We start from the raw sequence: 72,089 nt of genomic DNA, 5'->3' as shown, positions 1-72,089 counted from the left end.
TGATCAGTCATTCCCATTACTGAGATAGGAGATGGTAGCTGCTATTGATAAGATTCTATGTAGGTGGGAGGAGGGAGGAGCTAGAGGCAGAGCTCCTTCCTTCTCCTTCCCCTTCTTTCTACATAGAATTGTATCCATAGCAACTGCCATCCCCTATCTCAGTAATGGGAAAGTCTGTCTTCACTGAATACAGATTTTACCTCAGAATTGAGAATTTTGATAATGACTGATCAATTTCGCCAGAGAAATAAATACATATTTTCTAATAAAATTTGTTACAAAGTTGCTTATTTTCATGTGTACTGTTGATTTTTTAAATGAAAATTAAAACTACAGTTACGCTTTAAATTATGATATGACGTATGCAATAATTTCATTATCTAAGCTATGCTTTCTTCTGCATGACAGAAGTGAAGCTCATTATTGCCAACCATATAAAACATAGTTTGGTCAAGACACAGTTCTTGTAAATAATTTAATTGTCTAGCAGGTTTGACTTTTCCCTCAAGTATCTCAAAGATGTCAAGGTCAGGAGACAGTAGTGGCCACTCCAGAATCTTCTCTGTCTTCACTGTATGACCAACTTGGCTTTATTTTTTGGTTCCTTGTCTTGTCGGAGAGTGCGACTGATGCGCTCCCTGGGCCGTGGGGTACTCGGTAGCCAGGCCGGTCGATGTTGGGGGATGTCACGGTGGCAGTGACCCAGTCCGTGACCCAGGGCGGTCAATAAAAGGGGAAAAGTAAAAAGGAATAAAGTTTTTAGGATAATAATGTTCGTGACGCCACCTGTGGTACGCGGCTATATGGGGCCACCGCTGCGGTGCAGGTCCTCTGGAGCTAATGGTGACGCAGCAAAGTTGGTTCAGCTCTCCACAGGCAGAGCTTAGCTCCAGGGTAGGATATCGTGATGCTATGAGGTAGATGTTGTTGGTGCTGTGTAGCGCAGGGCTGGTGATGGCACAGCAATAATTCCAGGACACAGTGGGGTGCAGTCTTCAGGTTTACTCACAGTTGTTCAAGAATTCAAGTTACCAGGGCCAGTGTGTAACCTCCCACTTTGTCCTGTGTTCACCAGGGAATGGGCTCAGCAAACTCTCAAGTCTCTCATGAGTATTTAAACGGGACCCCATTCTATGTTAATTTCTTGGTCATCTTCCCTGCGCTGGCTATCGCCCTCCGGCCCTTTGCCTCACAATCAGCGTCCCAAGCCAGTAGCCTTGGGTCTTGTCGGGAGACTTGCAATCCCCTGGACTCTATGCGGCCATCTGTTCGGCGATGTAATTGTGGTGGTTGGCAGCTGCACCTTGCAAGTACAGCAGCCTCTCGTTATCTAGCTGAGCCTGATTATTCTCCAGTAGTTTAGGGGCCGGTCCCCTCTGATCCCTCCACGTCCACGTAGATTTGGGCGCACGGGTGGCTTCGTGCTCTCACTGTGCCCCTGGCATCCCCTCTGTCTCTGGAGCCTTCCCTCTGCTCCCGTCCTCTCTCACTCTCTCTCCTGGGCCTCTCAGACTACGCCTGACTCCTCTCTCTCTCCTCTCAACTCCTGCTCCAAGCACTGGAGCCAGGAGCCTGGACCTCCTACACTGCTCCTCTGAGCAGGACTGGCTCCTCAACTGAACTCCTTCTAGATGTTTCCCTTTCTTCTTATACTCCTACTGATGGTGCTCCCCTGTTCTGCTTCCTCCACCCACACCCATTACATGGTTCCACCCTCCAGCTAGGGACCAGGGACTGTGCTCTCACTTAGGAGCAATCTCGCCCTTCCCTACAGAAGTGGAGCGTGTTGGATGCGGGTGTGTGGGTCCCGGGTAGCACTCCCTCCTTACCTGAGAGTGGGGTATCACACCTCTGGGTGAGATGCAGTACCTCTGTGGTGACTGAACCTGCAGGGGTGCCACACAACCTATCCATAGTTTCCTAGCTCATAAATGCAAATTCTCCCCAAATGTATTTTGATATGATGCTTCATTCACATAGGAAACAGAAACCAGCTAACCCACTGAATTTATGATCCTCGTATGTTCGAAGATCCCTATGATTCAATAACATCTATGAGAAAAATCAAGTAGTCAAGATTGCAGGATAAAACTTGTCAAAACTTCATTTAGACATTTTGTGGTGCCCCTGAGGGTTCGACCGCCACAGGGATGCTGCACTTCTTTAATGGAGTGTGGTGTTCTTCCTCCGAGGTAAGGCCAGTGTGATAGTGGTGACCTAACCTTTTGCATCCAACACCACCCTTCTCCACCAGAGGGAGCTAGTATGCAGTAGGTGCTGCTCCCCTGGTTACAGGGAGACTGGGGAACACGAAGTGGTAGGAACCAGTTAGTGGGTGAGGGTGGAGGATTTACAAGTTAGTTACACTTTAAATTTCATATTTAATAGAAAGTCATCTTTGATCTTGGTCTTTTGCTGGTCTCTGGCAGTCTGTCTGTCAAGCGGTCTTGGTTGCTATCAACTACTGTGTGCAATGTGACTACCCTCCGGGAGCGTAGATCTGTGTGGGCCTGCACCGGCAAGGGACACAGCCCTCGTTCCCTGGCCTTGGGACGAGAGGTAGGTTGCAGACAAGGAATGTCTCAACCCATCCAAGGACCAGGATCAAGAAGGCCCAGGAGCTTTAGAGTTTGGCTCCCCAGCAAATGAGTCCCAGGGAGGATGCAGACGGAGCGGAGTACACCACCTGTCCTCACCTACCTATTCAGAGGGATTACGGCTGCAAGAGGGGTACTGGCCCCTGACACCCGACCTTGTACTCCATGTCCTGGATGGGAAAGCCCGGTTAGGCCCTGAGTATCCCACCGGGCAATGGATGGAGAGGAATTGCCACCCGTGCCCTAGTCCCGAGAGGAGCTCAGAGGGAGACCCGGCCTATCTACACACGCACAGGCGGGAAAGGGTGAAGTCTGTAGTGCAGGAACACTCTGGTGTAGGGTCGCTACCAAACACTGGACTTTCTCGGAGGTAGTCGGACCCCCGTCCCTGGGGGCCGCAGGACTCCGCGGGGAGCAGGGAGTCACCTTCCCGCTGTCATCTCTAAGTGAGTAAAGCCTTGGAAGTTCACCCCTATGGCCTCCGGACTGTTAATTATGCGTCATACCATGCGACACGGTGCCCGTACTCCCCGCACTACTACCCCCCCTCCATCCTGTTTGCCTGTGCTGAGGCCTTGCTCCGCCTCTGGGGAGCAGTGAGAACTTTGGCCGCAACGACATCAGGCCTCGGCGGACTGTAGCGGCGCTGGTGGCCCTTCACCAGGCACCACAGGTGGCATAGTCGTTAAATAAGCGACTCAACCCGGACAAGCCCACATCTTCCTTTTCATGTGACGGCCCTGAGCACGGCTGCATCCCACCTCTCCATCACAGGGCCCGACACTGAGTCCCCCAACACCCAGGGTAAACTCAAAACTAAAAGGGCTCTTTCGAGAACTGAGGCGTCGCAATTTGAAATGGACAATCAGATTTAATGATGTGTCATGATTAAGGACTGAGTGGGCCTATGAAATTCTTTCATATCAGAGGATTTTTAAGTATGCCTAAGTAAAACTTGCACAACTCCATGCTGGACTACAAGCTTTTTTTCTTATATGCTGTTGCATTCATTCTGCCATCAGATTTGACTTGCAGATATCCACCTCCATGCGTCTTGGCTGGTATGGCATCCCTCTCTGGCGTATTGGAAGCAGATCTTTAGTGTCGTTGGTGCAACAATGTTTTTTCATGATAACTCTATCATGCAGCTAATTTTTGTTCAATTATCTCTTTATCAAGGCTCAAATAGACACCCCACATTGTTTCAGAGTATTAAAAATTTCTGAAATCTTCCATGGTCTACCTGAGCCTAGTTTGATAAAAGCAAAATGCATGATATTCCATTAACTGAAAAGATTATGAACCGAACTGATTGACATTCAGAAATATTTGGATAGATATTTCATTATATCCTAGTCTTAATTTCCTGTATAAGGTTTAACAACTTTTGCTTTTAGCTCTTACCTTTTACAGTGTTTTCACTATACCATGTTTCAGAAACCATGAAAGTCAGTGCAATCTGAATCAAATGCACAAGAGTTCATCAATAGTGAAAAAGCTCTTGATCCTGGCCTTAGGTTATGGAATATTTTTTATGTAGCACACTGTATATAGATGGAGCAATATTTAAAATGCAAATACCTTCATAGGTCCGTATACATTCCAATTTCTTTTTTTTTAGTGCTACATGTCGTAAAGCATGGAGTTCCTCTACGAAAATAGGTTCTGAAAGGCGGCTATAAAATAAGTCTGACATAAAAAGCAGAATGCAGTTCTATTACATTACTATGGCACACTCAATTGACTGTATTGTGCGTCTATTTTCCCAGATGCAAAGTAAAAGTCCATGTGTTAATTTGACACTAGTCTAGAACAAGGATTATTCTTACAAAGAAAATTAAATACTTACCTTTTCTAAATACGGCATACATTTGATTTTAATTAAGTATAATACAATATTAATTTATGATTATATAAAATTATACAGGACCTAATGATAACACTACCCAGAAAGGGATAAGCTTATATTACAGTAAGTGCCACCACTTTATGTTTTCCATGCTAAAACATTGATTTAGTACCTTATGTTCTAACTGATATTCTAAAATTCCATTTCTCACTTGATTTCTGGGCATCTTTAGGTTACATCTCAAGCCAAATCCTCTGCAAAACTCTTTCTCAGCATGTTCATCAACCTTTCAGCAATTCAGATCAGCCAGAATCAAAATAATAAGAAGAAACCCCAGGAATGTAGAATGAAACCTTAAAAGGAAGTCGTGGAGCAGTGAAGTCAATATCTTATATGAATCAATTTTTCTTTGAAAATGCCAGCTTATGTGGTTATGCTGGTATAGTCATTTTCCTATATTGATTTATTTTAAACAATATTACTCTTTTAAATGTGTTAAAATGCAGAAGACAAATGCACTAAAATTATTTTATGTGACAAATTAGTAATTTGTTTTTACTTTTTCTTTGACTACACCAAGTTTTGCACTGCAAGTTGGAAATTTAATAATAATTTAATAATTTCATTACACACATATATATATATATATATATATATCCATATATACTCATATATATATTTATATATATATATATGTACATTATTTTAGTGATACAAAAGTCATATTTATGCAGCATTTTTGTGTATTTGATGTTTGTCTTGAAGACCACCTGTTTCTAGATGATGCAGACGTTGGTTAAATGGACATGGATAAATTGGCCAATTGGGTAGCAGAATGAAAAGATAAGTTCATGGTTGATAAGTATAGGATTATACATTTTGGGGCAAAAAATATACATGCAATTTGTACCCTGAATTTATCAATTTGGGTTTATTTTTTCCCCAAAAATAACTATAAACATATATTGTCAATGTACAATGAATTATTTTCTATAAAAGTATAATTTCTTTGTATATTAGATATTTATCTTAAAGGGGTATTCCCATCTCCAAGATCCTTTCCCAATGTGTAGTAGGTGTAATAATAATAATATTAGCAAATACCTCCAATTAGAAATGTAGTATAGTTTTTTCTAATTCGCTATGTCGCTTACCTCATGTGCAGGCATTGCAGGACCTTAGATATCCATGGTTACGTCCACTGATATAGTGACAGTTAGTTAGCTAGTTGCTAGTGGTCGTAACCATGGATACCTAAGGCCCTGCAATGCCTGCACATGAAGAAATGGACATAGCCAATCTGCAAAACTATCCTACATTTCTAATTGGAGGTAATTGCTAAGACTATTATTATTACACCTATTACATATTGGGATAGGATCTTGGAGATGGGAATACCCCTTTAAATAGACATGAGTTATAAGATCCATTGAGGATAGAGTTCAAGTCAAATTTTCTAAAACTCATTGTTATGCGTGAATTGAAACACAGTGATTCGATTAAGGAGTATCAGCAAATAAAAGTATGCACAGCGTCATTTCATACAGTGCCAAAGACTCAGTGATAGTGATAATGGTGTCATCATGCAGGCTTCCCTGCAATGCCCAGCTACAACAAATCATATTGTCTGACCCAGTCAATCATGGGAGTATTCACAGCCAGTATAAGGCCACGGCTTCACTATCTGTATTTGGTCAGTATTCGGTCAGTATTTTTTCTCAGGAGTGGGAGCCAAAACCAGGTGAGGAACAATAAGAGAAAAGGTATAATAGAAACAATCGCACCAATTCTGCATTTATCACCCACTCCTCATTTTGGCTCCTACTCCTGAGAAAAAATACAGACCGAATACTGACCAAATACTGATAGTGGAGCCGTGGCTTAAAAGATAGGTGTCAACCAAGATGTGCCATTTTATGCTTGTATTGTGTAGGAGGTTCAGACCACACCGCATAGGGATAGACAAAGTCATAATGCGATAGTGGTGTACAACCTCAATGCTAATGAACCAGATTGAAAATGGGAGTGATAGTCTTAGTCTGTGAATATTAATCCAAAAATTCATGTGATTTATAGGGAGCTGTTATAGCTGAATAATCATCACCACTCAGAATGTGATTTTAACTTAATAGTTTTTTTTATATACTGCAGTAACAGCACCTTAATAGCTGCATTTTTTCACACTGACCAAATAAAAGGGTCAGTATTAAACCCATTCATTGCTAATTTTGAGACTAAAACTAAATTCTGAAGGCCTGTGTGTCACTGAAAGTGTGATTCTGTATTTTGAGACAAACCAATTTTTTTGCTTTCTTTTTTTTTACAGAGAACTATCTATTGTACTCAAAACTTAAACACAATTGTTTACCTACAAAAGTGTGCAAATTGGTAAAAATATTTTTTAGCCCACTTTATTGCTTTAAAAGTCTAATATTAGACATATACACATGCTACCTCAATATAGTGGCCATTTCCATGTGCTTGTTTTTGGAACATGTTTCTACCTAGATTATCTGGTCCCATCCTATTTTATAAAGTCACATGGCTATGTTATTTTTTCACCTTTAATACAAAAGGTCGCTTTATATTTTTTAAATACCTGTTTTAATTGTCTACTTTAGATACCGTACACCCATGATTATAATGCCCACTGTTGCTGCATGTTTATTTCCATTCATGAATCAATGTGTAGCAGTCACAACCTAGCATTTTCATTTGCTTAAATTACATTTCACTTTGGTTCATGGAGTAGTCGTGGGAAAATTTTAAATGAAAATATCGCCCTCCTAAAATAAAAAAAATAAAAAAAATTAAAACAAATAAACAAAGTTGAATTTTCCTTTTTGTTCAGCATTTAAATCCTGCGAGTACCTGTCATATTTTTACAGGGTTGAATAAATTTGTCAACAAAGTTTAGAAGTGAATTAAACTTTATCCTTTGGTATTGTCATGTACGGAACGATCTATAAAATTGACATACTAGATAACCCCTTCAATGAACACCGTAAAAAAGTTGCAAAAAGCAATGCTTTTTCATCATACGGCTGAACAAAAAGTGGATTAAACAGAGATCAAAAAGGCGAATGTAAACAAAAATGATATCACTGAAAATGCCATCTTGTTCCGCAATAAACAAGCCACTGTACAGCTTCATCAGCGGAGAAATAAAAAAGTATGTTGCGATACAGAAACAATTCTTTTTTCTAAAAAAACCATATTGTGTGCAAAACATAAAAAAAAAATATAAATGTGTTATTGCTGTATTCGTACTAAGCCGAAGAATAAAGCTGCATTATCACTTTTACCACATGATGAACGGAAGAAAAAACAAGTAGTGAATTGCTGGTTTTTGTTCTTTCTGCCTCCAAAAAATTGGAATAGAGAGCAATCAAGAAACATTATGTTACCAAAAATGGTACCAATAAAAACGTCAACTAGTCCTGCAAAACACAAGTCCTCACATGACTCTATCAGCAGAAAAACAGTCATGGCCAAAAGTGTTGGCACCTATGAAATTGTTTCAGAAAATGAAGTATTTCTACCAGAAAATTATTGCAATTACAGGTTTTGTTATACACATGTTTATTTCTTTTGTGTATTGGAACAGTCCGGCTCGCGAGTGCAAGACTGATAAGCAGTTTAATGACTGATGAGCGGTCACGCTGCCCTATTGAGAATCGGTCGCTGTGAACTGAAGTAACCTTACTGACGTCATCTCAGTTCACAGCAGCTGGGGCTCGCAAAGAGCGAGACTCAGCAGAGGCTGCTGCTCCAGTCTATAGAGCTGCGTTTTCAGAATGGGGCTCCATAGACTGGATGAAGAATACTGGGATAGTCATGGGACTTTCCATTTTGATTACGGCAGACCCTGTGGATTATTATTATTTTTTAATATAAGGGGGAATGAAGAAAATTGTTGGGGCGTTTTTTCAAATAAAGATTTTTTTCAGGTGTTTTCTTCTCTTTTTACTAACTGGGTTAGAAATGGGGTGTCTGATAGACGCTTCTCCATTACTAACACGTGGGTTTGATGTTAGTGGACATTACACAACTGACATCAACCCCACAATCCCATTACCCCGATTTCCACCACACCAGGGCAATTGGGAAGAGCCAAAGCTAAGCTCCAGATTTGTCACATCTAATGGATGTGCCATTTCTGGGGTGATTGAGGGCTAGTCTTATTAGAGTGGGAAGGAGCCAATATCCTTTGCCCTTCCCAGTCTGCTTTGCCTTAGCTGGTTATTAAAAATAACCCCATGTCATTTTTTTCAGGGTCTCCCCATTTTTAATTACCAACAGAGGCAAAGAAGACAGCTGGATGCTAATATGAATAGGCTGGGAAGGTCCTAATAGGCTGGGAAGGTGCTAAAATAAAGTTATTTTCCTTTTACTAATGGGGATGTCTGATAGATTACGCCCCATTATTAACCTCTGGGCTTGATAATATTACACAGCTGACATCAGCCCTAAAATATTACCCCATTTGCCAATGAACCAGGGCAGTGGGACCAGGTGCCCGAATTGGAGCATCTAAAAGATGCGCCTTTGCTGGGACAGCTGGGGGCTGCTCTTTTTAGGCTGGGGAGGGCCCAATAACCATGGAATTTCCCATCCTGAAAGTACCAGCCCCTAGCTGTCTGCTTTATCTTGACTGGTTATCAAAAATGGTGGGGACCTCATGCAGTTTTTAAAATTATTTATTAAAATAATTTAAAAAAACAACACGGTGGGCCCTCTATTTTTGATAACCAGCCAAGATAAAGCAGGCAACTGAGGGTTGCAGACCATAGCTGTCTGCTTTACCTGTGCTTTTTTTTTATTTATTTATTTTTTTACATGGTGCACCGGCCAATCACAGCCATGCCAATACTTAGCATGTGCCTACACCGGAAAAACTTGTTGATTGCCTGTGCTGCAGCTTTTCAACAAGCTTTATTTGAGCTGCCAAACTCAAACAGTTACACGGACTCCTGAGAGAAGTCCATGTTTGGAGTCCTTCCATGGACACTAGGTGTCCAATACGGACCCAGAACTTTAGCATTCGGGTCTGCCCATCATTAATCTCTAATTTTCTTTATGAATACAGAATGTGACCTGCAAAAAAATGTTACAATTAAAAAATATATATTTAGCAAAGAAACTTAATTTAAAAATAGGTCATTTTCTGGTGATAATTTCCCTTTAAGAATGCTTATTTCAGACATGTACATTGGTGTATAGCACACTCATTTATGTAATATCAAGTGTAAGTGATGTCTGAAAGTAACCATATTTATTTTGGGGTAAAATCCAAATCTCAAGTATAGCATGGAATCCTGACTGTGGTAAGTCAGAAATTTGAAGCGTGAAAAGAGATTTTTGTTTTTCTCATTAAAATTTCTTGATGTTCCATCCATACACTTAGTTTTGCATGTGGCTACCCATACCACAAGAATAATCTTTTGTTTGATCTTTGGATAAACTGGAATATTGTTATCTATGCTTTCAGGAAGTTACATTAAGCAGAAAAGTTATAAAAAAGATAATCCAGTGTTCAGCAAGTTTTCTAACATCTCCAAAGAATTTATTGTATTTTGCTTAAATGTTATTAAAACTTGATAAGCAAACTCTTTTTTCCACCAAAGCCTACTTATTTACCTCACAGAACCTAAAATCTGAATGTTTAGTCATGGTTGCCACATGCTAAATTAATTTTCAGTAAGTCCTTAGCTACCTGATACAGCGCTTAATTCCAATTTTGCTCTTTTGTGGTTCCACAAAATATTTCCATGATCCAATGTCTCAATGTTATTGCTTGTGGTTTGTTCACTTATTGTCAAAACTAGTTACAATCAAGCTGTCCTGAATAAGAATTGCCATCTCTAGTGTTTGTTTTTTTCATGGAGCAAATACTCTGTTTGCACAAATATTAGGCAATTAGTATTTTTGATGATTCTTATTTTATTGAACAACGGTAGTGATGTCAGTCAATCCAAATTTAAACGTTGCCATAAGCCATAAGCTTCCATCCTTGCAGCCTGTCTCTTAATCTGCTGACAATCAACTTTTCGGCCAGCAACAACCACAGCCTCCCGGACACTGTTCATAGAGGTGTACTGTTTTTCTTCACCGTAAATCTCCCATTTAAGAAGGGCCCACAAATTTTCAATAAGGTTTAGGTCAGTTCAGGAAGGTGGCCATGTCATTATTCTTTCATCTTTAAGGCTTTTACCAGCTAGGCAAGCAGTAGAATATTTCAAAGCTTTTGAAGAAGAGGAAGAAAAAAGGATTTTTTGGCACTTCCTTCAATAAAATGAATTTTTTTATTAGAAATTGATTTAAAAACAAGAAGACACATCATGAGGATAAAACCTTATGTGTTTCTGGCGTACACTAAACCTTTAATTAGAGGAATATGCACAGAATCATGAGAACTCTGTTTTAAACTATGAACAACCAATGGTAATGCTGATCACAAATGCAATTGAATATATATGCAAACTGCTGCCCATACAGCCACTATTATAGGTGATCTAAAATAGTTAACTCTTAGACCAGAAAAAAAACATAAAAAGCATCATGTAAAACCTCTATTAACATTGCAAGCGAAAAATGCATTACGCAAAGCTATATAAATAATAGGTTTGAAATTTAATAACTACAGAAAATCTATAATATAACCGGGGATGCGTACCTTTGTCTGAAGCCTCGATAGACTGCGCATGCGTGACGCCCAGTCTGGCTCCAGACAGAAGCAGGCATCCAGCCGTTACAGGTAAGAGGAGGTGTATGGCGCCAGAGATGCGTAGACACTGAACGCATACCGCGATCTCCGGTGCCATACTTGCATACTTACCTGACCGGGAGGAGCATTGCCGTGGCGTCTCTCTTCTGGCCAGTGACCCGGGGCAGGAGTAAGGGGTCGGATCAGCGCGTGCACATAGCTCTATCCTTCGCCATTTTACTGAAGACACATTTACAGTGTGTCTTCAGCAAAATGGCGCCGGACAGCGCGGTCCTCCGGCGCCGCTCTCCTTACCCGGCCTCCAGCACAACAGGACGCTGCAGCGCTGGAGTACAGAGAAGAAAGGTAAGTATAACTGTTTATTTTTTTTTGTATGTGTGTACAGTGTGAAAGGGAAGAGGGGGCCACACATATCAGGATTGTGGGGTGAGGGGACCATGCATATACCAGGATTGTGGGGTGAGGGGTACCACGCATACCAGAATTGGGGGGTGAGGGGCACCACGCATACCAGGATTGGGGATGAGGGGAGCCACGCATACCGGGATTGGGGATGACACACAGATAAAAGGTATTCCTACTGGAGCATTTATTACCCATCAAGTGGATAATAGTAAAGAGCAAACTGAGTTGAAGTTTCTAAAATTTGTAGTTCCAAACAAATTTAAATGCTTTCAAATTGAATTCACCAGAATTGTAAGAAAAAAAACCATGACTATCACCATTTCCCAGTGTGCTGAAGCTGAAGAGTCAAAGAGTGGGCCAATGACGTTTTTCTTGGCTGCATAAGCTTCTCTGTAATTCCATGAATCTATGACCTCATGGGGTCTATCCCAGTTTTGTCGAGCAGCATTGTACCTTGTATGATGGTGGCTGGCATGTGGTAATCAAAGATCATTGGGTACCAATCGAGCACAGCCAAACACACATGTGGAAGTTTGGAAGGCAGAGTTGGATTCCATTTCCGGATTTACTAGGTCAGTTATACAGATCATATTGAAATGAAATGTATCTTTCGTTTTATCCCTTCCAAACATTAAGTGTGTTATACATGTATTTTGTAAGCAATTAGATTCTTTCCAATATTGAGATTCATGTCAAATTTATTCAAGTTGAAATGAATTTAGGGGGAAAATTTGACAAAGCTGGCGGATTCTAATTTAAAAGATCCACTCATCTCTAGTGGATAGGTAAGAAATGCCAGATTTTTGAGACCTAATAAGTAATTTACTCTCTTGATTGCAGTTTCCTGACATTATTATTATAGATAATTGTGTATTTATTATGTTTCATTTGAAGGTGAAAAGTCTGTCTTTGGTAGAATCAAACCTCAATAGTCAATGTATAGTTATTGTGACAAAGTCACTGTCAAAGTGCTGGAGGGGAGGCATGTTTCACTGAGGCTATTAGCGTCAGTGATTTGAACACCAGAAGTTTTGCTCCAGCACACTAAGTATTGAGAGGGGTTAAGCAGCCATTTAAAGGGCTGGGTTTTTGAGAACAACCATAGAGCATGTTTTCCAAATCTCCACACCAGGGTGTGTGGTCTGGGGTTTAAATAGATGACCTGCTGAAGCATTCACTGGTCAGTGTATAGGGAGAGTCTAGCTCCAGAGAGAGGAGCATGTGTTTGTGCAAACCTGCGTTTTTTGCTAACCCTGAGCGGACGAATCTTCTAATTACAAACAAGGTTCAAGGGAATCAGAGCAGCTAGAAGGGTAGCTTATCATTTGAATAATTGAGATTGATGAGATGCCAGATGCTAGAGTCTTCTTCTTTTCTGTATCCTGCATTCTTCTTCTTTTCTTATTCTGATGTTGCTCTACATGTTGGTCTAACTTGCAAGCTTTACCTATAGGGTATTCTACTATTATTTGAGTGTTCCAGTCAGACCTTCATATGGAAATCATATTGTCCTTTGAGGTTGATATGCATACTTCATCTTCTTTGGCAATTGGATTGTCTTAAAAAACATCCAACTGGAACTTAAACATTACATCAATTATGTTTTGAGACTGATATAATTTTTTTTTGAGCTGGAGCATCACTATGTGTATAGGGTAAGCTTTTATAATTCTCTATATGGAGTTATATCCTACCCAGACACAGCTGACCATACTATTGTTGGGTCCAGCAAGTCAATTATTGTTGTGTTGAGCATAATCTTTCAGTATAATGTGATCTTGCCCTATTATTATTGACCAACATATGATAAAGTCATGGTTTAGTACCACTAAATATGTAAGAAAACTAATTTACTTTGGAGAAAATATATCATTCACAAAAATAATTTTAAAATATATGTAAATGGTAAAAGTCCAAATATGAATCATTTGAAAGACATCTGGAAATATAGTGATGATACAAAGGTAAAAAATGTAATAAGGGTGTTCTTAATAATAGACAACATATTACAGAAACAATGTTACTCATGTCTCATTTTAGCAAATCAGAATTATTATAAATTAGAGTAATCTACATAATTTGCTCAAAAAAATGTTGTTTGGATACAAATAAATTAGTAACTTGATTGCAGGATTTAACATGATAATTTGCATGATAACATCTTTGTTTATAATTTAATTTACTGAATGGTCTAAACATGAGTCAAACAAAGCAAGTCCAGAAAACTAAAAAGAAAAATCTATGTAGGTTATCTGATAGAATCCACAGTGCAATACAATCTACTATTAGACTGCTTTTAAGATATTCTAGCAAAAAGAAATTAATAATACAATTACCATTAATTAAAAGGAGTCTATCAACCCAAACTGCAAGTATAAACTAAGTACCTAGCCTTGTAAGAGACATAGTCAATATAAAATCCATACCATCAGTGTACTATTTGCCACTTCTATTGTGAAGAAATTGAAGTTAAATCAAATGTCCTAATTATAGTGCTTGTTGCACCGTTAGTGTGGCCAAGTGGCTTAATGCACTGTTCTCCTCTCCGGCTTTGCATGTCCTCAGGTTCCTCTCTGGTGACTGACAATACAGGCTTGCTTCAGATTTCTCAGCAAACAGTCAAGCCAGTACTTTTCATCATCAGTGAGGAAGGTGGGGGCCGGCAAAACTAGTGGGTGGAACAGCATTAAGCCACTTGTCCACACAAAAGATGCACACACTTGCTAATTAGCATATTTGATCTAATTTATATTCAGTGAAGACAGACTTTCCCATTACTGAGAATGGAGATGGCAACTGCTACTAATAAAATTCTATCTAGGTAGGAGGAGGGAATTCTGTCTCTAGCTCCTCCCTCCTCCTCCCCCTTCTTCAGTCTACATAGAGTCTAATCATAACACAAAATCCCTAAAACAGATTGTTTGTGGGCACATGCATCCGTCCAGGCCTGTTGTGCGCCACTGCAAACAAACCACTCCAAAAAGCATAGACTAGGCAGAGCAAAAACAGAGAGTTTTTCAGGTTATGTATAAAGATAAATATAACTTTATTAGCACATACAATTAATCAATACATATAAATATAAAAAAGACATGGGTAGGAGGAGTATGGAGGATAGCAGCAGGGGCGTAAACACACCCAGGGAAATGTGTAAAATCTCATAATTTAAGGACTAGGGGGAACACCAAGCTTGGGCTTCATAAAAGCCTAAAAAGCCTAACATAACCAAGTGGTATATGAACAGTGTACTTAACGTTAATTGGCCATAATGGCAATACAACGGCAAAACCTAGAACTGGCGTCCCTATCAGCGCAGGAGCGTCCAAACAATATGCATTAATAACAGCATGGCTTACCCTGAGTGAGCACAGCGCCTAGGATGTCAAACAGATATTTACCACTTCCCGATGCGCATTTCGGGTGGAGTATATACGGCTTTAATAAGGGATAAAGCTTGACGTTACCGCCTCTCTTTGGGCGCCCACCAAAAGTGGGATACCACTGGTGCGGGTAGTCGGCCCTCGAAGCCCCAAAATTGCAGCTACTCTATTCTCAGCGGGCCAGCGGAAGGGTGAGGACTCTGTAATTTGCACCATTGGGTATTTGCTGGGACTGTTCCATATGTCATTGTTTGCTGGTGGTTCAATAAATTGTAAAAAAAGTTTTACTCTCACCCTGTGTTGTCTGAGTAGTGTTCTGCCCACAGTAAAAGAGAGCAGGCGTTCAGTGGTTTAAGCCCTTGTTCTTGTTGTCTTTCTAAAAACAGCTGGGCCAGTGGACAAGAGCACCCACTGACCCCTATGTCCTCACAGATATGACTTGCACTTATTTGTGAAAAAAATGAAAATTTGGAGAAAAATTTTGCAATTTTGAAACTTCATTTTTATGCCCTTAAATCATAGTTATGTCACACAAAATAGGTAATAAATAACATTTCGCACATGTCTACTTTACATCAGCACAATTTTTGAAACATAATTTTTTTCGTTAGGAAAGTTATAAGGGTTAAAAGTTGGCCAGGGATATCTCATTTTTCCAACAAAATTTACAAAAACAATTTTTTAGGGACCAATCACATTTGAAGTGAATTTGAGGGGAAATATGACAGAAAATACCCAAAATGACACTATTCTAAAAACTGCATCCCTGAAGGTACTTAAAACCACATTCAAGAAGTTTATTAACCCTTCAGGTGCTTCACAGGAACTGAAGCAATGTGGAAGGAAAAAATGAACATTTAACTTTGTTTCACAAAAATGTTAATTCAGAATTTTCACAAGTGTAACAGGAGAAATTGTATCATCAAATTTGTTGTACAATTTCTCCTGAGAACGCCGATACCCAATATGTGAAGGAAAATTATGGTTTGAGTGCACAGCAGAGCTTGGAAGGGAAGGAGCGCCCTTTGATTTTCTGAATGCAAAATTGGCTGGAATAATTGGCGGACGCCATGTCATGTTTAGAGAGCCCCTGATGTGCTTAAACAGTAGAAACCCCCCACAAGTAACACCATTTTGGAAACTGGACCCCTCGGGGAACTTATCTAGATGTGTGATGAGCACCTTGAACCCCCAGGTGATTCACAGAAGTTTCATAACTTTGAGGAATGAAAATAAAAAAATCCCATTATTCCCACAAAAATGTTCTTTTAGTCCCAAATTGTTTATTTTCAAAAGGGCAACAGGAGAAAATGGACTCCAAAATTTGCTGTTCAATTTCTCATGCAGATGCCCCATTTTTGGGGGAGAACTATTGATTGGGTGCACGGCAGGGCTCACAAAGGGAGTAGTGACGTTTTGGAACGCAGACTTTGATGGAATGGTCTGCGGGTGTCATGTTGGGTTTGTAGAGCCCCTGATGTGCCTAAACAGTGGAAAACCTCCAAAAGTGACCCAATTTTGAAAACTAGACCCCTCAAGGAGTTTATTTAGATGTGCGGTGAGCACCTTGAATCCACAGGTGCTTCACAGAATTTTACAACGTGGATCTATAAAAATGAGAAAAATATATTTTTCCCTCAAAATTGTTGTTTTAGCCCTAAATTTTTTAATTTCCACAAGGATAGCAGGAGAAAATGGACCCCAAAATTTGATGTTTAATTTCTCCTGAGTATGCCATTACCCCATATGTGGTCAAAAGATACTTTTGAGACACAGTGCTAAGCTCAGAAGGGAAGAAGCAACATACTGGATTCCAGATTTTGCTGGACTGGTTTGAGGGTGCCATGTCACATTGGCAGAGCCCTTGATGTGCCATAAAAGCAGAACCCCCTATAAGAGACCCCATTTTACAAACAATGCTTCTTAATAAATTCATGTAGGGGTGCAGTGATCATATTTGACACTTCAGGTGGGTCACAGAATTTTATATCATTGGGCAGTGAAGAAAAAATAATTACACTTTTACCACCAAAATTTTGTTTTAGCCCCAGATTGTACAGTTTCTTACTGAGAAATGGGTAAAAATGGAACCAAAATTTGTCCCACAATTTCTTCTGAATGTAGAAATACCCCATATGTGGCTGTACAGTACTGCTTAGCCACACGGCGATATTTGGGAGGGATGGAGCGCTATTTGCCTCCTGGAGCACAGATTTTCCTAGAATAGTTTACAGACTCCATATACAGAGCTACTAGCTGGTAGAAGAGCAGAAAACCCTCCTCAAGTAATAATAATAATAATAGTAATAATTTTTATTTATATAGCGCCAACATATTCCACAGCACTTTATAATTAAGTGGGGACATGAACAGACAATAGATTCAATACAAGGTGAGACAGTTTAAACAGTTACATCAGGAGTGAGGTCCCTGCTCACAAGCTTACAATCTACGAGGAAAAGGGGGGACACAATAGGTGAAAAGTGCTTGTTCTTTCAGGTCTGGCAATTATAGTAATATATAGCTGCATGATCCGGTCATCAGCCAGTATGTTTAAGTGCAATAATAAAGTATCGAGTGCAGTTATTGTGTGCATGGAGGGTGTAGAGACAGATAAACAATAGGGAGCAGATTCTGAATAGTATTTAGGAGGGAACAGGGGAAAGTTAGTTAACTTGGTATTTGAGGTGGTAGGCCTGTTTAAAGAGATGGGTTTTTAAAGCGCGCTTGAAGACATGGGGGCTAGGCGTCAATCGGATCGTCTCGGGTTGAGCATTTCAGAGAACTGGCGCAGCACGGGAGAAGTCTTGGAGACCGAGGTGCGAGGTTTGGCTTATGGAAGATGTTAGTCTTAGCTCGTTTGTGGAACGGAGGGCACGTGTAGGATGATAGACTGAGATGAGAGAAGAGATATAAGGTGGTGCAGAACTGTGGAGAGCTTTGTGGGTGAGAGCAATGAGTTTATATTGGACACTGTAGCGAATGGGTAACCAGTGTAATGACTGGCACAAGGTGGAGGCATCGGTGAAGCGGCTGGACAGAAATACGACCCTGGCTGCCGCATTCAGAACAGATTGGAGAGGGGAAATTTTGGTAAGAGGGAGACCGATCAGAAGAGAGTTGCAGTAGTCCAGACGAGAGTGAATAAGAGCGACAGTTTTAGCAGTTTCAAAGGTGAGAAAAGATCGGATTCTGGAGATGTTTTTAAGATGCAGGTGACAAGAGCAAGTGAGTGATCGGATATAGGGAGTAAAGGAAAGGTTAGTGTCGAATATGACCCCAAGGCAGCGGGCGTGCTGCTTGGGAGTTATGGTTGAACCCTCCAAGGTAATTTCGATGTTAGGTAGAGTTAGGTTAGTAGAGGGGGGAAGCACAAGAAGTTCAGTTTTGGAGAGATTCAGTTTAAGATAGAGGGATTACATGATGTTAGAGACAGCAGACAAACAATCCTTGGTATTTTGTATTAGGGTAGGGGTGATGCCTGGGGAAGAAGTGTATAATTGGGTGTCATCAGTATAGAGATGATACTGGAACCCAAATCTGCTGATAGTTTGTCCAATAGGGGCAGTGTATAGAGAGAAGAGAAGGGGGCCTAGGACTGAGCCCTGCGGAACTCCGATAGTAAGGGGACGAGGAGAGGAAGAGGAGCCAGCAAAAGATACAGTGAAGGAGCGGTCAGAGAGGTAGAAGGAGAACCAGGAGAGAACGGTTTCCTTGAGGCCAATAGAGCAGAGCATAGTGAGGAGGAGCTGGTGATCCACAGTGTCAAATGCTGCAGAGAGATCCAGGAGAATTAGCAGGGAGCAGTGACCTTTGGATTTAGCTGTTAGTAGATCATTAGAGACTTTAGTGAGAGCAGTTTCAGTGGAGTGTAAAGAGCGAAAACCAGATTGTAGAGGGTCGAGGAGAGAGTTATCTGAGAGATAGCCGATTAGACGGGAGTGGACCAAGCGTTCCAGGAGTTTAGAGATGAAAGGAAGGTTAGAGACAGGTGTGTAGTTAGCAGTGCAGTCTGGTCCAGGGATGTTTTTTTCAGTAAAGGGGTTATGATGGCATGTTTAAATGAGGAGGGAAAGATACCTGAAGAAAGAGAGAGGTTAAATATTTTAGTCAGGTGAACGGTGACCGCCGGTGAGAGAGACTGCAGGAGATGTGAAGGAATGGGGTCACTCTTGCAGGTTGTAGGCCGAGAAGAAGCGAGGAGCTGGGTAACTTCTTCTTCTGTAACAGGCTCAAAGATGTCAAGTGAGCTTGAAGTGCGGCAGGGAAGGGGATCCAGGCGCTGAGGAGATTGGGCTGAGATGTCCTGATGGATGTGGTTGATTTTTTCAAGGAAATAAGTGGCCAGATCCTCACTGCTGAGGTTGGTGATGGGGGCCTGTGCTTGAGGTTTCAGGAGGGAGTTTAAGGTTTCGAAAAGTCGTTTTGGATTGTTGGATATTGATGTGATGAGGCTGGTGAAGTAGGATTGTTTTGCCAGATGAAGGGCAGAGTTATAGATTTTGAGCATGAATTTATAGTGGATGAAATCCTCTGCTAAAAGAGATTTTCTCCACTGACGCTCAGCACACTTTGAACAACATTGAAGAAAACGTGTTTGCATCGTGTGCCAGGGCTGCCGTTGTCTGTGTTGGGTCTATCTGCATGTAGATGGAGCTGCTTCATCTAGGGCACTCTTCAATGTAGTATTGTAGTGTGTCAATGCTAAGTCCGGACAGGAGAAGGAGGAGATGGGGGCTAAAGATGCGTGAAGATTGTCCATAAGCTGCTGGGTATTAATGGTACTTATATTCCTATAAGTGTGGTAAGTGGGGGTGTCCCGGGTGAGGAGACAATTCTTGATAGAGAAGGAAAGAAGGTTGTGGTCCAAGAGCGGGAGAGGGGAGTTGGTAAAGTCATCCAGCAAGCAGAGACTGGAAAAAAACAGGTCCAGAGTATTCCCGTCTTCATGGGTAGGAGAATTAGTAAACTGTAAGAGACGGAATAAAGAGGTTAGAGAAAGTAGATGAGAGGCATATTGCGAGAGGGGATCATCGATGGGGATGTTAAAGTCGCCCATGATGAGGGTGTGGATGTCACAGGATAGAAAGTGAGGAAGCCAGGTGGCAAAGTGATCCAAGAACTGGCAGGAGGAGCCTGGAGGGCGATACACGACCGCCACTCGCAGGGAAAAGGGTTTAAAGAGTCTAATGGTGTGCACTTCAAAGGAAGGAAACATGAGTGAGGGAACCGGGGGGGTGACCTGGAAGTCACATTGTGAGCAAAGGAGCAAACCAACACCTCCACCCTTTCTGTTGCCAGGTCTGGCGGTGTGTGAAAATTTCAGCCCACCAAACGAGAGAGCAGCAGCAGCATTGGTGTCTGGCTGATGAATCCAGGTTTCTGTGATAGCCAGAAGGTTAAGGGAATTAGAGAGGAAAAGATCGTGAATGTAAGTTAGTTTGTTACACACAGACCGTGCGTTCCAGAGAGCACAATGGAAAGCAATAGGAGAGGGCATGCACTGAACTTTAATAAGATTAGCAGGGTTTCTATATGCAGCTGGAGGAGAGTAATGTATGCTAGTGGAGGGGGGCCCAGGGTTGGGGGAGATGTCGCTTGCGACAAGTAAAAGGAGAAAAAAGAGAAAGAGCAGGTGGTGCAATGTTTTGTATGAAAGTTTTGAGTGCTGTATGGAGGTAGTGGATGGTTTGCAGTGGGTGAGAAATGTCAGTAGAGCCTCAGAGTTATACATGGGAGAGAGGAGAAGGGAGGGGTGAATATAGAGAGAGTGCACAGAATGTGTTAAAGGGCAGGTGAGTTGTGAGGAAGCAGCAGTGAAAACAAATAAAAAGCAGATTGATAAGACTAATGCATAATGCAATATGACTGACTGAGAAGCATGTTTGTATGAATATTTTATGCACCTTACCTGTCTCCTGCCCTGTCCAACTGCCATTGTATAACTGCACTTTTAACTTTTGCACTTAAAATCTATTGCACGTGTGACCCCGCACGCGTGCTATCCCGAGCCAGAGCTGAATATATATGAAATAAAATGTCTGCTACAAGCTCCAGCACCAGTTGGTCATACTGAGTAATTGACCAATTAGCACAAGGCCAGAGTAGGCAATGCTTTGTAAGATAAACACAGAGGCCATAAAACAGTGAAATAGAAGGCTTTGAACACTTTAAAATAGAAATAAGAAAACAAAAACAAAAAAAAGACAAAAAGACACAGGAGCAAGGAATTAAATACCATGGAAAAATGTTGCTAGAGAATATGACTCTGTTCACACTTATCAGACAGCACACAAACGGATGGATGAATTAAATACCATGGAAACATATTGCTAGAGAATATGACTCTGTTCACACTTATCAGACAGCACACAAATGGATGGATGAATTAAATACCATGGAAAAATGTTGCTAGAGACTTTGACTCTGTTCACACTTATCAGACAGAACACAAACGGATGGATGAATTAAATACCATGGAAAAATGTTGCTAGAGAATATGACTCTGTTCACACTTATCAGACAGCACACAAACGGATGGATGAATTAAATACCTGTGTGGAGAAGAGGAGAGTGGAGTATCAGCTTCAGATCATTGTATAACTGCACTTTTAGCTATTGCACTTAAAATCTATTGCACACGTGACCCCGCACGTGTGCTATCCCGAGCCAGAGCTGAATATATATGTGAATCCATTTTGTAAATTATACCACTTTAGGAATTTATCTGCAAGTGTAGTGACAATTTTGACTCCATGGGTCTTGTTCAGAAACAAACAGCAGTGGATGTTGCTGAGTGAAAATTGCAAACTGCCATTGTAGTGACCAGTACGTTGTAGTGACCAGTATGTTGTATTGTCCAGTACGTTTTGCCCAGCTTGTGCTTCTGGAAATGCGCAACCGTAAATTAGGCAGCCTTTCATCGCTACAGGAATGCCAAACATGTGGACTCTAACTGTGGTTTAGGCACACTGGGGCTCAGAAGGGAGGGGGGAATTTGGACTTGGAAGCTCAAAATTTGCTGAATTTGTTTTGGGGGGCAAGGAGCCATTTTGCTTTTTCAAAGCCTTTGTGCTACCCGTAACATGGAAGCCCCTATTCCAAACACAGATGATGGACCTGAGTGGGAATTTGCTTTTTTTGTGAATTGATTTGAAGCTTCTGTTAGGAAAATGTTACATAACATTTTAGTTCACCTTTATCCGGGACTCTACGCTGAGCAACTACATCGAGTTTTCAATCTAAATCTCTGAGTAACGTGAGTCAAATGAAATCCCCAAAGGATTCATTCACTATTATCAGGCAGCAGAGTTACTCTGTACTCCGTCTGGTCTCTGTTCAGCGGTGTCCTTTCTTTCAGAAGTGCACAAAACTGGTGGACCGTGCTTTTATGCACACCTAAAAAGACGGACACTGCCGGATCTTAGACCAGACGGAGTCAACAGTGCCTCCATCTGCCTCATTATATGGAATTTTCCACCAGGCGTTGAATTTCTGAGATTTACACAGAAACAAGGGTGTAAGCGCTCAGCGTAAAGCGCAGGATATATGTAAACTGAGCCGTACTGCGATCTTTGGGAGACAGAATAAGCAAATCAACAGCAGGTGAAGAATTGGTTTTATTAAGGTATAAGTGAGTAGACAATTTTATTCTTCGGGTGTGATTACAGCGATACCAAATTTATATCGGGTTTTAATGTTTGGTTGCTGTCACATACTAACAGACACTTTTTATTGCAAAAACTAGTTTTTACATTGCCATATTTTGAGAGCTATTATTTTTCCATATTTTGGCTAATAAAGTCATTTGAGGGCTTGTTTTTTGCAGGACAAGCTAATGTTTTTATTGGTACCATTTTTGGGCACGTGACATTTTTTGATCGCTTTCTATTCCAATTTTTGGCAGGCAGAATGAACAAAAAACAGCAATTCTGGAATGGTATTTTTTTTTTGGGGGGGTGTAATGCAGTTCCTTGTGTGGTAAAATTAATAATACTGCTTTATTCTTTGGGTAGGTGCGATTACAGTGAGGCCACATTTATATAGTTTTTTATGTTTTGCCGCTTTTACTAAATAAAAACTATTTTAAAGAAAAAATAATAAGTTTTGCATTCTGAGAGCTATAACTGTTTTATTTTTCTGCTGATGGAGCTGTATGGTGGCTTGTGTTTTGTGGGACAAGATGACGTGTTCAGATATACCATAGTTATTTACATTCATCTTTTTGATTGCGTTTTATTTCACTTTTGTTCGGCGATACGATGATAAAGCATTGTTTTTTACATCGTTTTTTTTTACAGTGTTCACTGAAGGGGTAACTAGTTTGACAGTTTTATAGGCCTGGTCATTCTGGACACGGCAATATGAAATATGTGTACTTTTTTGTTCATTTTTTTTTCATAAACATATTTATTTATGTGTACAATTTATATATTTTTTTATTATTATTTTGAATTTTTTTTTCAATTTTTACAATTTTTTCACTTTTTCTCCTTTTTTACTTTGTCCCTTTATGGGACATTCACTTTTTTCAGCCTGATCACTTATAAAGCACAGGAATGCAGGAGCATTCATATGCCTTATAAACTGGCAGTGCTGCACTGACACACAAACTTGCTACCTCATGCTCTTAGCATGATCTATCCGGTTTCCTAACTCTGTTGACCCACATGTCATCATGACAACAACAGGTCACTGTGGCATCGATCCAAGGGCAGAGGGGCTTCCTCCCTCTGTCTGCTTGATAAGTGCAGCGATCAATATTGATTGCAGCAATTAACGGGTTAAGTTGCTGGGAGCGGTGTGGGCATTGCTCCTGGCACTGAGTGCCGGGTGTCAGCTGTAAGAATCAGATGACACCCAGCAGCGATCGCCCGCACACAGTCCCCTGTGCACAGGTGAATGTTATGATGTATATATACTGCATTGGTCGGAAAGTTCTTCCCCAGACTGTCGTATATATACTGCAAATGTCGGGAAGGGGTTAAAGGCACAGTAAGCCCAAAGAGTACACACAGAGGCTTTTTGGCACACTACTTCCACAGTAGTGCAGAGTACACACAAAGAGCCTTTTTTGCAGAATGCACACACACAGAATCTAAGACTCTCCCTCACTCCAGCTGTATCCTGTCCCTACACTAATCATGGCAGAATGGCGGCGGCACCCGTGATCCAGCATTTATACAGGCCAGGTCACATGGTGCACAGGCCAATCACAGCTATGCCAATACTTGACATGGCTGTGATGGCTCCGGAATTGCCCACAGCCTGACAGCTTTCAACAAACTTTATTTGGTATCTGAACCCGAACAGTGATCCGAACTTCTGGTAAACAGTGTATGTTCGGGGTTCAGTACCGGACAATACCGGCCTTTACAGTTCTGGTTCGCTCATCCCTAATCAGAACTAATTCAAAAACACATACTTAAAAAACACATACTCGATGCGGTCTCATGCATATTGGCTGTCATTAAAACTTTTTACAGTGAGAAAAATGTATCCAAATGGTCTTCCCATCATATTTAACTTGAGGTTTGAATACTTAATTAAACTTGGAATAGCCCTTCAATCCTAAGCTCCAGACTTTTCATTATTTGCTTCTTAACACAATGACACAGTTTCCAGGCTGTATTAAGTGACACTTCTTAAATCATACTGGATCATTTTCTACATCAGCTTCTTAGCTATTTTTGATTCACACATAAAAGGATTAGTCAACTTGCAGTCACTGGAATGGGTATAATGACCTTGGGCTGCATCCGTAAAATACTTTTCTAGTTTTACTTGGATTATGGGGGATCCAGACAATACAGGCACAAGCATATGCAGTAGCATCCTGATAGAATCAAACTATAGCAAATGTCAATTCACCATACATACCATGGCTTTTTTAACACAATGAGTTGGATCTTGCAACAAATAGTTCATCATTAAGAAAAGCTATGTGGCAAAAGAATGTGGCAACACCTCTCAACTAATCTCCACATATCACACACATGTTGTTCGTTTACTCTTCCATTCCTCTTTTCCTTGTTGGAGGAGTGTTGCTGTAGTTTACCTAACAGCTCAAAGTCCTCCGGTTTATTTTTCTGCACACTACAGCAGCGACCAAAAGTTGTTTTTTTTTTTTAAGTGTCTGTTTGTTGTGATGCCATTTTCCTGGTGATAAATTGAAAGTGCATGAAGTTAATTTTATCATACATGACTTTATTTTTAACCAAAATGTTTTTGAATATAGGTATGGTCATTTAATTAAAGAAAACTGACTGCCAAAAGTTTTGCATATACTATTTATTGATCAAAACATAGAGAGTAACTCATTGCTTACAATGCCATAACTTAGTATTTTGTAGCATAACCTCTTGCTTTAATTACTGCAGTACACCAACGGGGCATTGAAGCCACTAGGGTATTCAAGATATCTTGAGGGATCTTGCTCCATTACATTAGCAAATCTGCAAACAATTCATCTTTATGGTTACGGGCTCCAACACGTCCAGCCTAATACATCCCAAAGCTGCTCTATAGGGTTTAAATTAGGTGATTGGCTTGGCCATTGCTACTGGCAAACATTTTTCTTTTTTAAACAATTTTTGACAAGATTGAATTTGTGCTTAGGATCATTGTCTTGCTGGAATTTCCATCTCCTGCCTACTTTGGTTTTACCATGTGGCAGCATTACATTCTCCAGTATATACCTGTACATGGTAGCATTCATATTTCCATCAATTCTATGCAGAGTGCCCAAGGCAGATGCAGAAAAGTAGCCCCAAACCATGACATATCCGCCACCAAGTTTCACTGTAGGTGTTTGGTACCTTACATCAATACATTTTCAAGTTGGGTGGTATATATAGTGTTTGCCATCACTACAAAACAGATTTAACTTGGATTCATCTGACCTAGTGTTGAGCGAACATGCTTGACACTGCTCGGTACTCGCCCGAGCATCACGCTAGTCGGGATGTTCGGCGAGCACCGAGCATTTCCGGGTTACTCGGGCAGGAGCTCGGGTCTCCGCCCTGCATGTTTAGCACTCTTTACAAAGCCAATGAATATGCAGGGATTGCCAGCCAGTCACTGTAATGCCGCAGCCATGTTGGTTGTGGGCATTACAGTGATTGGCTGGCCGCACAACGTCACCTCGAGTATTTAAAACCGGGAGCCGCCATCTTGGACACAGTCGCTCCGGATTAGGCAGTGTAGGGACAGCGCTGCTGATTTAGGGAGAGATATAAACTGCAAAATAGTTAGTGTAGGGTCTGTAAAGGCTGCCAGAACAAACACACAGTCCTTTTCAGGACTAATATCCATCCCAGATATCAGGCAGGCAGGCTGTATAGGAGACACAGTGGTTATACAAGCAAATGCTGCATTACAGTCCTGTGTGCTCCTGTTGCTGAAATTGCTGGACTTAGCACCAGGTGTCGGGGGCCAGGAAAAATCCTTTTTTTTTCATCTAAATCCTCCTTTTTTTTCCTCCTTCACACTGTACAAATACGCGTCTTATTAACCTTTTGGTGTGCCCCCCCCCCAAAAAAAAGCGTGTCTCTGATTTTTCAGACACAAATATAACTGTTGAAAATAGTCTGGTGTAGGCTAGAGAAACAGAAGTGTTGTTTTGCACTTCCACGGTTCAAATCTCTGTATTATCCATTTTGGGCCATTTGTATCTAAAAAAAAAAACAGTTTGAGTGTGTCGCTCACTGTTCAGCCGCAAATCTATATATTTAAAAAACTCTGGTATACCCCAGTAAACAATAACTGTGGTTTTGCCATCCCATGGTAAAAAATCTCTATTATTCAGGTTTTGGTATATTTTCCGTAAAGAAAAACAGTAGTGTCTCCTGACTGTTTTGACAGAAAAATATATCTGTTGAAAATAGTCTTGTGTAGGCCCGACATCCCAGTGTGGTTTCGCAGTTCCACGGGTCAAATCGCTGTACTATCCAGTTTTGGGCCTTTGGTATCTAAAAAAAAAAGCAGTTTTAGTGTGTCGCTCACTGGTCAGCCACAAATATCTCTATTTAAAAAAGTGTGGTATACCCCAGTAAACAATAACTGTGATTTTGCCATCCCACGGTAAAAAATCTCTATTATTCAGGTTTTGGTATATTTTCCGTAAAGAAAAACAGTAGTATCTCCTGACTGTTGTGATACCAAAATATATCTGTTGAAAATAGTCTTGTGTAGGCCCGACATCCCAGTGTGGTTTCGCAGTTCCACGGGTCAAATCGCTGTACTATCCAGTTTTGGGCCTTTGGTATCTAAAAAAAAAGCAGTTTGAGTGTGTCGCTCACTGTTCAGCCGCAAATATCTCTATTTAAAAAAGTGTGGTATACCCCAGTAAACAATAACTGTGGTTTTGCCATCCCACGGTAAAAAATCTCTATTATTTAGGTTTTGGTATATTTTCCGTAAAGAAAAACAGTGGTATCTCCTGACTGTTGTGACACAAAAATATATCTGTTGAAAATAGTCTTGTGTAGGCCCGACATCCCAGTGTGGTTTCGCAGTTCCACGGGTCAAATCGCTGTACTATCCAGTTTTGGGCCTTTGGTATCTAAAAAAAAAGCAGTTTGAATGTGTCGCTCACTGTTCAGCCGCAAATATCTCTATTTAAAAAAGTGTGGTATACCCAAGTAAACAATAACTGTGGTTTTGCCATCCCACGGTAAAAAATCGCTATTATTTAGGTTTTGGTATATTTTCTGTAAAGAAAAACAGTGGTATCTCCTGACTGTTGTGAAACAAAAATATATCTGTTGAAAATAGTCTTGTGTAGGCCCGACATCCCAGTGTGGTTTCGCAGTTCCACGGGTCAAATCGCTGTACTATCCAGTTTTGGGCCTTTGGTATCTAAAAAAAAGCAGTTTGAGTGTGTCGCTCACTGTTCAGCCGCAAATATCTCTATTTAAAAAAGTGAGGTATACCCCAGTAAACAATAACTGTGGTTTTGCCATCCCATGGTAAAAAATCTCTATTATTCAGGTTTTGGTATTTTTTCCGTAAAGAAAAACAGTAGCGTCTTCTGACTGTTGTGACACAAAAATATATCTGTTGAAAATAGTCTTGTGTAGGCCCGACATCCCAGTGTGGTTTCGCAGTTCCACGGGTTAAATCGCTGTACTATCCAGTTTTGGGCCTTTGGTATCTAAAAAAAAGCAGTTTGAGTGTGTCGCTCACTGATCAGCCGCAAATCTATATATTTAAAAAACTCTGGTATACCCCAGTAAACAATAACTGTGGTTTTGCCATCCCACGGTAAAAAATCTCTATTATTCAGGTTTTGGTATATTTTCCGTAAAGAAAAACAGTAGTGTCTCCTGACTGTTGTGACAGAAAAATATATCTGTTGAAAATAGTCTTGTGTAGGCCCGACATCCCAGTGTGGTTTCGCAGTTCCACGGGTCAAATCGCTGTACTATCCAGTTTTGGGCCTTTGGTATCTAATAAAAAAAGCAGTTTTAGTGTGTCGCTCACTGTTCAGCCACAAATATCTCTATTTAAAAAAGTGTGGTAAACCCCAGTAAACAATAACTGTGGTTTTGCCATTCCACGGTAAAAAATCTCTATTATTCAGGTTTTGGTATATTTTCCGTAAAGAAAAACAGTAGTATCTCCTGACTGTTGTGATACCAAAATATATCTGTTGAAAATAGTCTTGTGTAGGCCCGACATCCCAGTGTGGTTTCGCAGTTCCACGGGTCAAATCGCTGTACTATCCAGTTTTGGGCCTTTGGTATCTAAAAAAAAAGCAGTTTGAGTGTGTCGCTCACTGTTCAGCCGCAAATATCTCTGTTTAAAAAAGTGTGGTATACCCCAGTAAACAATAACTGTGGTTTTGCCATCCCATGGAAAAAAATCTCTATTATTCAGCTTTTGGTAGTTTTTTCCGTAAAGAAAAACAGTAGTGTCTCCTGACTGTTGTGAGACAAAAATATATCTGTTGAAAATAGTCTTGTGTAGGCCCGACATCCCAGTGTGATTTCGCAGATCCATGGGTCAAATCGCTGTACTATCCAGTTTTGGGCCTTTGGTATCTAAAAAATAAGCAGTTTGAGTGTGTCGCTCACTGTTCAGCCGCAAATATCTCTATTTAAAAAAGTGTGGTATACCCCAGTAAACAATAACTGTGGTTTTGCCATCCCACGGTAAAAAATCTCTATTATTCAGGTTTTGGTATATTTTCCATAAAGAAAAACAGTAGTATCTCCTGACTGTTGTGATACCAAAATATATCTGTTGAAAATAGTCTTGTGAAGGCCCGACATCCCAGTGTGGTTTCGCAGTTCCACGGGTCAAATCGCTGTACTATCCAGTTTTGGGTCTTTGGTATCTAAAAAAAAAGCAGTTTGAGTGTGTCGCTCACTGTTCAGCCGCAAATATCTCTATTTAAAAAAGTGTGGTATACCCCAGTAAACAATAACTGTGGTTTTGCCATCCCATGGTAAAAAATCTCTATTATTCAGCTTTTGGTAGGTTTTTCCATAAAGAAAAACAGTAGTGTCTCCTGACTGTTGTGACACAAAAATATATCTGTTGAAAATAGTCTTGTGTAGGCCCGACATCCCAGTGTGGTTTCGCAGTTCCACGGGTCAAATCGCTGTACTATCCAGTTTTGGGCCTTTGGTATCTAAAAAAAAAGCAGTTTGAATGTGTCGCTCACTGTTCAGCCGCAAATATCTCTATTTAAAAAAGTGTGGTATACCCCAGTAAGCAATAACTGTGGTTTTCCTCTTCCATGGTTCTAATCTACTCTTTATTACCCTTTTTCCATTGATAGTGCAAGTGTAAGCTATTTTACTTCATTTACAATGGGCAAGGCGCGTGGCAAGGGACGTGGAAGTGGACTTTCTGGTGATGGTGCGTGCAGAGTACGAGGCCGTGGCCAAGGTGAAAATGTGCCACAACCAACAGCCACATCTTCTCGCTCCCACTTCTTGACCGAATTACTAGGGAACCACAGAACAACACCAATATTGAGAACTGATCAGTGTGAACAGGTTATTAATTGGATAGCAGATAATACTTCCAGTTACCTGGGCACCACCACCTCCGGTCTGTCTTCCACACGGTCAACTATTAGTAGCCGTGAGTCTCGAGCGCATACTCCTCCTCACCCTGATGCTCCTTCCTCCCACCATGCCGAGTGTCGTCAGACAGCAAGTGATCCCACACTTGGACACTCTGAAGAGCTGTTCACTGGTCCATTTCCATATTTGGGCCCCTCACCTGATACGCTTGAAATGGTGGAAGAGGAGATCCCATATTGCGATGCCCAAATATTTGAACAGCCATGGCCACAGGAAGTCGACGCTGGCAATCTGTCACAAGAGGTGGACGATGACAAGACACAATTGCCTGGAAGTGAGGAGGAGGATCGTGGTGCGCAAGTGGAAGAGGAGGAGGTGGTGGATGATCTAGTAACTGAGCCAACGTGGAAGGAGGACATGCAGAGTGAGGCCAGCAGCACACAGGGGGAGGGAGGCTGAGTACCCCAACAGGCAGGAAGAAGCAGTGTGGTGGCCGCAGACAGAAGGCAGGCAACCTTTCCCCGTAACACCAACACGAGGGACGTTGCCAGTACAAGCGGTAGGTCTTCCAGAGTCTGGACTTTTTTAAAGACTCTGCTGATAACCCCAAAAAGGCCATATGTTCCACCTGCCATGCCAGCATCAGCAGGGGTGACAAATCTACCAGCCTGACCACCACCAGCATGATCAGGCACATGGCAGCAAAGCACCCGACTTTGTGGGGCGAAACCCAGGGTCCACGACCAGTGTCAGCGGGTGTCACCACTGCTTCTTCCACTGTTGTGCGTGCAATAGAACCCCCTGTTGTGTGTGCAAGGCATTCCCCTGTCTATACTGCATGTAAAGATGCCCCCTCCTCTCAGTCTTCACATGTTATGGCAGTTTCTCAAGAAACAGCATCAATGTCCACGTCCACATCCCAGCGATCAATTGTCCATGTCTCAGACCTTTGAACGAAAGTGGAAATTCGCAGCTAACGCCCCACAGGCCACAGTCCTAAATTCGCACATTTCACGACTGCTTGCGCTGGAAATGCTGCCTTTTAGGCTGGTGGAGACGGAATCCTTCCGCAATCTTATGGCGGTGGCCGTCCCTCGGTACTCGGTCCCCAGCCGACACTATTTTGCCCGGTGTGCCATCCCTGCACTACACAAGCATGTGTCCCAAAGCATCTGCCGTGCCCTCAACAACGCAGTTACTGGGAGAGTCCACCTGACAACGGACACGTGGACAAGTGCTTGTGGCCAGGGACGGTACATCTCTCTGACGGCACACTGGGTAAACATAGTGGAAGCCGGGACGCAGTCGGACCTTGGGACGGAACACATCCTCCCCACACCGAGGATTGCGGGCCCTATGTCAGTCAGAGTTGCCCCCACAGTGTACAGCTCCTGCGCATCCTCCTCCTCCTCCTCATGTTCAGCCTCCATCTCAGATATCACCACATCAGTTACAAGCTGGAAGCATTGCAGTACTGCCTCCGCCAAGCGGCAACAGGCTGTGCTGAAACTCATCAGCTTAGGTGATAAACCTCACACTGCTTGTGAGTTGTGGACAGCTGTGAAAGAGCAGGCAGATCTGTGGCTGAGACCGCTGAACCTACATCCAGGCATGGTCGTGTGTGACAATGGCCGAAACCTGGTGGCAGCTCTGAGGCGAGGTGAGATCACACACGTACCATGCCTGGCTCATGTGCTTAACCTCGTGGTTCAGTGGTTTCTTAAATCGTACCCAGAGTTGCCAGATCTGCTCGTGAAAGTACGCCGCCTATCAGCTCATTTTCACAAGTCAGCTACAGCTTCCGCCGCCCTTGCTGTGTTGCAGCAGCCTTTGCAGTTTCCGGCACACCGTCTTGTGTGTGATGTCCCCACACGTTGGAACTGTACCCTCCACATGTTGCAAAGGATTTGTGAGCAGAAGAGAGCAGTTGTGGAGTACTAGCTGCAACAAGGCCGTCGATATTCAGGTCAGACTCCACACATAAGACCTCAGGAGTGGACCTGGATGTCTGACATATGTACCATCCTGACAAACTTTGAGGAGGCCACCAAGATGGTGAGTGGCGATGACACCATCATTAGTGTCAGGATCCCACTTGTCTGTCTTTTGCAATGCTCTCTGCAGAGAATTAAAGAGGAGGCATTGCAGCCAGAGTTTGATGAGATGGATCAAGAAGCCGTAGCGGGCGATTACACACAGCCCAGCCTCATCTCATCCCAATGTGCATTGGAGGACAATGAGAGAGAGGAGGAGGAGGAAGAACAGGAGCTGCTATCATGCGTTGCAGACGGTAGTACCTGTACAAGTGTCATACCGTCGGTTCAGCGTGGGTGGCCTGAGGACAAGGGGGAGGAGGAAGAGGAGGAGGAGGAGGAGAGCATGGTCAGTCGTCATCTTGGTGAGGACATGGAAATCTTGCCCGTTACCAGTCTGGCACGCATGGCTGACTTTATGTTACGCTGCTTTATCCGTGACCCTCGCGTTGTCAAAATGTTGGGTGACAGTCATTACTCGTTGGTGACACTTGTAGTCCCCCCCTTCAAGGAGAACTTTCACTCTCTTATTCCTGAGGTGGAGGGGTCTACAAAAATGAGGCAGTACCAGAAGGCCCTTGCTGCAGAACTCTTAAAAAAATTCCCATCAGAACACGCTAGCGGCAGAGGTCACAGTTCGTTGCCCAACCAAGGCGTACAGGCGAGAGAGATGCAACTCCAATCCAGCAGAGGCAGGGGAACACTGTCAACGTTCTGGGACAGTTTTCTGACACCCGCCCAGCTTACAGGCCCTGAGGCGCGTGGTACTCTCACAAGGAGTGGAAAGTTTCAAAAGATGGTGAGGGAGTACCTTGCCGACCATAACAGCGTCCTCCGTGATTCCTCTGTGCCTTTTAATTATTGGGTATCCAAGCTGGACACTTGGAATGAACTCGCTCTGTACGCCTTGGAGGTCCTGGCCTGCCCTGCCGCTAGCGTGCTATCGGAGCGTGTTTTTAGTGCCGCTGGGGGAATTATAATTGATAAGCGCACTCGCCTGTCAACTGACAATGCTGACAAGCTGACCCTTATCAAAATGAACAAGGGCTGGATTGGGCCAGACTTCTCATCAAAACCGAATGACAGCAGAGTAACATAAAGTCAAATCCACTGTGTTATTTCGGGAGGTGTATTCACATGCACCGCTTCACACCCACACATGGGTATACGCTTCCTCGTTTTAGCTGTTTTATCTTCTTCTCCTTATCCTCAGCCTCCACCACCACTATACCACCAGGGTGCCAGCATTGCAAGTTCCTCCGTCCTTATTTTTGGCAGCTTTTGCTTGCAAGGCATTAGCAAATACTATGGGACACCCACTCCCCAATAATGGGACTTATGTTTGTAATATGCTGTACTGCATGGCTCTTGTAAGGGGCATTGCAAGTTGCTCCATCCTAATTTTTGGCAGCTTTTGCTTGGAAAGCATAAGCAAATACTATGGGAGACCCACTCCCCAATAATGGGACTTATGTTTGTAATATGCTGTACTGCATGGCTCTTGTAATGGGAATTGCAAGTTGCTCCATCCTAATTTTTGGCAGCTTTTGCTTGCAAGGCATAAGCAAATACTGTGGGACACCCACTCCCCAATAATGGGACTTATGTTTGTAATATGCTGTACTGCATGGCTCTTGTAAGGGGCATTGCAAGTTGCTCGGTCCCAATTTTTGGCAGTTTTTGCTTGGAAAGCATAAGCAAATACTATGGGAGACCCAATCCCCAATAATGGGACCTATGTTTGTAATATGCTGTACTGCGTGGCTCTTGTAAGGGGCATTGCAAGTTGCTCCATACTAATTTTTGGCAGCTTTTGCTTGCAAGGCATAAGCAAATACTATGGGAGACCCACTCCCCAATAATGGGACTTTTGTTTGTAATATGCTGTACTGCATGGCTCTTGTAAGGGGCATTGCAAGTTGCTCCGTCCTAATTTTTGGCAGCTTTTGCTTGCAAGGCATAAGCAAATACTATGGGACACCCACTCCCCAATAATGGGACTTATGTTTGTAATATTCTGTACTGCATGGCTCTTGTAAGGGGCATTGCAAGTTGCTCCTTCCTAATTTTTGGCTGCTTTTGCTTGCAAGGCATAAGCAAATACTATGGGACATCCACTCCCCAATAATGGGACTTATGTTTGTAATATGCTGTACTGCATGGCTCTTGTAAGGGGCATTGCAAGTTGCTCCGTCGTAATTTTTTGCAGCTTTTGCTTGGAAAGCATAAGCAAATACTATGGGAGACACCGCTCCCCAATAATGGGACTTATGTTTGTAATATGCTGTACTGCATGGCTCTTGTAAGGGGTATTGAAAGTTGCTCCGTCCTAATTTTTGGCAGGTTTTGCTTGCAAGGCATAAGCAAATACTATGGGAGACCCACTCCCCAATAATGGGACTTATGTTTGTAATATGCTGTACTGCATGTGACGCGCCCCCTGGGCCGTGTGTACACGTGTGTGGGATACCCGGTGCCGGGTCTCTGGGGTCAGTAGTCTCCGTGGCGGTGACCTGGTCCCGTGGCTCAGGCTGGTCAAACCAGTGGCAGTCTTTCTTAGGTTTTGAGGTTAATTGTCCGACTTCGCCACCCGTGGATTGCGGTCAGGGAGTACCACCGCTGCGAGGCAGACCGCTGAGGTTGGTGTTGTGTGCGCAGCAGAGAATGGGATAACTCCCCATGGGAGGAGTTTAGCCTTAGGGCAGTGAGTGTGGATGATGGGGGTGATGGTGCACGAGTGCAGCAAGAACGACTCAGAGTCTTTGCAGTGCAGTTCAGGGTCTTTACTGATGATTATAAGGTAGATCCTCCCAGGAGTACTGGCTAGCATAAGAGGCCTGGTCAGTCTGTGAGCAAGCAGTAGGTCCCCTGGCCAGGTGGAGTTGTAGGCCTCCCCGTCTGTCTGCACTCTTCCTGGAGACCTTGCTGTAAGCGGGTAGAAGTAGCCCACGTCCCTGAGTGTACCATGTAGTGCTCACCCGTATGGCTGGTGACTTGGGGCCTTCTGTTAGCCTCCGCTCCAAAACTGCGGTGCTGGTCCCTTGCTTGTGACTGAGCCTCCGGGCTTCTATGGCCAGAGGACCTGAAATCCCCTGCCGGCTGGTTTCTGCTGCTGGATATATAAGTCCTCACAGCCTCGGACTCCTGTGTCCGGTTCCTATTGTCTTCTGCCAGGGCGAGCTCTGCTCAGTAGAGATGAGCGTTGTTCTACTCGAACTGTTCGCCAATCTCAAATTCGAGCTGTTTTGGGCGGTGTTCGAGCCGTTCGGCGAACACGAACAATTTGAGAAAAATTCGGCTGTTCGAGGTTATGTTCGATAACTGTTCGTGCACCAAAATCATAACTGGATTTTTTCTCAGTAATGATGAAAATTAATGTTAATACGCAGTTTGAGTGTACAGCGGGGTGGGGGGAGGGGCAGGGGATGGATCTCAGCAGGAACAATGAAGATCTCCATTTTTTTTTCTCTTTCCCGCATTTGCAGTGGGGAGGAGCAATCTGTCAGCCTATCAGCAGCGCACACACGGAGCGAAGTGCTTTTTTTCACACAAGCAAGTGCATGTGTCATTGGCAGTGTATGTCACATGTCCTTGCCCTATAAGACCCAGCCATTTTCCCCGTCGCCACCATTTTCTCACTGCTGCAGCTGCGTGTTAGACGGCACCGCTGTTGCTGTGTGCGCTATACCTTGTTAATTTCAAGCCAATTTTCGCACAAATCTACAGATAGCTTGGGAGTAGGGAATAGTTGTGATTGCAGTCCTTTTAAGGACTAGGTTACAGCATTTCCTACGACTTTTATCAGGCAGGTCTGTGCTCTTAAATAGATAGATTGTGGGAGTAAAGACTAATTGTAATTGGAGTCCTTTTCAGTACTAGGTTACATCAGTTCCTATCAGTTTTTGCCAGGCAGGTCTGTGCCAGTGCTGTGCAAGTTTTTTTCACAGCATTTGGCTGAATCTAGCAAAGCTAATCCTTTTTGGCCTATTGCAGAGTGTGTTAGTCAGTGGAGTAGCCTATCTGTGTTGCAAGATATACCACCTGTGTATAGAATACCAATTTTTTTACTGCACCTAGTGAAGTAAAATCTTTTGGGCATAGCATCATTCTATTAGTCCATCTATACTGACCTCTATCAGGTTGCAAATTGAATATAATTTTTTTCTGCATCTAGCTCTGAAAAAATATTGGGCTTCTAGCTGTGTGTGGGACTTGTTCTATTAATCCATCTATACAGACCTCCATCAGGTTGCAAACTGAATATATATTTTTCTGCATCTACCTCTGAAAAAATAGTGGGCTTCTAGCTGTGTGTGGGACTTGTTGTATTAGTCCATCTATACTGACCTCCATCAGGTTGCAAACTGAATGTTTTTTTCTGCATCTACCTCTGTAAAAATATTGGGCTTCTAGCTGTGTGTGGGACTTGTTCTATTAATCCATCTATACAGACCTCCATCAGGTTGCAAACTGAATATATTTTTTTCTGCATCTACCTCTGAAAAAATATTGGGCTTCTAGCTGTGTGTGGCACTTGTTCTATTAATCCAGCTATACAGACCTCCATCAGGTTGCAAACTGAATATATTTTTTTCTGCATCTACCTCTGAAAAAATATTGGGCTTCTAGCTGTGTGTGGGACTTGTTCTATTAATCCATCTATACAGACCTCCATCAGGTTGCAAACTGAATATATTTTTTTCTGCATCTACCTCTGAAAAAATATTGGGCTTCTAGCTGTGTGTGGGACTTGTTGCATTAGTCCATCTATACTGACCTCCATCAGGTTGCAAACTGAATATATTTTTTTCTGCATCTACCTCTGAAAAAATATTGGGCTTCTAGCTGTGTGTGGGACTTGTTCGATTAATCCATCTGTACAGACCTCCATCAGGTTGCAAACTGAATATATTTTTTCTGCATCTACCTCTGAAAAAATATTGGGCTTCTAGCTGTGTGTGGGACTTGTTCTATTAATCCATCTATACAGACCTCCATCAGGTTGCAAACTGAATATATTTTTTTCTGCATCTAACTCTGAAAAAATATTGGGCTTCTAGCTGTGTGTGGGACTTGTTCTATTAATCCATCTATACAGACCTCCATCAGGTTGCAAACTGAATATATTTTTTTCTGCATCTACCTCTGAAGAAATATTGGGCTTCTAGCTGTGTGTGGGACTTGTTCTATTAATCCATCTATACAGACCTCCATCAGGTTGCAAACTGAATATATTTTTTTCTGCATCTACCTCTGAAAAAATATTGGGCTTCTAGCTGTGTGTGGGACTTGTTCTATTAATCCATCTATACAGACCTCCATCAGGTTGCAAACTGAATATATTTTTTTCTGCATCTACCTCTGAAGAAATATTGGGCTTCTAGCTGTGTGTGGGACTTGTTCTATTAATCCATCTATACAGACCTCCATCAGGTTGCAAACTGAATATATTTTTTTCTGCATCTACCTCTGAAAAAATATTGGGCTTCTAGCTGTGTGTGGGACTTGTTCTATTAATCCATCTATACAGACCTCCATCAGGTTGCAAACTGAATATATTTTTTTCTGCATCTACCTCTGAAAAAATATTGGGCTTCTAGCTGTGTGTGGGACTTGTTCTATTAATCCATCTATACAGACCTCCATCAGGTTGCAAACTGAATATATTTTTTTCTGCATCTACCTCTGAAAAAATATTGGGCTTCTAGCTGTGTGTGGGACTTGTTCTATTAATCCATCTATACAGACCTCCATCAGGTTGCAAACTGAATATATTTTTTTCTGCATCTACCTCTGAAAAAATATTGGGCTTCTAGCTGTGTGTGGGACTTGTTGTATTAGTCCATCTATACTGACCTCCATCAGGTTGCAAACTGAATATATTTTTTTCTGCATCTACCTCTGAAAAAATATTGGGCTTCTAGCTGTGTGTGGGACTTGTTGTATTAGTCCATCTATACTGACCTCCATCAGGTTGGAAACTGAATATATTTTTTTCTGCATCTACCTCTGAAAAAATATTGGGCTTCTAGCTGTGTGTGGGACTTGTTCTATTAATCCATCTATACAGACCTCCATCAGGTTGCAAACTGAATATATTTTTTTCTGCATCTACCTCTGAAAAATATTGGGCTTCTAGCTGTGTGTGGGACTTGTTCTATTAATCCATCTATACAGACCTCCATCAGGTTGCAAACTGAATATATTTTTTTCTGCATCTACCTCTGAAAAAATATTGGGCTTCTAGCTGTGTGTGGGACTTGTTGTATTAGTCCGTCTATATTGACCTCCATCAGGTTGCAAACTGAATATATTTTTTTCTGCATCTACCTCTGAAAAAATATTGGGCTTCTAGCTGTGTGTGGGACTTGTTCTATTAATCCATCTATACAGACCTCCATCAGGTTGCAAACTGAATATATTTTTTTCTGCATCTACCTCTGAAAAAATATTGGGCTTCTAGCTGTGTGTGGGACTTGTTCTATTAATCCATCTATACAGACCTCCATCAGGTTGCAAACTGAATATATTTTTTTCTGCATCTACCTCTGAAAAAATATTGGGCTTCTAGCTGTGGGTGGGACTTGTTCTATTAATCCATCTATACAGACCTCCATCAGGTTGCAAACTGAATATATTTTTTTCTGCATCTACCTCTGAAAAAATATTGGGCTTCTAGCTGTGTGTGGGACTTGTTCTATTAATCCATCTATACAGACCTCCATCAGGTTGCAAACTGAATATATTTTTTTCTGCATCTACCTCTGAAAAATATTGGGCTTCTAGCTGTGTGTGGGACTTGTTCTATTAATCCATCTATACAGACCTCCATCAGGTTGCAAACTGAATATATTTTTTTCTGCATCTACCTCTGAAAAAATATTGGGCTTCTAGCTGTGTGTGGGACTTGTTGTATTAGTCCATCTATACTGACCTCCATCAGGTTGCAAACTGAATATATTTTTTTCTGCATCTACCTCTGAAAAAATATTGGGCTTCTAGCTATGTGTGGGACTTGTTCTATTAATCCATCTATACAGACCTCCATCAGGTTGCAAACTGAATATATTTTTTTCTGCATCTACCTCTGAAAAAATATTGGGCTTCTAGCTGTGTGTGGGACTTGTTCTATTAATCCATCTATACAGACCTCCATCAGGTTGCAAACTGAATATATTTTTTTCTGCATCTACCTCTGAAAAAATATTGGGCTTCTAGCTGTGTGTGGGACTTGTTCTATTAATCCATCTATACAGACCTCCATCAGGTTGCAAACTGAATATATTTTTTTCTGCATCTACCTCTGAAAAAATATTGGGCTTCTAGCTGTGTGTGGGACTTGTTCTATTAATCCATCTATACAGACCTCCATCAGGTTGCAAACTGAATATATTTTTTTCTGCATCTACCTCTGAAAAAATATTGGGCTTCTAGCTGTGTGTGGGACTTGTTCTATTAATCCATCTATACAGACCTCCATCAGGTTGCAAACTGAATATATTTTTTTCTGCATCTACCTCTGAAAAAATATTGGGCTTCTAGCTGTGTGTGGGACTTGTTCTATTAATCCATCTATACAGACCTCCATCAGGTTGCAAACTGAATATATTTTTTTCTGCATCTACCTCTGAAAAAATATTGGGCTTCTAGCTGTGTGTGGGACTTGTTGTATTAGTCCATCTATACTGACCTCCATCAGGTTGCAAACTGAATATATTTTTTTCTGCATCTACCTCTGAAAAAATATTGGGCTTCTAGCTGTGTGTGGGACTTGTTGTATTAGTCCATCTATACTGACCTCCATCAGGTTGCAAACTGAATATATTTTTTTCTGCATCTACCTCTGAAAAAATATTGGGCTTCTAGCTGTGTGTGGGACTTGTTCTATTAATCCATCTATACAGACCTCCATCAGGTTGCAAACTGAATATATTTTTTTCTGCATCTACCTCTGAAAAATATTGGGCTTCTAGCTGTGTGTGGGACTTGTTCTATTAATCCATCTATACAGACCTCCATCAGGTTGCAAACTGAATATATTTTTTTCTGCATCTACCTCTGAAAAAATATTGGGCTTCTAGCTGTGTGTGGGACTTGTTGTATTAGTCCATCTATATTGACCTCCATCAGGTTGCAAACTGAATATATTTTTTTCTGCATCTACCTCTGAAAAAATATTGGGCTTCTAGCTGTGTGTGGGACTTGTTCTATTAATCCATCTATACAGACCTCCATCAGGTTGCAAACTGAATATATTTTTTTCTGCATCTACCTCTGAAAAAATATTGGGCTTCTAGCTATGTGTGGGACTTGTTCTATTAATCCATCTATACAGACCTCCATCAGGTTGCAAACTGAATATATTTTTTTCTGCATCTACCTCTGAAAAAATATTGGGCTTCTAGCTGTGTGTGGGACTTGTTCTATTAATCCATCTATACAGACCTCCATCAGGTTGCAAACTGAATATATTTTTTTCTGCATCTACCTCTGAAAAATATTGGGCTTCTAGCTGTGTGTGGGACTTGTTCTATTAATCCATCTATACAGACCTCCATCAGGTTGCAAACTGAATATATTTTTTTCTGCATCTACCTCTGAAAAAATATTGGGCTTCTAGCTGTGTGTGGGACTTGTTGTATTAGTCCATCTATACTGACCTCCATCAGGTTGCAAACTGAATATATTTTTTTCTGCATCTACCTCTGAAAAAATATTGGGCTTCTAGCTGTGTGTGGGACTTGTTCTATTAATCCATCTATACAGACCTCCATCAGGTTGCAAACTGAATATATTTTTTTCTGCATCTACCTTTGAAAAAATATTGGGCTTCTAGCTATGTGTGGGACTTGTTCTATTAATCCATCTATACAGACCTCCATCAGGTTGCAAACTGAATATATTTTTTTCTGCATCTACCTCTGAAAAAATATTGGGCTTCTAGCTGTGTGTGGGACTTGTTCTATTAATCCATCTATACAGACCTCCATCAGGTTGCAAACTGAATATATTTTTTTCTGCATCTACCTCTGAAAAAATATTGGGCTTCTAGCTGTGTGTGGGACTTGTTCTATTAATCCATCTATACAGACCTCCATCAGGTTGCAAACTGAATATATTTTTTTCTGCATCTACCTCTGAAAAAATATTGGGCTTCTAGCTGTGTGTGGGACTTGTTCTATTAATCCATCTATACAGACCTCCATCAGGTTGCACACTGAATATATTTTTTTCTGCATCTACCTCTGAAAAAATATTGGGCTTCTAGCTGTGTATGGGACTTGTTCTATTAATCCATCTATACAGACCTCCATCAGGTTGCAAATTGAATATAATTTTTTTCTGCATCTAACCCAGCCAATAGTTTTGGCCTAATACCACAGTTTGGCCACTCAGCTCTGCTTGGTTCCCATCCATTGTTTTTTTGTGCAAACAACTCCAGAGTTGTGAATTAGTTAACCACCAAAATGAGTGGAAAAAGGCCTGCTGCTGGTGGAAAGGGGAATTGGCGTGTTGGGAAGGGGAAAAAAGGTTGTGTCCGTGGGGTAGGTGTTAAAGCAACAGTAACATCTGCAGAAGAAAGACCATCTTCCAGCCAAACTAAAATGTCTACTTCTTTTAGCGGACAATGTGATAAGATCCTTTTCTTACGGCCACGCCAATCGCTACAAATTCCAGATGAGGCACAAAAACAGCAGGTGCTTCAACGGATATCAAGTGCTCCTTTAAGTGGGCTCTCCTCCACATCAACTTCAACATCACAAATACTCCAGTCCTCAAAGGTGTCACCCCAATCGCACTTGCTTCCTCACAGCTCCCAAATCTCCAGCTGCCCGTCTGAGTATGAGGTAGAACAGATGGTTGAGTCTGCAGAGCTGTTTACTCATACTATAGCCTGGGAATCAGAGGTCGACTCCAGCGCTTCTGTGAATCCAGACGAGGAAATGATCTGCACTGATGCCCAGAATCTTTATGAGTCGGATCCAGGACCAGACGCAGAAGGTTCTGACCATAATGTAGACCCTCATTCCCAAACTGTAACTCCTGTTGGTGGAGACAATGAGGAAGACGATGATAAGACTCAAATACCTGATTGGAGCGACAACTTTAGTTTTTTGTCAGGGCAGGAACAGGTTGGCTCTGAGGACGATGGGTGTGATAACGCACAGGGTGATGATGATGAGGTTGGAGATCCCACTTACTGTCAACCCACAGTCAGCCAAGTGATGAGGTCAGCAGAGGAGGTGGAGGAAGATGCTAGTGACGACGAGGTCAGGTTGCGCCTTCCTGGACAGAGACGTAGTACTGGAAGCACGTCAACAACTGCATCCTCAAACACAACTCTGCCTCTCACCACAAGTCGTGGTGGCTCTTCAGGTCGCATGGGTGCTAAGCCTTGCATAGCCTGGGCATTTTTTCAGATCGATAAAGATGACCCAACTCGTGTTATCTGTAACATTTGTCAGCAAAAGCTAAGTAGAGGCCAAAAAATACATAGTTTGAGTACTTCATGCATGAACCGGCACATGGACATGAAGCATAAGTTGCAGTGGGAAGCTCAGTGTGCTACAATGCAGCCTAGCCGGCCGGGCCAACCACCGTCTGCCATATCTTGTGCATCCGCGGCCTCCTCATCCTCTGTGACTGGGGGGACAGCAGTTACACCTGTTTTGGGGCGCAGACCTGCCACCTCTTTACCCGCAACAGCTAGCGTGATTGGCAGGTCATCATTTTCTTTGGAGGTGGTAACACCAGCTGGTGTTGAGCGCTGTCCGACATCGATAGCACCACCTTTGGATCAAGGCAACCTAACATGTCCGCCTGCATCTTCCTCACAGACCGGCAGTTTGCCGGGGACACCCTTATCAACCCCGTCTAAGCACAATAGCCAGCCCTCGGTCCCTCAGATGTGGACAAGTAAAAGACCATTTCCTCCTAGCCATGAGAAAGCTAAGAGGTTGAATTTCACCATCTGCAAGCTCTTGGCTACAGAAATGCTGCCTTTCCGCCTGGTGGACACAGAGGATTTTCGAGACCTTATGTCCGTCGCAGTGCCCCAGTACCAGATGCCCAGTCGGCACTACTTCTCAAAGAAAGGTGTGCCTGCGCTCCACCAGCATGTCGCACACAACATCACCGCTTCTTTGAGAAACTCTGTGTGTGACAGGGTGCATTTCACCACAGACACTTGGACGAGTAGGCATGGACAGGGGCGTTACATGTCGCTGACTGGGCACTGGGTAACTATGGTGACAGCAGGACAATGGGCTGCTGTCCAAGTCTTGCCGTCCCCACGAGTTGTGCGTCAATCCTCTTTATGTCAAAGTTCCTCCACTGCTTCTGCCTCCTCAACCTCCTCTCGGTCTTCCACCTGCACCCAAAGCCTGTCTGGTCATGCCACAAGCTTTCTAACTGCGCAGAAGGGATCCTGCACACCTCCTTACTATGCTGGCAGTAGGGCTCAATGTCATCAGGCGGTTTTTACATTGAAATGTCTGGGAAATGTGAGTCACACAGCTGAGGAGTTGTGGTCAGCTCTGGAGAACCAATTTCATGAATGGTTGTCTCCACTGGACCTGAAACCAGGGAAGGACGTGTGCGACAATGCTGCAAACCTGGGTGCGGCTCTTCGCCGGGGCAATGTCACACACGTGCCTTGTATGGCTCACGTGTTGAACCTGGTCGTCCAGCAATTTTTAGCCCACTATCCCAGACTAGATGGCCTTCTGCAGAGGGCACGGTCGCTGTGTGCTCACTTCCGCCGTTCGCATACCGCAGCTCAGCGACTTACATCTCTACAGAAGTCGTTGGGCCTGCCACTTCACCGGCTAAAATGCGATGTGCCTACCCGGTGGAATTCAACTCTGCACATGTTGCAGCGACTGTGGCAGCACCGACAAGCCCTGGTGCAATACGTTCTGACGTATAGCCTGGGCCAACGAGATTCAGAGGTGGGGCAAATCACGCTGGAGGAGTGGTCTCAGATCAGGGACCTATGCACCCTTCTGCACAGTTTTGAAATGGCGACGAAGATGTTTAGTGCTGACGATGCCATTATCAGCATGACTATTCCGGTGATTTACATGCTGGAGCACATGTTAAACAGAATTCGGAGTCAGGTGGTGGCACAAGAGGAGGTGGAGGAAGTAGAGGAGGAGGAGTTGTATGCGGAAGGGCTAACATCTGCAAGGTCCAGACGGTCGGCAGCACCAAGGCGGCAGGCATGTGAGGGTGGGGGAGATGGTTTTACCAGGGCGCATGGTAGCAGCCAAACTAGTGAGGAAGGTGCAGGAGCCCAGGAAGAAGTGGAGGAGGAACTGATGGAAGACTCATCAGATGAGGGAGACCTTGATCACATTTCTGTTGTGCGAGGTTGGGGGGAGAGGACAGAGGAAGGAAGCATGATTGTTACCTCGCCACCAACACAACAGGGACTTGGTGCTCCTGGATGCGCAACACACATGAGTGCCTTCTTGCTGCACTACCTGCAACATGACCCTCGAATTGTGAGAATTAGAAATAATCCTGACTACTGGGTTGCCACACTGTTAGATCCCCGGTACAAAAGTAAATTTGCAGAAATTATTCCTGCCATAGAAAGGGATGCACGCATGCAGGAGTATCAGCAGAGACTGTTGCAGAATCTTACATGTGCTTTTCCACAAAATACCAGGGTTGCACGTAGTGAATCTCACAGTTCCAACCGTGGGACCGTCAAGTGTTCAGCACTCAAACCGTAACAGAACCACAGTATCTGCTGGTAACATCAATTTTGCGGAATCATTTCACCACTTTTTTAGCCCATCCTTTGCAAGGCTACAGGAGACAAGAAGTCTGACACATAGTCAACGCCTAGAGACGATGGTACAGGAGTATCTCCAAGTAGACATTGAAGCCACGACTGTGTCACTGGACCCTTGCTCTTTTTGGGCTTCCAATCTGGATAAATGGCCGGAGCTAGCCACTTACGCCTTGGAGATCTTGTCATGCCCCGCAGCCAGTGTTCTGTCTGATCGTGTGTTCAGCGCTGCTGGTGGTGTGCTGACAGATAAGCGCACGCGGCTCTCCACTGATAATGTAGACAGACTCACGTTCATAAAGATGAACAAATCATGGATCCGAAATGACTTTTCTACCCCTGTGTCATCCTGGGGAGAGTAAAAGCTTGATGATTGGTTAAAATCACCCTACCAACCGTTTTAAGCTTTCAAATTACTAATCATGTTTATCTGTATCTTGGCTGGAAAATAATTTGGGCTTTGTAGCAGTGTGCAGCACTGATTCTATTAGGCCATCTATAATAAGCTCCACCAGATTTAAAATTACTAATCATGTTTATCTGTATCTTGACTGGAAAATAATTTGGGCTTTGTAGCAGTGTGCAGCACTGATCCTATTAGGCCATCTATACTAAAGCTTCACCAGATTTAAAATTAATAATAATTTTTAGCTGCATCTAGCCCGGAAAATAATTTTGGGGCTCCGAGATGCGCAAGACACATAAGTACCTACTTGCTGCACTACCTGCAGCATGACCCTCATATTGTCAGAATTCGAAGTAATCATGACTACTGGGTTGCCACACTCTTAGATCCCCCAAACTTTTCGATCAACCTTTTCATTTTAATAAAGACCAAAAAAATGGTCATTTTTGAAATTATAAGCATTAGCAGGTTGTTAGAAACTGAAATCAAACAGTTTTCAACTCAAAACTTTATTCTAGGTGATGTTTCATTTTCACATAGGACCCCTTGTTCGAAAGGAGCTTCTGAACTCTCTCGTCCATTCAATTTGTCAGGTTTTGGATGGTTTCTGCTTCAATTGTTTTGCATGAGGACAGAATACCCTCCCAGAGCTGTTGCTTTGATGTGAACTGCCTCCCGACATCATAGACACTCCTTTTAATGATGCTCCAAAGGTTCTGAATGGGGTAGAGGTCAGGGGAGCATGGGGGTCACACCATAAGTTTGTCCCCTTTTATGCCCATATCAGCCAGAGATGCAGATGTTTTATGTGCAGCATGAGATGGTGCATTATCATGCAGAAAAATGATCTTGCTGTGAAATACACGGTTCTTCTTCTTGAACCATGGCAGGAAGTGCTGTTTGAGAAAATCCACATACATTATGGAGTTCATCTTTAGCGCCTTCAGCGATCCTAAAGGGGCCGACAATCTCTCTCCCCATGATTCCACCCCAAAACATTACTCCACCTCCTCCTTGTTGGCGCTGTAGCCGTGTTTGCGTGGGGTGTCCATCAACCAGCCATCCTCCACTCCATCCATCTGGACCATCGAGCGCTGCACGGCACTCATCCGTGAACAAAACAGTTTTGAAATCAGTCTTCATGTAATGTTTGGCCCACTGGAGCCGTTTCTGCTTGTGTGAAGTGGATAGAGGAGGTCGACAGGATGGCGTATGCACAGCTGCAAACCTCTGAAGGGCCCTGCATCTTGTTGTTCGGGGGACGTTGGAGGCACAAGCAGCTTCAAAAACTTGTCTGTTGCTATGACAAGGCTTTTTTGCCGCTGCTCTTTCAACCTGACGTAATTGCCTGTAGGAAAGAGTCCTCAATTTGCTCTTATCAGCACGCACACGTGTGTACTGTGAATCAGCTACATACTTCTTGATTGCCAAGACACTTCATCCTGATCATCGCACAATGTTGATTGTAGTCATGCCTTGACCTAAACACTCCACAATTTGTTGCTTCTCAGCAGCCGACACATCCTTTTTCTTTCCCATTTTGGCAGAAAATGTAGGCTGCTTAATAATGTGAGACAGCCTTCTTAAGTAGTCTTGCCTTTCATTGGACACACCTGCCAAACTAATTAGCACAGGTGTCTGCAATTGCTTACAGTGATATAAAGAGCCCTGACACACATCACCATCAATGAGTTTAACTGACAAACAAACAAATTCTTCCCTTATCACTCCTAAACACTTTTTGCATAATAATTTGGAACGCAGTGTACATGTGCTTTTCCACAAAACACCAGTGGTTCACGTAGTGAATCTTACAGTTCTAACTTGCCAACCGTGGTCTGTATGGAGTTGTTCAATAAAGGGCCCAAAATTAAGATAACATAGATGGGAGAGGTCTCTATGATTAGGAATTCCTAAGTATTTGATACCCTGGGAGGGCCAGGCAAAGGGAAAGTTGGACTGGATGGAATCCTATATGGATTTGGGGAGGGAGACATCGAGGGCCTCAGACTTCGCTGCATTGATTTTAAAATTTGACCATGTAACAAAGTGATCTATTTCAGCCATAACAGCATGGATGGATATATTGAAAAACCGGAGAAAACAAGAGTAGTATAGCAAAAGGATAGAATCTTTATTTATAATTCATCATCACAGAGATAAAAGGTAATACAAAAAGTAATAGTAATGAGGCAAGGGGATCAGGAAAAGCAGTGCCAGAAACAAGGCAACTCCTGGCAATAAGACTGCTGGGCAATCCAAGAAGAGAGGGTATAATCCAATATACAAACAGAGGGACACTCTATAAATGTATAACCACAAATGGTAGCAGTACATTAATATAAAGATTCACCCATTATAAGACACCAGTCATTTAAATAGACATAATAGACAATATCATGTGCAAAAATCGCAAAATGTTAAATAGTAACAAAGGGGGAAATGCAGAGCCGGAATAAGAGGTACTAACTACCCTGTGCCCATGATATTAGATGAATAAATGTATAAAGAGTACCCAAGAAGTGGATAAAAGCACTCGCCCAGTTGCAGAAAACCCGGGTGACATGGAGCCCGCAGGATGCCAGGGGAGCCACAGAAGGTGCTACAAGTGAAAGCGCGCCCCTGGATGGATATATGTGATTGAGTGATATATAATAGGACATCATCAGCAAATAGAGAGCACTTGTACTCGGTGCCTCCCACCTCAATCCACCTAATATTGGGGTTATGGCGAATTGATGAGAGCAGGTGCTCCGTCACTAGGATGTATAAGAGAGGGGACAGAGGACATCCCTGAGTTGTCCCATTGGTGATTGTGAAAGGTGATGAAAATGTTCTGATGCACCCCCTGGGCCTTGGGACACCCGGAGCCGGACCCTTTTTGGTGGAATCTGGTGGTTGTAGTCTTCGTGGCGGCGACAGGTTTCCGTGGCTCAGGGTGGTCAAACCAGTGACGGAACTATTTATGTGGTTTTGATGTTTAAATGTCCGACTACGCCACCCGTGGATTGCGGTCAGAGTGAACCGCCGCTGCAGGGCAGACCGCTGAGGCTGGTGTTGTGGGTGCAGCAGAGCGTAGCATAACTCCCCACGGGAGGAGTATAGCCTCAGGGCAGTGTATGCGGAGGATGGGGGTGATGGTGCAGGGCAGCAGCAGTAACGACACGGAGTCAGTGATGCAGTCCAGGGCCTTTACTCACAGTTCTTATTATCCAGACCACGTCTGCAGGTAACGGCTGCCCACGTCGTACTGTGTTCACCAGGTGAGGGGCTCAGACAACTCCCAGATAACTTTGGAGCGCTTCACAGGACTCCCTTTGTGTGTCCTTTGTCTGGCCTTTCTTACCAACCCGTCTGTCCGGCTGCCTCGGGCCTCCTCTTGGTAAACTTGGCGCCAGTTTCCCTTACCCTATGTGGTGCCTTCCTAGCGGGTGTAGCGAGGGGCTGCGCCACATAAAATGTCACAGCCTCCGGTTTCTAGCTGAGGGTCGTTTCCTGCCTCCACTAGTTTCGGGGACCGGTCTCCCCCTTTGGCCTGACCCCTCCACGCAGGTGGATTCGGGCGTACGGTGGCGACTCACCCGTCCGCACCCCTGGGATCCCTTCATTCCTCATTCCTGGAGCCTTCTCCGCTCCTCTTCCTTCCTTCTCCCTCTTCCAGGCCTGGGCCTCTGTTACTAGGCCCGCCTCCGGAGCAGAGCTCATGCAGAGCCCCTGCTCCCTGCCACTTCTGCTCAGACTTCTCTGCACTGAACTAAGATGGTGCCCACCTTTTATACTCCCTTCTCAATGCACCCAGGAACTGCTTCCTCCCTGCTCCTGCACTACAGGGTTCCCCTTCCTCAGTGTTCCCTCCCCCCACTCCAGCCAGGGACAGGGACTGTCGTGCCCATCTCAGAGGCATATTGGTCGCCCTGCCCCACGGCAATGTGGTGTAATGCATGCAGGTGTCGGGTCCTGATCCACACTCCATCCTTACCTGAGAGTGAGATATCAGGGCCGTGATTTTGGCTATAAAAGGGTCCCCTAGACCCCTACCCCAAGCTTTTTAAGAGAATCATATATGGCATGCCAGGAGACTCTATGGAATGCTTTCTCAGCATCCAACGACAGTATCTAATTACAAATTTTTAACTGCATCTAGCCCAGGAAATACTTTGTGCCTAGTAGCAGTGTCTGCTAGTCAGCGGATTATCCCGGCTGTTAAGCAAGCTACACCACCTGTAGTTTAGACACTTAATTTTTTCAAAGGAAATGCTTCGGGACCATGGGATACTCAGTGAAGAGCATCAGGAGGCACCCCAAGGCATAGGGGCTGGGACTGGCAGTAGGATGCCTTGCGGTGGACAGCCGAGCTCGATCCTTATAAAAGCTTTTTAACTGCAGCAGCTTTAGTGGACGCTACTGGAGCTGGAATTACGCGGCTGCTGGCATGTGACTTGCCCTCCAATAGATCCTTGTAAATGGATTTAAAGTGTATTCATTCAAATTAGAGAGACAATTTAAATTAAAAAGCTTAGAGCTGCCTCCACCACAGGAGGGCTCGCTCGACCCACCAGCGGACAGGCACCAGTATTGGGAGAGGGGGGCTGACCTTCAGGGTTCACCGCGGCTCTGGCACAAACCCGGCGACACGGAGGTGGCACGGGCAGGAGCGGACTGGCCGTGTCGGGTTCTCACTTTTTGGATTTTAGAAGGGCATGACATGCCTATATCTGTGTCTCCCCCCTCCTTTTACTCCTCCACCTCTTTTATTTTCGCATGACTATATGTACTTGTCACTTTTCCATGTGTTAGTTATGTCTTCTGAGCAGTTTGTCAGCTTTTGGACACCTTTGAAGGTGTTTTCTATGTGTTTCTATGTGTTTTTGTTTGCCTGCCATTGGTTTTAACGGTGTTCGAAGGTGTTCGACGAACAGTTCGACGAACAGTTCGGCGAACACACGGGTGTTCGACGAACCGAACCGAACTCGAACACTACGGGGGTGGCTCAACACTACTGCTCAGCTTCCAGGCCCTGGTCTTTAGATCCTAGCTCCTACAGAGCTCCTTGCTGTTACTTTCCCTTGCACTCACTCTGACTCTGACTGTTCTCTGTTCTCTGACTCACTCAACCCCGCCCCAGATCCAGTTTATAAGGGCAGAATTCTCCCCTCCCAGGACTGGGGCAGGAGGATGTTGCATGTTTAAGGGATCCTGACCAGGAAACCTCCCACTTGCTCTCCGACGTAATATCTCTATTACTGTGGTGACCAGACCCCTGGGGTGCCACACATGGCTCTTGTAAGGGGCATTGCAGTTCCTCATAATTTTTGGAAAGCCTTCCATTCACTGCTTAGGCCAACAGTGCACAGAAGACCCAGTTGCTATAAATGGAAAAAAAGGTTTAGTTAATGCCCTCTGACCTCCATGTCATTTCCAAGGGGCATTGGAGTGCCTCAAAATGTTTGGTAGGCATTGCACTCACTGTATGCCCTATAACTGTGTAGCCGAACCACTCCTTTTGTTACAGAAACATATCCTACAAGACATATCTGGTTGACTGGCCTGATATTGATGTGAATGGTCCCTATTCCTCCTGCTCTTTCTCCTTTGCCACTACCTCATCCATCATTTATCACCTGAAGCTTTGTTTTAACGGGAGTCATAGAACTTGGATAGTAGCAGGAAAACATCCAGCAATCCTCGGAGGAGGTAGGATATGCGCCAAAACGCTGACCTCCTCAGGCCTAGCCGCTACTACATACATGCGCTTGCATTACAACAAATCAAAGCAGATGCTAACTTCTATCATCCTCATCATGCTCCTCACCTTGGCACTTTCAACTCCCCTGATGGAGAAGCCAGGGCCCACCGGAGGAGTCTGATAGTCCGGTGAGCTCAGTCAATGCTGCCCTAAAGCATGCCAGGCTAAGAAAAGTGTGGGAAAGGTTACCGGGACAAATAGGGGTGGCTGGGGACCGAGTATGGACACCCGACCACCCCCTGGAGGCTGGGGAGCAAGCGGGGACACCCGGCCACCAGGCGGCAGGGGACTGAGTATGGATACCAGGCCGCCGACACAGCCATGGCGTGGTGGCGAGATTCCGCCTCCACATGCCTAAAAGGCCCAATTTAAAGTGCAAGCAAGCAAGCAGTATGGTATTGCAGCCTGGGGGTGGGTGGGTGGCAGGCTGCATACTTGCGCTTGCATTGCAAGGAATGGGAGAGGTACAATTGAACACTGCCCTGGGACAAGGACTTGAATGAGGATAGTTGCAAGTCTGCAACGACAGGTGCAAGGTGGGAGGCATCTTCGCATGTACCATGAACAGGGGTTTGGCATGCACACACTACAGCGGAATAGTCTCTCCTTCCCACTAAATGCACTGGGGAGGGCACAGGTAATGTTTTGGTATACGCACTTAATCTTATGTATAAGGCACACCAGGACAAATAGGGCCGGCTGGGGACTGAGTATGGATACCTCGTTGCCGAAGCAGCCATGAGGTAGTGGCCAGCTTCGGCCTCCTCCAAACTAAAAGGCCCCATTTCAAGTGCAAGCTAGCAGTATGGAATTGCAGTCTGGGGGTGGGTGGGTGGCAGGCTGCACACTTACACTTGCATTAAAAGAAAACATAGCAGACTCTAACTTCTGTCATCATCATCATGCTCCTCACCTTAGCACTCTCAACTCCACCGATGGAGAAGTCAGGGCCCACCGGAGGAGTCTGGTTCTCTGGTGGGCTCATCCAATGCTGCCTAAAGCAGGCCGGGCTAAGAAAAGTGTGTGGGGGGATGTTCCAAGGAGAAATAGGGGCGGCTGGGGACCGTTTATGGACACCCGGCTGCCCCCAGGTGGCTGTGGACCGTGTGTGGACACCCGGCCGCGGGGCGGCTGGGGACCGAGTATGGACACCCGGCCGCGGGAGGCTGGGGACTCAGTATGGATTCCAGGCTGCCAACACAGCCATGACGTGGTGGCCAGATTCCGCCTCCACATGCCTAAAAGGCCCAATTTCAAGTTCAAGCAAGCAAGCAGTATGGTATTGCAGCCTGGGGGTGGGTGGGTGGAAGGCTGCATACTTGTGCTTGTATTGCAAGGAATGGGGGAGGTACAATTGAACACTGCCCTGGGACTAGAACTTGCATGGGGATAGTTGCAAGTCTGCATCTTCTGATGCGGCAAGGATCACTTATGATGGGCACACTTTTAGACAGTGACCTGGGAGTCAGAGATGTTTCCAGGGGTCTTCTCCATGCTGTTCCCATGTCTTTTCAGCACTTTATGCATGTGTCACACAGCACATGGCCAGATTAGGTTGTAAAATGTTAAAATGACATTTCCCGGTGAATGCATTTGTTATAGTTGAAAGCAATACAAAAGTGCAAAAACGCATAAAAAATGCTACTTGTGAACATAGCCGGAGGTGTGGAGGAGTATTTTTGTTTTTGGGTCATTTATTTTAACTTATACACAAGTCTTTTCCCTGGAAATTATGTTCCTTAACATATTTCACAGTAAAAAAGTTTCACTTTCGTTTTTGAATGTTTTATTGTGAGCCCGTAAAAGTGGCTTAATACCTCTGACCACATTGTTGACAGCAGTGACCTGGGGGTCAGAAATGCTTCCTGGGGCGATCCCATGCTGTACCCATGTCATTTGAGCACTGTCACTATCGTTTTGGGCACTAGTTAGGCTTTTAAAAGACTGCCGGGGGTGCCACCGCAAAAATGCTCGAGTCTCCCATAGACTAACATTGGGCTCGTTGCTCGGGTCGAGCACCCGAGTATCACGGCGAGCTCGGACCGAGCTTCGAGCACCCGAGCATTTTAGTGCTCCTTCAATGCTAATCTGACCATAACACCTTAGACCTTAGACAAATCTGTCTCCTTCCATTGTCTGTGTTCTTTGGCAAACTCAATTTTGCAGAGATGAAAGGCTTCTTGACTGGAACTTGTGCATTCAACCCTCTGCTCTTAGCCATCGCACCGCAGTTTGGTGACTCACTTTGACTCCATATTCTTCGTTCATTTTGTGCAAAATCTGTACAGCATTTTTATAGACATGTTTATGGACATCTGATACTGACTTTTTCTTAATAATGTGATCCACTTTGGTGGAAGTTTTCTATGGTCGTCCACTTCTAAGTTTGTCAGCTGTTCCATACCCTCTTTTTCTTTCTTTAATATATGTGACACCTGACTCTGAGAACAGTTGAATTTCATAGCTACCTTTTTTTTGGCTTTTCTCTGACTTCACTCTCAGAATAATGAGCTTCCTGACATCTGGTGATAAATTTGGCTTTATCTTTGTCATGTTTTAACCTAAAAACACACAAGAAAAAAAATGTAGGAAAAATTAAACTACCCTTAACAAAATATGCAAAACATTTGGCCCAGCAAATATTGAAAACTAATACATAAAGGAATAAAACAATGTCAAACACAATTTTCTTCCTTATAGCTGACAACCATTTGCTTCCGGTTTACTAAATTCACCAGGATAATGGCATCACAACATCCAGACAGTAATCACACTTTTAAAAAAAGCCAAACTTTTGGTCACTACTATAGTTCTGTGATGATGGCATAATGGCAACGGCTTTAGCAGCAGTATCCTCAAGGGCATTACAATGGCCCTCCCTTGTGTTTTAGCCACCTGATGTCTGAATATTTCAGAATTGCATATGGCAGGGGTAGGGAACCTTTTTTCTGCCAAGGGACTTTTGAATATTTGTACCATCATGGGGGGGGGGGCAGTACAAAATTATCAGCTTGAAATTTATACTACTATATTTGGTCAAACATTTCATTAACTCACTCCTAATCTGATAGCTGGAACTGCTGCTTCCTGATGAGGCTGTGATGTTTGACAGTATTGATTATGTTGCTACTCACAACTGCTTTTCCAGGTTTGTGTCAGTTTGATGCATAGTCAACTCTTTGCAATAAGTTTTTAAAGAAGTCACAGCACTAAATTATTCCGAACACTGATGTATATTACACTGCATTTCTTCTCAAAGTAGGAATTTCATCACAGGTCTGCAGTATACATCACATAGAATATCCCAAGGCTGCTGTATACATCAGATGGGAGACACAGAGACTGCTAAATACATCACATAGTATACACAGAGACTATTGTATATATCACATAGAGGAGACACTGAGACTGCTGTATACCTCAGAAAGGATACACTGAGACTGCTGTATATACATCACATGGAAGAGACACTGAGACTGATGTATACATAACATATGATATACCAAGACTGCTATATACATCACATGGGATACACCAAGACTGCTGTATGCATCACATAGGTTACATAGACATTGATAAATACATTCTATACCTATGGTGTATAAAATACAAAGAGACTGTTGTTTACATCACATAGGAGACACCAATATTGCTGTATATATCACGTGGAGACACTGATACTGCTGTATGCATAACATAAAAGACACAAAGACTGCTGTACTGCTGTATACATCACAAATGAGACTCCAGGACTGATGCATATACTGTACATAGGAGACATTGCGCCAGGAGTATATACATCACAGAGGAGACACTGGGCTAGGAGCATATGAGCATATACATAACAGGAGGCTCTGGGGCAGGAGCATATACATCACATAGGAAACACTGTGACTGCTGTCTTCATCAGTGGGAGCAAAGTGCTCTAACTCCACCTACAAAGAACTGGCTTTAGCCAGCATAAAGACGTAATCCTTCATTGTATGCGCCACAGCATTCAATAGTGGATGCTGTGCGAGCATGCTTACAGTGTAATGAGGAACTAAAGGGCCAGCAGTCAGCAAAATGAGGCCACTGGCCCGACCATTGCAGTCAACGGGAATCTGCCAGGGGGCCAGAGAGAAAGACATTGTTTATGCCTTGCATGCCACAAGTTCCACAGCCCTGGCAAATGGACTAACCCGAGGAACCAACAAGATTCCTGCTCTTCAAGGTGCAACCATGTTCATGTGCCACTTCAAAAGCATAAATGGAATCTGTAACGATGTTTGATATTAAATATTCCACTACAGTACATGCACCAGCAAGTGCCTTCAGCTTCACTCCCTGGGTCGCACAAGATGGTAGAAGTTGCTCGTGTATCAACACACCTTCTAAGATAATATATCATCACTGAACCCAGGCATTTACTTCCCTCATAACTGTACCTTGAGCCATTTACAAACAGTTCAAAATTTTCTTTATCTATTGACGTTTCAACAACATTTTTAAGGTTTTTTGTCTCAGTTTTCATTAATTTCAAACAATCATGATAGTTATCAGAAAAAAGAAACAAATTTGTGCGGAATAGAATAGACCCATTATACATTTTATCCCTTCCCACCCTTTTGTATATTCCCTATTATTTTTATATTCTTACTATGTCCATTCCTCTATCTCCTCTTTTGAATCTAGCAGCATTGTTGCCATTGGGTTCAAACCTGTACACCTTTTGAAAGGCATGTTGGTGAGGATTAATAACTCTTTTTTTTTTACTTACAGCCTTCATTAGAATTTCAGCCACAGCTGGTGGCAATTCTATGGTTAGTGTGCAATCTAGCATTTTATTCTTTCAGGGAATAGCAGCAATACCCACTTTTCAGATAATTTCATGATGGACTCTATAGTCTAAATCATTAACAAGTAATATAAGATTGATAGCAAAACCTTATTAACTATACATTTCTTAAACAAACAGCATTCTGTAGGCGTCACAATGTCAAGTGGGGCGCAATGATTAATGGCATGGCTTGTGCTGCATGCAATCACGTATTATGTTATGCATATCATTGACATGTGTAATTCCCTACATGATTGTATGGGTTCTAGTGAAGAGAGGTTAAATAAGAAAAGATAGAAGAGCAGATCAGAGAAATGCCCTTGGTGGGAGACTTATGGGGATAGTTCAAGAAAAGCAGAGCATTGGATTTTTTTTACACCTTCTAAGTCCCGTATAATCAAGCAATATGGCAGATATCTGTCCATCTGTCAATAAAAATTCAAGCGAATCAAGGAGATTTTTTTGTAAAATTCCAGGTGATTTTTATTTTTATTGAAAATATGCACTCTTTCCAAAAAATTATTATATCTACAGTACAGACCAAAGTTTGGACACACCTTCTCATTTAAAGATTTTTCTGTATTTTCATGACTATTAAAATTGTACATTCACACTGAAGGCATCAAAACTATGAATTAACACATGTGGAATTATATACTTAACAAACAAGTGTGAAACAATTGAAAATATGTCTTATATTCTAGGTTCTTCAAAGTAGCCACCTTATGCTTTGATTACTGCTTTGCACACTCTTGGCATTCTCTTGATGAGCTTCAAGAGGTAGTCACTGGAAATGGTCTTCCAACAATCTTGAAGGAGTTCCCAGAGATGCTTAGCACTTGTTGGCCCTTTTGCCTTCACTCTGCGGTCCAGCTCACGACAAACCATCTCGATTGGGTTCCGGTCTGGTGACTGTGGAGGCCAGGTCATCTGGCGTAGCACCCCATCACTCTCCTTCTTGGTCAAATAGCCCTTTCACAGCCTGGAGGTGTGTTTTGGGTCATTATCCTGTTGAAAAATAAATTATGGTCCAACTAAACGCAAACCGGATGGAATAGCATGCCGCTGCAAGATGCTGTGGTAGCCTTGCTGGTTCAGTATGCCTTCAATTTTGAATAAATCCCCAACAGTGTCACAAGCAAAGCACCCCCACACTATCACACCTCCTCCTCCATGCTTCACAGTGTAGAGTCCATCCGTTCACCTTTTCTGCATTGCACGAAGACACGGTGGTTGGAACCAAAGATCTCAAATTTGGACTCATCCGACCAAAGCACAGATTTCCACTGGTCTAATTTCCATTCCTTCTGTTCTTTAGCCCAAACAAGTCTCTTCTGCTTGTTGCCTGTCCTTAGCAGTGGTTTCCTAGCAGCTATTTTACCATGAAGGCCTGCTGCACAAAGTCTCCTCTTAACATTTGTTGTAGAGATGTGTCTGCTGTTAGAACTCTGTGTGGCATTGACCTGGTCTCTAATCTGAGCTGCTGTTAATCTGAGATTTCTGAAGCTGGTGACTCGGATAAACTTATCCTCAGAAGCAGAGGTGACTCTTGGTCTTCCTTTCCTGGGGCTGTCCTCATGTGAGCCAGTTTCTTTGTAGCGCTTGATGGTTTTTGCAACTGCACTTGGGGACAGTTTCAAAGTTTGCCCAATTTTTCAGACTGACTGACCTTCATTTCTTAAAGTAATGATGGCCACTCGTTTTTCTTTACTTAGCTGCTTTTTCTTCCCATAATACAAATTCTAACAGTCTATTCAGTAGGACTATCAGCTGTATATCCACCTGACTTCTGCACAACACAACTGATGGTCCCAATCCCATTTATAAGGCAAGAAATCCCACTTATTAAACCTGACAGGGCACACCTGTGAAGTGAAAACCATTTCCGGTGATTACCTCTTGAAGTTCATCAAGAGAATGCCAAGATGTGCAAAGCAGTCATCAAAGCAAAAGGTGGCTACTTTGGAGAACCTAGAATATATGACATATTTTCAGTTGTTTCACACTTTTTTGTTAAGTATATAATTCCACATGTGTTAATTCATAGTTTTGATGCCTTCAGTGTGAATGTACAATTTTCATAGTTATGAAAATACAGAAAAATCTTTAAATGAGAAGGTGTGTCCAAACTTTTGGTCTGTACTGCATATAAAATGTTAAATATTTTTGTAAGAAAATGTCCTGGAAATGTCTTTAAAAAAATCCTGTCGTAGGAATGTATTATTGTTTGAAACATTTGTTTGATCAGAAAACGTGAAGTTTTCCCTGATTCTATCAAAGCTGGAGGCAGAAAATTTTTACTGTGACCAAATTCAAGATAGTAATCTTGTTACACAATGTTTAAACTTTAGCCCAGCAATAAAACCATAATGAGTTAAATATTCATCTGGTCTGTGTTTCTTGTAATGAGAGAACTTGCTCTATAGCACATACTGTCAGAGAGAAAAACAACACAGTCATGACTTCTATAAGTTAAAACATATTGCTACAGGTCTGAGCTTCAATTAAACATGTTGGTCAATAAAGAAAACAGATAAAAATGCAGCCAAGGGCCACCCACATTGTTTTTGTAAAGAACACATTACAATTTGCCTAAAGCTAATTTGTTTTCTAAAGGAGTCATCTGAAAATTTAAAGGTTTTTCTTCTCTGTTATGGCACTATATACATCTGCACAGAGGAATAGTCAATCATAATGAGAAATTTTCCACTTCATATCAAGGGAGCAACGTTTGGATTTAGCTGGGAAAACTGCAGATTCCAGGCACACAGTCATTTACTTTTAACCCTTTAAAGGATTTGTCCTGCTAAATTACAACAAAACTTATATACATTATTACAGTTTCTCCAATCTCCCTCTATCAGCACTGGTATCTGGTCTTGGCAGTTTCACCTTCAGCTTGTGAGGAAGCTTTCAATTAGAGATTAGTGGATCTTTTGAAATTCAAATTTGCCGGCTGTGACAAATTTGCCTCCAAAATTCGATTTGCCGAGATAAATTTGTGTGAATTGCATAATTACAAAGCCTCTAATTGCCTAGAAAATATGTGTAGAACACTGTGAGGTGCCCTTAGAGTCAATTGAACATGTTTTGAATTCTGAAATACAAACACAGTCATTTTAATGTCCAAATGACTTCCATCTATCTGACTAGGGGAAAAGGATGGTAACAAGACATAGCCAGCAGCGTATTTAAGAACACACTGCATTATCAGACTTTTTAGGCTACATAAATTGTATAAATCATTGTAGGATTGCTGCTTCCAATAGGTGGCGCTATAGAGTTCAAGTCCTCTTTTTCTCTGAAAAGGCAATTTGCATATACATGGTCTAAAAATTATCTCTTTGCCCTACCATTCAGACTCGCAGAGCCTGCAACACAAATTGGCATTCAAATTGTGTTATCTCTCTTCTTTGACACCATGTCTTCTAAGAACAGAGGCTGACTAATCATGTCTTCCAAAATATTAATTGGTGTAGTATGTACCAATAAACAAGTGTCATTCACAGATTGGAAATGTCGCTATGCAAAACATTAACTGTTATAGTGGCAGATGACATGGACTGAGCACAATGTTGACTCATGCTGATGGCATTCAACCAAAGTAAAAAGTTGAAGAGAAAAAAAGGCCTCTTGTCTTTACAAAAGAGTATGCAATGGAGCAATGAAGAAGGGTCCAAAAATTATTTAAAACAATGCACACACTTTATTAGGTTGATATGTGTGTTTAAATTTCAGGATTATGTAGATTTTTTCTCTTTAAAACAATTTAATGAAATATTTAAAAAAGTCCACATGCTTTTACCAAATAGGGTGGGACCAGGAAATGTTGGTAGAATCATGTCCCAATAGCAAGCACGTGAAACTGGCTGATGTTTTCAGGTCGCAAGTCTACCCATCTAATTTTAGACTATTGGAGTGCTGAAGAGGGCTCAAAAATTATTTCAAACAATGCACACCCTTTGATAGACAAACACTTATGTTCAAGTTTCATGATTTGAATCTATGATTTGTCTATCACTCCCATTTTTAATCTGGTACATCAGCACTGTGGTACACCAAAATTATGTTAGGCCTTTACTGTATTTATCCCTATCCTCCGTGCTCTTTACACTCCTATCCCTAAACAGTACAGATGTAAAATAGCATTCCTTGACCTGCCCCCCTGATTGTATGTGATACACCATGTGATCGGATTGTTGCATTGCATTATGGAGAAGCCCATATTGCCAAGCCAGTCACCCATAACCCAATCTGTGTGCAGCATGTGTGAAGTGGCACTGAGCATTTTATTTTAATTGCAAACCACAAATTGAATCGCAGACTGAGTTTGTGTGAAACCACAGATGTAAGGAAATTCGACTCGAACTTAATCCTCTGCTGATCGATTTGCTCATCTCTACTTCCAGTGCCCAATTAAAGGAAAACTACTTAAGAAGGACGTTCCTCACTATTAAGCAGGCCCCATTTTTCAAGCAATATAGGAAAGAAAAAGGATCTCTCTGCTGCTGAAAAGCATCAAATAGTGCAATGCAAAAAACATCAGATTAGATTTCACGAAAAGTTAAGAGTGACCCTCATACTGTGAAGAGATTTCTGGCTGGTACAGAGCACTGACTGGTTTGTGTAGATAAATACATAATGAGAAAAGTTTCTGTCAGACAAATTCATTGGATTAAGATAACAACTACTAAAATATCATTACAAAGCAGCAAACAGGTATTTGAAGCTGCTGGTGCTTCTGGAGTCCCGTTAAACTCAAGGTGTAGGATTCTCCAGAGGCTTGCAGTTGTGCACAAACCTACTAAACAGTGCTCACAAGCAGAAACTATTACAGTTTGCCCAGACATGGATGAAGACTAATTTTAAAACAGTCTTGTTTACTTATGAGTGCCATACAACCTTCGATGGTCCAGATGGATGGAGATTTGGATGGTTGGTGGAAGGCCTCCATGTCTCAACAAGACTGTAACATCAGCAAGGAGGAGGCATAGTCATGTTTTGGGGATAGAGCTGGTACGCCCCTTTAGGGTAACCGAATGTGTAAAAATAACCTCGGCAAAGAATATAGAGTTTCTGACTGACCAACTTACAAAAAATTCTTGTTTATTGTGGCATATTTGTATATCGCACAAGCAAACAGATAATTGCAGGTTCTAGTACTCTAAGGGGACTAATAAATAGAGGAAAGGGTAAAAAAATGTTTTTAGAAAATCTGAAAGAAATAAAAAAATATAAAACTTCAAATCGCACCCTTTTCCCCATTAAAAGCAAAGATATAAAAAAAATACAAACATGTGATATCGCCGCATCCATAAACAGTGGGGGAAATAAGTATTTGATACACTGCTAATTTTGCAAGTTTTCCCATCTACAAAGAATGGAGAGGTTTGTAATTTTTATAGAAGGCACACTTCAACTGTGAGAGACAGAATCTAAAAATAAAAAACAGAAAATCACATTGTATGATTTTTACATAATTAATTTGCATTTTATTGCATGAAATAAGTATTTGATACAGTAGAAAAACAGAACTTAATATTTGGTACAGAAACCTTTGTTTGCAATTACAGAGGTCAGACATTTCCTGTAGTTCTTGACCAAGTTCTGCAACAAGGATTTTGCCTCACTCCTCCATATAGATCTTCTCCAGATCTTGCAGGTTTTGAGGCTGTCGCTAGGCAAAATTGAGTTTCAGCTCCCTCCAATAATTTTCCATTGGATTTAGGTCTGGAGACTGGCTAGGTCACTCCAGGACCTTGAAATGCTTCGACTCATCTTCAATGCTCTTACTGAGGGAAGAAGGTTGTTGGCCAAAATCTCGCAATACATGACCCCGTCCATCGTTTCTTCCATACAATGCAGTCGTCCTGTCATCTTTGGAAAGCAACACTTAAGTATGATGTTTCCCCCACCATGCTTCATGGTTGGGACTGTGTCCTTGGGCTTGTACTCATCCTTCTTCTTCCACGAGTGGAGTTGATACCAAAAAGTTCTGGTCTCATCTGACCACATGACCTTCTCTCATGCCTCCTCTGGAACATCCAGATGATCATTGGCAAACTTCAAACGGGCCTGGACATGTGCTGGCATGAGCAGGGGTTACTTGCATGCCCTGCAGGATTATAACTCATGACGGCGTAGTGTGTTGCTAATAGTAATGTTTGAGTCTGTGGACCCAGCTCTCTTCAGTCAATGACCAGGTCCTCCTGTGTAGTTCTGGGCTGATTTCTGACTTTTTTCAGAATCATCCTTACTCCACGAGGCGATAATTGGAATGGGGCCCCAGACCGAGGAAGATTGACAGTCACCTTGTGTTTCTTTCATTTTCTAATAATTGTGCCAACAGTTGTTGTCTTCTCACCAAGCTGCTTGCCTATAGTCCTATAGTCCATCCCAGCCTTGTGCAGGTCTACAATTTTGTCCCTGGTGTCCTTAGACAGCTCTTTGGTCTTGGCTATGGTGGAGAGGTTGGAGTGTGATTGATTGAGTGTGTGGACAGGTGTATTTTATACAGGTAACAAGTGCAAACAGATGCAATTAATACAGGTAATAACTGCAGAGTAGGAGGGCTTCTTAAAGAAAAACTAACAGGTCTGTGAGACAGAATTATTGCTGGTTGGTAGGTGATCAAATACTTATTTCATGCAATAAAATGCAATTTAATTATTTAAAAATCATACAATGTGATTTTCTGGTTTTTATTTGTAGATTCTGTCTCTCCCAGTTGAAGTATAATTACTATAACAATTACAGACCTTTCCGTTCTTTGTAGGTGGGAAAACTTGCAAAATAGGCAGTATATAGGCGCTTGTCTTTTTTCGGCCTTATAAACTATGTAACTATGTAACTATGTAACTATATCAGATGTTTATTTTCCCCACTCTTAGACTCGTCTATCAAAATATAAAATGATTTAACCCGATCGGTACCGTAAACAGAAAAATTTTCAAAATGCCAAAATGACACAAAAAAATAAAGTGACAAACAATCAAAGCGTCATATGTATAACAATATGGTATCAAAACAAATGCTGTCTCACCCCGCAAAAAAACAAGCTCTCTCACAGCCCCATCAACTAAAAAAGGAAAACATTACAGATCTCGGAAAATGGGGACACAATCCAAAAAGTTTTATTTTCAATTTCCATTGTTTTTTTCACCAATAAAATAATAGAAAAAACTTGACATGCTTGGTATCACCGTAATTGTACTGACCTGGAAAATTATGGTGCCATGTCATTTTTACTATACAATGTATGCCTTAAAAATAATTCCCAATAAACAATGTCAGAATGATGGGTTTTTTGCAATTTCACATTTTATGGTACTTTATTGCTGTGCTGTATAAAAATAATGATTTTGTGACAGTTTGAAAAAAAACTATTTCTTCCATGAGTACTCATGATTACTTATTTACTGTGCCTATTATTTTTAGTAAAAATTAGGATATGTATGTATTCACCCAGTGGGCTCTTGCATAAGACTGGGCATAAAGACAAAACTTTAACAACAACAACAAAAAAATCCATGGCTTTTAGGATTATTATTTTATTTACCATCATCCTCAATTGTGTTTTCTTTTAACTGGCGTAAATTTTTCTGGCAGGTCTCTGTTTAAAATTGGACCCCTGTGTACAACTTGGTACAAAAGGCTAATTAAAAATCCATGTCTTCCCTGATTACTATTTTATGTACCATGATATTAATTTTGTTTTTTTAACTGGTGTGTACAGTGTCCATTTTAGGACATCAGATATCAAAATCAAACATCAGAATGATGTCAGTTTGAGGCAAAATACCCTGCCTGACAAGTGATCCTGACAAGTGATTCTGACAAGTGATTCTGACAAATGATGCTGACAAGTGATTCTGACAAATGATTTTGACAAGTGATTCTGACAAGTGACTTTGGCTACTGTAATAATAATAATAATAATACAAAAAGTCACTTTTTGCTGATGGGATTTGAACCCAAAATCCTGGGTTCAAAGACCAGTGCACTAACCGCTGAGCCATAACTTCAGTTGAAGAAATGTAGGAGTTCTATTTGGTTATATGGTTTTCAATGCAAATGTGATTGAAACGCATTGGGACTTATGCACAGACTGCAAGCAAGCCAAATTCAAATGATTTTGATTTTGATGGGTGAGTCTGATGAGTGACTTTCTTCAAACTTCAGAATCACAATGACTTTTAGTCAATCCCATTAGGAATATATTAGATTTTTTTTTTTTTAATTATGCCTGTTTAGCACACAAAGTACAGGGGTGTTTTACTTTTAATATCTGACATTCTGATTGTCATCCTGACGTGTTAAGAGTTTCAGACATGCTGTCTATTTGCATGGTAAATTACATAGCCAAAGTAAATTGGGAGGCACTAATTTACTACATATCAATTTCCAAGTGACTGTATATTTGCATAATTTCTTAAAGGGGTCTAATGATAAAATTTCTTTATTGTTAATTTTTATTTCCATCCACCCAAGAACTGGCTGCAAACTCCCAATTTACTTTAGCTATGTAAGACATCTGTGTCACACATAGTTTTGGTTTTGGTTTGAAAGGATAATAATAATAGTAATAGTAATAATAATAATAATAATAATAATAATAATAATAAAAAGTTCAGTGTCCCTAAAGGGTTTTCTTGGCTTATGAGAATAACCATGATAATACTCAGGGAGTCTAAAAGTAATTGTGATTCTTATTCTGATGTGTGAGAAAAGTCAGATATCAAAGCCAAGCATCACTGAAGTTTGTGTGCTCGCCAGCATCATTTAAAAAACAAAAGCTTATTTCTTCTGCACCAAGAATTTAAACTCAGAACATCCACTCTGTGAGGCAAGAGCATTACCACTCTACCATAAGCTCAAATGATGCTGCATGATGGTTTTTCTTGGTTTATGATATTTACTATGCAAATACTCATGGTGTCTGGAAGTCATTCTGATTTTGATTTTGATGTGTGATGAAAGTCAAGTATCAAACTCATTCATCAAACTCATAACTCATTTGAATTTGGTTTGAATTTGGTTTGGACAATGTCTGTGTGAAAGTCCTTATTGCACTGGAAATAACATAACCATGTAAAATGCCCACTTTTCTGTAATGAGTGTATAGCTCACTGGTAAGTGTGCTGACTGTGAAATATATGCTTCTGGTTTTAAGTTCCAGTAGGGACCCTCAACATTTTATTGTTATTTCTATTATTATTATTATTACTATTATTATTATTATTATTATCCTTTCAAACCAAAACTATGTGACACAAATTCCTTACCATTAAACTGTAGGTTCATTATTTGATTATTTAGGTAGTGATATATAATAATAATAATTACATAGCAAAAGTAAATTGAGAGTTTGCAGCCAGTTCTTGGGTGGATGGAAAGAAAAATTGACAATAAATAAATGTTATCATTAGACCCATTTAAGAAATTATGCAAATGTACAGTCACTTGGAAATAGATATGTAGTAAATTAGTGCCTCCCAATTTACTTTGGCTATGTAATTTACCATGCAAATAGTGTGCCTGAAACTCTTAACACGTCAGGATGACAATCAGAATGTCAGATATTAAAAGTAAAACACCCCTGTAGTTTGTGTGCTAAACAGGCATAATTTAAAAAATAAAAATAATAATAATATTCCTAATGGGATTTGAGCCATGACACTATAGATTCAGAGGCTGATGCTTTACCATTGAGCTATCCAGTAAAGTGATAGTAGCTGGCAGCTTTTCGTGTCTTATGAGATCAACCATGAAAATACTCAGGGTGACTCTAAAGTCATTGTGATTCTGATTCTGAAGTTTGAAGAAAGTCACACATCAAAATCAAACATCATTTGAATTTGGCTTGCTTGCAGTCTGTGCATAAGTCCAAATGAGTTTCAATCAGGTTTGAACTGAAAATCATATAACAAAATAGAACACCTAGGTTTCTTCAACTGAGTTTTTAGCTCAGTGGTTAGTGCACTGGTTTTTGGACATAGAATATTGAGTTCAAGTTCCATCAGCGAATAGTGTTTTTTTTATTATTATCACAGTTGTAAAAGTCACTTATCAAAGTCACTTGTCAGAATCACTTGTCAAAATCATTTGTCAGAATCACTTGTGAAAATCACTTGTCAGGATCACTTGTCAGAAGCATTTGTCAGAATCACTTGTCAGAATCATTTGTCATAATCACTTGTCAGAATCACTTGTCAGGATCATTTGTCAGAATCACTTGTCAAAATCATTTGTCAGAATCACTTGTGAAAATCACTTGTCAGGATCACTTGTCAGAAGCATTTGTCAGAATCACTTGTCAGAATCATTTGTCATAATCATTTGTCAGAATCACTTGTCAGAATCATTTGTCAGAATCACTTGTCAAAAACACCTGTCAGAATCACATGTCAGGATCACTTGTCAGAATCACTTGTCACAATCACTTGTCAGAATCACTTGTCAGAATCACTTGTCAAAATCACTAGTCAAAATCACTAGTCAGAATCACTTGTCAGGATCACTTGTCAGGATCACTTGTCAAGATCACTTGTCAGGATCACTTGTCAGGATCACTTGTCAGAATCACTTGTCAGAATCACTTGTCAGGATCACTTGTCAGAATCACTTGTCAGACAGGGTATTTATCCTCAAACTGACATCATTCTGATGCTTGATTTTGATATCTGATCATGTCCTAAAATGGACACTGAAGGTGTGAATTTTCTTGACAGGTTCCTGCATCATTTTTGCAAAAGTTAGTATCTTTTGTGTTTGACTTATATCAATTTCCCAGGTAGGCCCCTGCCTAGAGTTGGGCCATTGTTCAGGAATAAATGCTAACATTTTTCTTTCAAAGAAATTCATGGACAGGACTATTAAAATAAATGCAAAACATGACGGCTACCATAATTACTTTTTTCTTTAACGTCATCTTCATTTTTTCAGAAATCACATGTCCTCTCAATATAAAAAGTGGCCATGTTCCCTCAGCACCGTTATATCCATGTCACTGCTGGAAACAGACGCAGCTCAGTGTTCTCCTGTGTAATAAGAGATATTAGCTGGATAGATGGGCACTTGTGTGGTAGTCAGATAATGTAGATAATTCCTGGCCTGTGTACCTCTGCAACAGCTGGTACAGCACATTTTTGGTGTTCTTGTGCAAGTACTGAGATTCTGACAGAAACAGAGGGCCTATGTCATACAATAGTGCTGTGCACAGCTGGCATAGAGCTCCATATCTCAGTATACCTTGAATCTTTTTTTGCTCTTGCTAATGTGATCAAGCAAGCCCAGTGCACCTTTTCATTTAACGGGGTTGAAATTGTGCTCTGCACAGTCTGTAGAGCTTCTTATTGCAGAGCACAAAATCTGATTTTTTTTCTGTTGCTATTGTGATTTTGAAAGATGTGTGCACTACAGTTTTTTTAGTGTCAGATACTATTTTAGTGGAGTTGAACTTCAGGTGGTTTCAGAGTAAAAAAATACATTTTTTCTCTTGCTCCGCCCAGTCCAAAAAACATTTTTTTCTGTGCCAAATGTCATACAGTGCTATAAGCCAGCTACTACGTCAGTGGCGGTCAAATTCAGCTTGTACACACAGCCAAACCTACTGTATATATATTTTTGGTTGGCAGGCAGAGTCCACCAAAGGTTTTTTACTGTGGCAAAGTTGATCCAGTCTACTAAAAGGCAGATCCTATTTTAGTGGCGTTAAACTTGCCTGGTTTCACAGTAAAAAATATAAACTTCTCTTACTAGGCCCAGTCCAAAAAATATTTTTTCCTGTGTCAAAAGTCATACAGTGCTATAAGCCAGCTACTACGTTAGTGGCGGTCAAAGTCAGCTGGACACAAAGCTTATGCAGAGTAACCCAAAAATATTTTTTGCTCTGAGTAAAGTGATAAAGCTGGCTAGATCTGAGTTTGAAATATTTTGGAGCATATATTCTATGTCATACTGGCCTCCTCCACATTCAAAAAAAAATTTCTTCTGTTCTTAAAGTAATACAGCAAGGGACATCTCAGTTTGAAATTGTTTAGAGAATATCTCGTAGGTTTTAATGGCCTCATGCACACTAAGAAATGTATTTTGTCTGTTAGTAACATTATACAGCAGGCCATACCATACCTTGTCATTTAGTGTCGCTGAAATTCAGGTGTGTGCTAAGCTATTGTACAGGAAAAAAACACATTTTTCTTTAGTTAATTGCATGCTCCTTCCACTGTATCTGACCAACATGAGTGGGAAAAAGAGAGAGTGTGGTGGAAGGGGGAATAGGCTTGGTGTTCAAGGTGTACATGGGTACATGGTAATGTTAGTGAAAGCACTAGTGAACCAACACAAACAGGTCCTATCCAAAGACAACTGACAACTTAGGTTAGTGGACAGCCTACTGCACTCCGTTCCTTTGGCAGCCGCACAGCGATACGCCTTGTTGATAAGGACTAGAAAGAGCAGGTGCTCCAGCGGATAGCAAGCTCTGCTTCCCGTGCCTTCTCCTCTTCTTCCTCCATCTCAGCATCACACGCAGTACAGTCCACAAAGGTGGCACCCCAATTACCCATGCTTCCCCCCGCGTCACAACTGGCCAACTGCCCAACTGACTATAGTGAACCACAGATGGGCGAGTCTGTAGAACTCTTCCCCATTTTACACCATGGGCATCAGAAATGTACTCCAGTTACAGAGTCAAGGGGAGGAAAGCTTCTGCACCAATGCCCAAAATTTTCTTAGCTTGGATTCGGGGCAGGACAAATCAGGGTCCGAGCAGGTTCCAGACCCTCGTCCCCAGATTTTAACCGCAGTGGAGGGAGGTGATTCCTGAGGCTCATGCGGACTGTACTGTGCTGTCATGGAAACAAGAGGAGAGGGGTCACTTTGAGGGCGAGGAATGGAATAACACATTGGATGATGACGAGGTTGAAGATCCTACTTGGTGTGAACCCAGAGTCACGCAGCCGAGTAGCTCATTTGAGGAGGTGGAGGAGGAAGACGAGGAGGTTACATTTCACCCTACGGCACAGACACGGAGTGATGCAAGCACAAGGAGCACTGCATCATTAGCCACAACCGTGGCTGTGGCCAGCAGCAGTCATGGGTCTGCAGCTAGCAGGGGCAGCAAGGGTTGCCTAGACATGGGCATTTTTTGTCATTGAAAAGGATGAGCCAACTCACGTTATCTGAAAACTTAGGCTGCAAGCTGAAAGCAAGAACCTCCAAGGTGGTATTCTCTGAAATACTACGGGTACCACGTGCCACGCCAGAGAGGCAATGGGAGATTAGGGAGATAAATAAGTCGCTCAAGAACTGGTTTAGGAAGGAGGGATTTGGGTTCCTGGAGAACTGGGCCGACTTCTCAGTTGGCTACAGACTCTACGCTAGGGACCGGCTGTACCTTAATGGGGAGGGTGCAGCTGTGCTGAGGGAGAAAATGGCTTGAAGGTTGGAGGAGTGTTTAAACTAGGGATTGGGGGGGAGGGTATTCATTTTATAGGTGGGGAAGATAGTGCAGATAGTGACCTGGGCACAAATAAAGAAATTGTGGGTGGGGTTAGAACAGTCAATAAAGTAAGAAGGAATAGAGGTACAGAGAGATACATAAAATGCATGTACACTAATGCCAGAAGCCTCACCAACAAAATGGAGGAATTAGAATTAATTTTGTTGGAAAATAATTATGACATGGTAGGGATATCTGAGACGTGGCTGAATGAGAGCCATGACTGGGCAATTAATTTGCAGGGCTATAGTCTGTTCAGAAATGACCGCACAAACAAGCGAGGGGAGGGGGTGTGTTTATATGTAAAATCATCCTTAAAACCTGTCTTGCGGGAGGATATATGTGAATCTAATGAAAATGTAGAGTCTCTGTGGGTGGAGATAAGGGGAGGGGGAAAAAATAATAAATTACTGATAGGGGTTTGTTATAAGTCTCCAAAAATAATGGAAGTAGCGGAGAATATCCTCGTAAAGCAAATAGATGAAGCAGCGACTCAAGGAGAAGTCATTATTATGGGAGACTTTAACTACCCTGAAATACATTGGGGGACAGAAACATGTAGTTCAAGCAAAGGTAATAGGTTTTTGACAACTATGAGGGACAATTACCTTTCACAACTGGTTCAGGACCCAACAAGAAGGGGGGCATTGCTAGACCTAATATTAACCAATAGGCCAGACCGCATATCAAATATACGAGTTGGGGGTCACTTGGGTAATAGTGATCACAAAATAATACGTTTTCATGTAACCTTTAATAAGATGTGTAGTAGAGGGGTTGCAAGGACACTAAACTTCAGGAAGGCTAATTTCCAACGGTTGAGAGATGATCTTAGTGCAATAAACTGGGACGATATCTTGAGACATAAAGCTACACAAAGCAAATGGGAGACATTTATTAACACCCTGAATAGTACCTGTGCACAATATATACCCTTTGGGAATAAACATGCAAGAAATAGGAGGAAACCACTATGGCTAAATAGAGCTGTAAGGGGCGCAATAAGTGACAAAAAGAAAGCATTTAGAGAACTAAAGCAAGTAGGTAGTGATGAGGCATTAAATAACTATAGAAAATTAAATAAATTATGTAAAAAACAAATCAAGGCAGCAAAGATTGAGGCAGATAGAATTATTGCCAGAGAAAGTAAAAATAACCCGAAAATATTCTTTAACTACATAAATAGTAAAAAACTAAAAAATGATAGTGTTGGCCCCCTTAAAAATAGTCTGGGTGAAATGGTGGATGAGGATGAGGAAAAAGCCAATATGCTAAATGATTTTTTTTCAACCGTATTTCCACAAGAAAATCGCATGACAGAAAACATGATTAGTGATAACAAAAATTCTCCATTAAATGTCTCTTGCTTAACCCAGCAGGAAGTACGGCGGCGTCTAAAAATCACTAAAGTTGACAAATCCCCGGGCCCAGATGGGATACACCCGCGAGTACTGCAGGAATTAAGTAACATCATAGATAGACCATTATTTTTAATCTTTAAAGATTCCTTAATAACAGGGTCTGTACCACATGACTGGCGTATAGCAAATGTGGTGCCAATATTCAAAAAGGGGACAAAAACTGAACTTGGAAATTATAGTCCGGTAAGCTTAACCTCTACTGTGGGTAAAATCCTGGAGGGTTTCCTAAGAGATGCTATAATAGAGTATCTGAAGAAGAATAACCTAATGACCCAATATCAAAATGGGATTACGAGGGACCGTTCCTGTCAAACTAATCTGATCAGTTTTTATAAGGAGGCTAGTTTGGGACTGGACCAAGGAAATGCAATGGATGTTGTGTATATGGACTTTTCAAAAGCTTTTAATATGGTTCCACACAAAAGGTTGATACATAAAATGAGAACAATGTGGATAGGGGAAAATATATGTATGTGGGTTAAGAATTGGCTCAGTGATAGGAAACAAAGGGTGGTTATTAATGGAAAACACTCAGACTGGGTCTCAGTTAACAGTGGGGTACCACAGGGGTCAGTTTTGGGCCCCCTTCTTTTTAACATATTTATTAATGACCTTGTAGAGTAATATTTCAATATTTGCAGATGACACTAAACTCTGCAGGGTAATCAATACAGAGGAGGACAATTTTATATTACAGAAGGATCTATGTAAACTGGAAGCTTGGGCTGATAAATGGCAAATGAGCTTTAATGGGGATAAATGTAAGGTAATGCACTTGGGCAGAGGAAATAAAATGTATAATTATATGCTTAATTGTAAAACACTGGGCAAAACTGTAACTGAAAAAGACCTGGGTGTATTGGTGGACGACAAGCTCACGTTTATTGGCCTGTGTCAGGCAGCTGCTGCAAAGGCAAATAAAATTATGGGATGCATTAAAAGAGGCATAGATGCTCATGAGGAGAACATAATTTTACCTCTATACAAGTCATTAGTGCGACCACACTTAGAATACTGTGTACAGTTTTGGTCTCCGGTGTATAAGAAAGACATAGCTGAACTAGAGCGGGTGCAGAGAAGAGCGACCAAGGTTATTAGAGGACAGGTTATTACACTTGGGGTTATTTACTGTGGAAAAAAGAAAGCTTAGTGGTGATCTTATTACTATGTACAAGTATATGAGGGGACAGTACAAAGACCTTTCTACTGATCTTTTTACTCTGAGGCCTGAGACGGGGACAAGGGGGCATCTTCTATGTCTGGAGGAAAGAAGGTTTAATCATAATCACAGACGGGGATTCTTTACTGTAAGAACAGTGAGACTATGGAACTCTCTGCCGCATGATGTTGTAATGAGTGATTCACTGTTAA

The sequence above is a fragment of the Phyllobates terribilis genome, unplaced genomic scaffold (assembly GCF_046119375.1).
Source record: "Phyllobates terribilis strain yellow unplaced genomic scaffold, ASM4611937v1 Scaffold_1__5_contigs__length_1240528914, whole genome shotgun sequence".
Lineage (NCBI taxonomy): Eukaryota > Metazoa > Chordata > Amphibia > Anura > Dendrobatidae > Phyllobates > Phyllobates terribilis.
The sequence above is the reverse complement of the archived record's forward strand: the minus strand, read 5'-3'. Positions refer to the sequence as shown.